The 72,089-nt window shown below is 40.0% G+C and overlaps 4 protein-coding genes across 4 annotated transcripts in view; 2 read left to right on the top strand and 2 right to left on the bottom strand.

Moving 5' to 3' along the window:
- The window catches only part of sort1b (sortilin 1b), a 15,768-nt gene extending 1,227 nt beyond the window's left edge, over positions 1–14,541 (bottom strand). The window contains exons 1-20 of the mRNA XM_062427060.1: positions 13,922–14,541; positions 12,347–12,406; positions 12,073–12,146; positions 11,891–11,993; positions 11,652–11,813; positions 11,223–11,296; positions 10,153–10,202; positions 9,612–9,739; positions 8,910–9,054; positions 7,975–8,130; positions 7,383–7,489; positions 7,011–7,113; positions 6,691–6,862; positions 5,200–5,390; positions 4,887–5,076; positions 4,230–4,346; positions 2,701–2,809; positions 2,476–2,588; positions 2,141–2,270; positions 1–1,167 (exon numbers count right to left, since the gene is read on the bottom strand). The exon at positions 1–1,167 is cut by the window's left edge and continues 1,227 nt beyond it. Of these exons, the coding sequence (XP_062283044.1) occupies positions 1,153–1,167; positions 2,141–2,270; positions 2,476–2,588; positions 2,701–2,809; positions 4,230–4,346; positions 4,887–5,076; positions 5,200–5,390; positions 6,691–6,862; positions 7,011–7,113; positions 7,383–7,489; positions 7,975–8,130; positions 8,910–9,054; positions 9,612–9,739; positions 10,153–10,202; positions 11,223–11,296; positions 11,652–11,813; positions 11,891–11,993; positions 12,073–12,146; positions 12,347–12,406; positions 13,922–14,194 (2,472 nt within the window). The 5' untranslated portion in view covers positions 14,195–14,541 and the 3' untranslated portion in view covers positions 1–1,152. The remainder of the gene's footprint in view (positions 1,168–2,140; positions 2,271–2,475; positions 2,589–2,700; positions 2,810–4,229; positions 4,347–4,886; positions 5,077–5,199; positions 5,391–6,690; positions 6,863–7,010; positions 7,114–7,382; positions 7,490–7,974; positions 8,131–8,909; positions 9,055–9,611; positions 9,740–10,152; positions 10,203–11,222; positions 11,297–11,651; positions 11,814–11,890; positions 11,994–12,072; positions 12,147–12,346; positions 12,407–13,921) is intronic.
- Positions 14,542–22,687: 8,146 nt separating this feature from the next.
- On the top strand, positions 22,688–26,596 carry sypl2b (synaptophysin-like 2b). Its single transcript, XM_062427745.1, has 6 exons — positions 22,688–22,831; positions 22,959–23,036; positions 24,156–24,274; positions 24,382–24,586; positions 25,005–25,196; positions 25,307–26,596. Exons 1-6 carry the CDS (start codon positions 22,814–22,816, stop codon positions 25,427–25,429), a joined length of 735 nt encoding a protein of 244 aa, XP_062283729.1. The 5' UTR covers positions 22,688–22,813; the 3' UTR covers positions 25,430–26,596.
- Positions 26,597–28,183: 1,587 nt separating this feature from the next.
- Positions 28,184–33,125, top strand: atxn7l2b (ataxin 7-like 2b; the record flags this gene model as incomplete). Its single annotated transcript, XM_062427085.1, has 9 exons — positions 28,184–28,316; positions 28,942–29,013; positions 29,101–29,416; positions 29,737–29,987; positions 30,177–30,259; positions 30,413–30,624; positions 30,942–31,125; positions 31,430–31,551; positions 32,384–33,125. Coding segments are annotated over 9 exons (2,115 nt in total), but the record flags the coding sequence as incomplete, so codon positions are not given.
- Positions 33,126–40,643: 7,518 nt separating this feature from the next.
- Positions 40,644–42,182, bottom strand: amigo1 (adhesion molecule with Ig-like domain 1). Its single transcript, XM_062427743.1, has one exon. The coding sequence runs from the start codon at positions 42,180–42,182 to the stop codon at positions 40,644–40,646; it is 1,539 nt and encodes a 512-aa protein (XP_062283727.1).
- Between the last annotated feature and the right edge of the window lie 29,907 nt (positions 42,183–72,089).

The raw sequence follows: 72,089 nt of genomic DNA, 5'->3' as shown, positions 1-72,089 counted from the left end.
ACAAACACGACTTGTATATGACTACAGTGATTATTACAGTCTTCAATCATTAGGTCACATTTAGGAAAGATGTTAAACTACAAACTCTTAGCATACAAATGACTATGTGCTTTAGGCAGTTAAAACTGCAGACATGAATTTTTTAACAAAATCCTGTCCTGAAACAGACACTTTACCACCCTTTACATCAACGTGTTTCACAAATAACGTATCCATTCATCAAATGGAGGAACTGGAGACATTAGATTATTGTATAATTGTGCCAATAGAAGTATTTAACATGCATGGACACTATACTGAATCTAAACATGTTATTGCTATAAAAATTAATGCAAATAGAAGTTTCCACTTGCGTGTTATTACTTCAACTGTGGTTCTTTATACCATGGAGTACCAAAAGTATGCAGGCTTGTATTCCAAATACAGACTACCAACAGGGGATTTCACAGATCAGAGCCCACTGAGCCAGAGAGCAAGAGGCTGAAAACTGAAAATTTACATACTCCTGGCCATCTGGGGCACACTGTCTGACAAAAAAATACTTCATTAAAAACAGGGATAAGACTTGAGTGGTTTGGGAGAGATATTAACCAGCAACCAACAGCAACCTTTTTAACACCTACCAAGTTGATACCACATCAAAAATGGCAAAGATAAACAGGTTTTTATATACAAGTGCATGAGAAAAAGGACACGCGTCTTCAACAGAAGTGAGTAGTATTTCCAGGAGCGCTCCCAGGCGATGGGAGAGGCAGGACCCGTAATGCAATGGTGGTGGATTTATACAACTAGCTTTACTTCAAAACCTATTACTCTGGCTCTGTCAGCAGTTCAAGTTACTGAATCAGTTCTTCGACTCTAAAATAAATAACTCGATTCAAACTCAATCAAAAGAATCAATAACTTAAGCAGAACACTACAAGACCTCCTTCATAGTTCTCCTCAACTGTGGCATTAGTCCCAGGAAGCCTCCGTACATTCATTATACTTCATAGATGACAGCAGAGTGACACAGACTCTTCGTCTGGTAGCTGAGGCCAAAGTTCATACTAGAAGGTGAAAGGAAGAAGTAGCTGGAGACGGAAGAGTGACAGGAACAGCAACCGGCCGCACGGGTGAGCTGGAAACCTGTTGTTGGACAGGTTGTGCCTGCTATTCCAGCAGGTCCTGTGGAAAGAAAAGAGCATGACATACCAGTGAAGCCTGGACTGACAAAGGTGAGCAAACAAGAAGTTATTATGGTTATATTTACCCACACTCCTAACTTAGCTGACCTAGTTGTAGGTCAGTTAATGATAATTTGTAATAACAATGTACAAACACACTCCAATTTAAAAAAACAGCTGCAACTGGAAAGGTTATTGTTGTATGTAAAAATTGTTTTGGTTTTGAGAAAATTTTAGTAGCTAGTTTAACTGCCCCCTCCCCCCTATTCTGATTCAACTTATTATACAGGCCACTGTATCAGCAAATATGGGCTTACTGCAGGTATTTGGTTGTTAGAAACATTTTGCCATTAAATAGTTCATCTACCAGAGAGAAGTGAAACGTTTCTTTTCTAACTGTAAAATGTCCTGCTTTGTGCATGTGAGTCATGATTCTTTAAACGTTACATTGGCAATCCTTGTCAAAATTGTTACAATATTAGTATTAGTTAATTAATCATTATTGTTCTAAAAATCTGAAATATCAAAATCAGCCTCCAAAATCCAGTATTAGTTGGCTGTTATGTTGTATGTACATTGATAAACCCAGGCCAACCACCCTGTCTGTACATTATCTGTACTTATGTACAACTATAATTATATTGTTTACTGCTAAATATTATTGCCTGTGAAGCTAAAGTAAGTTGTTTGTCTTCAGCATTAAGATGTATTATAGATTGCTTTTGGTTCATTATTTATTTCTCATGTATGAAAACTCAACCTTAAGTTAACTTTTACCTACATACATGCCAAACAGTAGCCTCTAGTTTTTGTTTTCTGTGTTTAACCGCTTTAGTTCTTTGAATTTCTACATGACATCAAGCAGGCAGAAAGTTGATCCACTTTTTCCACTGCAAAATAATGGACCGGTCTCCAAATAAAATCCTGGTTTCTATCTTAGTTTGTGCATTCGGGAGGAAAAGGGATCACTGTACCTCATCTGAGTCGTCATGAAACTCTATCTTGCCGTTTTGAGTGTGGTTGGTCTCCAGCGGATCATCCATTCCCTCAGCGGCATTGTCTTCAACATGCTGCTGCAGCACAGAGTACCTGTGAACCAAGAACCTGCAGGACACATTCAAACACTGTTAGGTCACTCAAAACCAAGAAAAAAGAAAGATACAGAAAAACACATCCAAAACATAAAACACAGACAGTAAAAGAGTGGTAACTCAACCTCAGACAAAATAGAGTCTGTGATCCTGGAAATATTATATGTTAAGTTTTGGTTGTGTTTGGAGTATAATTATGTGTAGAAAGATACACTAACCTGCCACCGCAGACATATTTCTTGACAAAGACAACTCCTGCTGCAGTGCTCAGCAGCATGATGATGATGACCGTTATCACAATGGGTACAGACTTGGAGGTGCGACTGTCTACCTATAAAATGAACAACAGAAAAAAAGGTAGGACATGAACAGATATTTTGCAGGTAACATACAAAATACATAAGACTATATTCTATATATTATTAGAAGGCAGAAGTACTAACCAGGAGTTCTGGGCCCAGCAGGTCACTCACGCACCTCTTACTGAGGTCGATCTCTTTACGCTCAGGCATCTGTCCTCCCTCACATTTATCTCCAGGGATTTTCCTGTAGCTGTGGACAAAAAGCCCATTGATTGATTTGATGATCACTCAGTCAGGAGTGCACAATATTTAGCTGGAGGATTGTACATGGCTTTAAATGATTCATATTGCTTTAAGAGTTAAAACAATAAAAAAATATACAGTGCATTCTTTTAGCTCTATATTTTAAAAACAAATTTAAACAATTTAAAGTATACTTTATGAACTGTATCAATTGTATCCACACAACAGCTTTCCTACACAATTATTTAGCTGGATTTTCATCTACTGTGGAATAATTATTCACTTTCTATTGAGTACATAAGTACTTTGTACATCATGAACAAGGCTGAATGGTTCTGTGTAGTTTTTGTGTACTTTTACTCAGGATGTATGTTATGTGTGAACTAACAGCATGTTCCATTTGAACTGGAAAGTCGGAAATTTCAACTGGAATGCCCCCTGACGTTGGACCTCACCAATCCCAACTTCAACAGTACTGAAAGCTGTAATATACTGTTTATTATCACTTCTGTCTCATTTATTTGAGTCTCATTAAATCAATTGTACATACAGAACTGTCCAACTTCAATCTGTGGACATGTTGCTATAGTGTTTGTATGTGCAAAATACCGCCTAATGCATTGTTATCATTGGCTATTGCAAACAATGGCTAACCTGGCAAAACTAGTTTTCCAACTTGTACTGAAACTTGGTCAACTCATGTGTGACATAATTCCCAGCTCTGACTTACAAAGTAAAAGCAATGTGTCTTGGACTGCTGCTGATTGTTTCTATTTCTTTCTTTGTGTGCATGTTTTTATTGCATTTGTTACATTTTGTGCACGCACTGCTAACTAATCCTAAAATTGTCTTTGTATTTTTAGTCAGCATTTACTCTTCCTCAGTGAAAGTATGTTTGTCGCTGTCAACACCTTCCTCTGACTCTCTGCAGGACAACTACTTCCTCATTCTCGCCACTTCCTCTCTGACAACCACAAGTCACTCTTTTTAACATAAAAAATTGGCTGTGGTGAAGCACTAGTACAAAAATATGTTCAAAACATATTTGTCATGCCGAAATTATCAGGTCAAATATATTAAATGCCATTACTGCAAAACAAAACATTTATTATGATCCCTGCTGCAATAGGACACTAAAAAATAAATGAATAACATAAAAAATAAAATGTATCATTTATCATGGTGACTTGACATAAACAGATCAGCTAAAGCAAGTCATGTCATGTCATGTCATGTCATATTGATAAATAAAGGAATGAGTCAACACATCCACCCCTATCTCATACATCTTGTCAAAGAGGCATTGCCTGTTAATGGGATAACATTATATTCCTTCATTAACTGAAGTTAAATGATAACAACATGTTAAACCGATACACTGACATGCAGAGATCTGTTGCATTCAGAGTGTGAAGCTGAAGTCTTACCCACTAGTCTGCAGCTGCTCCTCTTTTCCATGCAGACAGAACTCCAACACTTTGCCCTTCAGATCTGGCTGCTCCACACACTCTGAGCTGTTCTCTTTACGGTAATATCCAAAGTCGCTGCAGTGAGACAGAAGATGCCAGGATGGTGAGCAAGAGAGGAGAACACATAACCCACATTTACTCTTGCTTCTGTAATTTAATAATTGTTTGGCTAAGTACTTTGTCTTAATCCGCAATTCATTTGTATTTAAAGGAAAAATCAACTCATGGAGACTCTTATTCTGCTATTCAATACTGTTTGGCATTTTAACCCTTCCACATATCACTGTATGTTATGTCTGTTTGTTACTTTCATGATGAGAAGTAGATGCTGAAACCAGGAATCATGTCGTCTCCATGCAGTTTCCAGGCAAGCCCAAGAAGTTAAATAATCTTTCACATAACTGGTCCTTAAAAGACACAGATTCACTTAGTGTAAGTAGGACTTGACACCACATTTTTTTCTTTCTATAAAAACAAATGACAGCCAATTAGCAGTATTTCTACCGTAGCAGGTCATTTTTGAAGGGCTCCAACCAGAACAGGTTACAGAGGCAAGTTTAAATCTAGCATAATCTAATGAGTTGCTCATTTTGAGCGTGTATGTCAAAGTCTTACCACAGGAAGTCATCCAGGGTGCACGCACACTTGGTTGGCTGGGTGTTGACCACGTAATCGCGCCCGTTATAGCATACAGAGTCTTTCCTCAGACGCAGGAACTTCTCTTTGTAGCCCAGCATGCAACCATCATTGGGGTCACTGATGTCATCAGAGTGGGCCAACCACTGCACATAGTCCTTGTCATCGCCTAAAAACATCAATGTTTTAGGTTCTGTCTTGAGAACATAGTTATGATCTCAAACAAATGACAGAATATATTTACATGTTAAAATATTTTTTGTCGTTCCAAACATATCAACATTCCACTTACAGTCTCTGGTGAGGAGATCCCTAAAGTCAATGGTGATAGAGATCCAGTACTGGCTGAGGAAGGAATCTCTGTAACCCCAGATACTGACGTTCATTGAGCGAGCTCCCGGTTCTGATGCCAGACCAGTGAAGTAGATGGGTTCTTTGGTAAAGGTATACGTACCCCAGCACTGTCCCTCATCAGTAGAGAATCTGCCAGGACATCAAAAAATGTGAAAACATCAGCACAACGCAAAGACACATAAGAGGGAGTGGTACAGCATACAATATTAGCACAAGGATAGCCTTAAGCATGTTATTGATTTTATACAAGATTTAATTGAACAAGAGAGCGTGACGGTGAGGTTGCAACAACTGGTGCAGAGAGTATGAGGTTAGCAATAGCTGTGAACAGTGTAGTTACAGCTACGTGCGTTTACAGCTGAGAGCATGACACCTCTCTTCTCACACCGCTACCCTGTGCTGTGACTCTGCTGCTGCTGCTGCAGGTGGTCACAGAGCACACTTTCAGTTTATAATTGTGGTATCTATCCACAGACTAAGTGCTGATAACACACTTAGTATTTTACACATTGTTTGTTTTATTTGATGAACATGGGCACTGATACCCGAGAATGAACCAAATGGGTTTTATTTGTATTTTTAAAAAAAGCAACAACAGTGGGGGCAGTGAGCAAGTAATGTAATTGATGTATGCCCATGTATTACCAGTAACCGCCGCACCTCCACCCCCACAGGTCTAACAACTTTTCTGGCGGAAACACTAATTTCCTGTTGCTAACAGCCTGTTTATCTGTTCCCTCTGGTTTATATGTAAGAGGTGATTCAGTCAATTAAAAAGTAACATTAGATGTTTTTCATGCACCGGATTCACCTGGAACCTTGGAAACATCTCATGACAGTGTTCCCATCCTACTGTTCCTATTGTTTTTGTTGTTATTGTCAATGTCTGTGAGTTGACAACTCAGTATGGGCTTTTCACGAGACATTTAGACATTTCACAGTAGGAAAAGCACAGGTGTAAATAATAAAATGAAAGATGACTGAATTCCATTTACCGGTTTCAGAGCTGCGGTACATGCTGGCTCATGGTCACATTTGACTGGAACAGAGCCATTGTTGGTTATTAATCTCCACCACCTGTCCTTTTCCTCCTATGAGAGGTCTAAACTCTGCTGTGAAAAATGCCTATTACAGTACAATGGGTTTATATTGAATTGTTTAATTAATAAAAACAGACTTCTCCAACTATCAGTTTACACAGGTCCAATCAAAACTCCCATATTCCGGAGCTCCCCGTAGCCGACTGATTATAGTGCATGCCACATACCCGCAACGTCCCTGGTTCGAGTCCAACAAGGGACCTTTGTTGCATGTCATACCCCTTTCCCTCTCTCCACTTGTTTCCTGTCAGCTTCTATGCCACTGACTGTCTACTAATAAAGGCAAAAAACGTTCTTAAAAAAAAACTCTCCTATTCCCTCTAACTAACCTGATCTTATTGATAGGTTGAGTGGGGCTGTGCTCCACAGCCACCAGCAGCCCTCCAGAGTCCAGAATAGCATAGTGATGGGGTCCATCAAGGGCCTTTAACCAGGAGTACCCCCCATCATCAGACACATACACATCAGGCCTCATCATTGAGATGGCATCACCAACACTCCCTGATGAGATACACAGAAATAGTGAGATAGCAAAAAAAAAACTCAAAGCTCAAGCTTATCCAATGAAATCATTTCCAGCTAATCTCACACAAAATGTAGATATTAATTAAAAATTGTACAGAAAAAAAAGCTCTGAATTGAGACTTACCATGAGCTAAGATGAGACCCACAGCATTTGGTTCACTCAGAGGCAGCATGGGGACATTCAGCCTCATAGCAGTACTGTAGGCTGCGTGGATGTGGAGACTGCACTGTAGAAACAAACAAAACCAGCAATTAGTATCGGTCTGTTTATAGCACCGACACTGTGAAAGTCACTGACTGAAGGTGAAAATACTGCCACGATACATGTATTGTGCTTGGTCTTTTTTTGCAATGCAATCTTAAAGGTAATTTTATCAATTCAATGTCCAGTGCAATACTATCAGATACTTTAACTTCTAAATATATGCAGATTTCATCAAAACCACTTGAATTTCTATTTTTGTATTTCCTCCAGTCACCAGTTTCTTCTCTTTACCTTGTCTGGGTCTTTGGCTGTAGCGTCACACTTGCTGTTGGCAGGTTTCCGCAGGGGAACCCATTCCCCTCCCTGATCAAAGGACACCACAGACTGCACCGAGCTGTCTGAAATAACAAGACAAAGACATTTACAGGCAGTTTAGGTGCTTAGCTGATGTTCCTATCAAAAAAGCCTAAAGTCAGTGCCACTAAAATTACAAGTAAGAGTAAGCAATGCAAGGGTCACACAGTTACCCCCCCCTCCGGCACAACCATGTAACCACAGAATGGTCACATTCAGAAGAGTGGCCAAAGAAAAAGAGTAGATTAAAATATAAGTAAAGACAGATGGGGTCAACTAAATACAATAAACTGCGGACATGATAGCGTTAAGATTTAGCTGGTGATGTGAGGTATTTCTGCTCAAGTGTCGGCCAGCCGCTTCAGACAGACAGCACATCTAACACTCAACAGCTAATTAAATATTTACCTAACGCCCTCCCTCTGGCATGTAATAGAGAAGTCATACTTCTCTGTGTTTCTGGGGGAATCTGAGTACAGACATGTGTTGCTATTCCTTCATCTAAGCACAGGCACATGAATAGAGCTACCTTCAGCCAGGACACTGGTGATGAAAACTCCTCGCAAAGAGGTGACGTTAGTGAAGTCTGTATCGCCCCCTGTGGTCGTGTAAAGGTGGCGGTCCAGTGACTTTGAGTACACGGTGCCACGGTCATCTGATGCATAAATGGTACCAAATCCTGTATCTGCGGATGTAGAGAAAAAAAAACACAAATAGGTTAACACACATACTCCAGATAAAATTCAGCTCCAGGGTTTCAGAGATGGTGGTAGAAAATAATGTACTGATGATGACACATTACACCACTATGTGATAGTTGAACATGTCATTCCAAAACCAGGGGCATGAAAATGCTGCTATAACAACCTCCACTGTTTGAGAGTGCTTTCTACAAGATTTTGTAGCCTGACTGCAGGGATTTGCTCCCACTCAGCCATAAAAGAGCATTTGTCAGGTCACTCACTCATGTTGTGCTATACGGCTTGGTGTTCTAGCTTATCATAAAAAGGTGTTGAGGGCTTAATGTCACAGATCTCTGCAGGCCAGACAAATTATCAAAAACTAAGAAAACCATTTCTCATATGAAGCTAGCTTTGTACAAAGAGGAACTGTCATGTTGAAACAGAAGAGAAACGTCCCCAAACTGCTGACACAATGTCGTAGGTACATTGATTAAAATATCCCTTTATGTTATGACAATAAGGTGTTCTTTAAATGGAAATAATAGGCCTCATCCAAACCATGAAAAACAGCAAAGTGCATAGAGGAATGTGGACGGGTGTGAATATTAAGTATACTAGTAAAATGTAAAAAGGTTGAACTTGTGATTGAACTTGTGGTGAAACATGCAATTATCACTTGCATCATATTCTGCACACGGGCAAACACACTGTCTGTCTCCTACTCATAAATATCAGTGCCACTTGACTGATGATGACGTGTCAAGTTGCTGTACGGACTGACCTCCTGGCTCATCGACGTGCATGAAGACCATATCATCGTTCGCTGCCAGGATGGAGTAGAACTGCTCGTGACCGACAGGGGGCAACTGAGCCATGTTCCAAGTCTCACCCTGGTCTACTGACACGTGGATCATCCTCAGAGTGCCCTGCAGAGAAAGCACGAAGTGAGTGAGGAGTAAGAAGAAGTGTTACAAAAATTTAATTGATTAAATTCATAAAATTAGAAATTAGAATCAGAGTCATGCATATGACTACGCACATGATATGTGTCCTGAGAGCTAGTTCAGTGTTCAATATCTACATGGAGCACACATTTTGACAAACTATTATTGTACTATTACTGTATGTAGACTCGGACAGTTTCTATAAATATGGTTAAAACAGGAAGAGAAACATGAATATCCAAATCATCATGTTTTCTATGAGTCGTTCTCTTCCGTTATGAAAACACCATGAATACTTCCCCACAATTGCTGATAGGTGACACTTACTAAATAAGCTCCCGTTCAATACACACACAGACATAAAAGAGATATCAAGTTTAAATACAGTAATACGACTAAAATATTTTCCTTGTACTTTCCTTGCAGCTTCTTACTACAAAACAAGTAGAGTGCAGTTTTTTCTTGAAAACACAAAGGTATAAAGAAACAATATTTTGTTTGTGGATGTCTGATCATGTTTCTGCTTACTGCATACTGACCTTGCCTGTCATTACAGAGGCAAAGAGGAAGCGTCCGCCCAGGCCAAAGGAGTAGATTTTACTTGCAACAGTCTTGACAGTTTTTCCGTAATCTGTCGTCCTCCTCAGTTCCAGTACCCCTCGGTCAGCTGGAAAAATACAAAGACAACTTAGAAATGAAAATGTTGAAAGTGCAACAACTGTATGCAAATTTACAAATGTAACTAATAGCAGCATACAGTAATGAAAGGAATAAAAGATTAAAAAAAGGATAAATAAGGATATATGTATAAATATTTTTGCTTCATCTAGCCAGGATAATCTGTCATCATGATACTATTTGTAATTTCATTCTTTTTAATTCATAATCTAACCCAAACCCAGTTTATCAGGTATCGTTTGAGTAAAATCTTCATAACATTTAAAATACATTATCTTCAATGTACTGGTTCTCAGTAATCTATATGTGCATACACAAAACTGATGAGGTCAAAGTAGATCTGGGTTGAAACTGCACATAGTCATTTCATTTTAAGTTTCGCTTAAAGAGGAGAGAACTTACTGCAGGATCCATTGAGGTTGGCTGTAAAGAAGATTGTATTTTTCCTTCCCCTGAAATCAGAGTAGAAACACCAATACATTTATATAAGAGTCAACAGAGTCAAAAATATCTCAGAAAAATAAATGGAGACTGCCTTGTTAATGAAGATGTTACAATTCTCAGTATGCTTACATTTCAATACACAAGAAATCCTTGCATCAAGGAAAAAATGATGTTTCATACAGAGTCTTTATGCATTCTCTTTCTTCTTCCATAATAGGTTTTGCTTTATTGTTAAAATAAGTATCACATAACATGACTTATCAAATGCAGCGAGTATGCAGCCATGCCCTTCCCAAATATTTACTTTTGAGTGTTGTGTTTTTACTCCTGCCCCAGTTGAATATGACCTATTTTCCTGCAGCCTGTTGAGATCAGTGACTTTTGGGATAATAATAAAAGCTTATGTTGCAGGAAAACAGTTTTGCACCTACAGCTCTGTCAAACACCGTGACCTTGAAAACCCAGCCTTACAACTGAAACAAAAAAAAACATTTACAGCTGCCAAGGTTACTAGGGGATGCATACAAGGAAGTGCTTCAAAAACAACAAGACTGCTGCGAGGGCTCGGCCACAACAGAGCTAGTCAAACAGTCACTGACTGCAATGCAGTTGTACTGCCTATTTTGCAAAGGTGGAGCAACTATTCAAGTCCTGGGAGAAAAACTGTGTACATGTTTGTCTCACTCTAAATAACATTTTGACCACAATAAGCAAGAGAGAGTAAGTTAGCATAACTATTAAAAAGGTCAAAATATGGTCAAACATAGTAAGTGTTCCACCTGTGATAATCAGCTTGTTTGAGAATATAAAACCAAAAGAACAACTGCCTAACAGATAGTGTATCACTTCTTGAAATCTTTTCTACATGCCAAACCAATAAGAATGAGGTTCTTTCACTCGTCTCTGATCTTACTGGGTAGAAATATTTGCCTGAGACACAGACAATAGGGGATATTGAATAACACTAAAGCTTGTTCATTGAGCAGCTGAGAAAGGTGCAAACATCTTCAGTTTGACTCGCCTCTTACCATTTCACCAGACACACCATGCTGTGGATCTTTTTCCAGGTGCTGCCAAAATCTTCAGACACCCACAGTTCATTCTGAGGAACGAAGAAAATATATTTAAATGATGAACTCAAAGATCAACTGCAATAACACCACAGTTTACACAGAACTGTATACTACAGCCACTCAATAAACACCATAGCCGTGTTAATGAATGTACTCTCAGCAAACACGTAAAAAATGATTGACCAGCAGGAGTCTTGCTATTATGAGGAAATTAGATGATGGCCTTTGAGTTAGGTTACTAGGTTTTATAATAGGCCATAAAAAAGGTCACTCACCCTTTTAAATTAATGACAGATTTCTTAACTTAACTGTAGATCAACTGCTCTTACATCCACATGGGTTACTTTACAAACAAAATATATCTCTTTAACATTCACTACTCACATTGTTGCTGAGGACCAGCAGGGCATTGGAATTCTCAGGGTTGTATGTGATCTGCATCATGGGGATGAAGGGCAGGTCCAGGTGGCTGAAAGTCTTTCCAAAGTCAATTGAAACAAAGATTCGAGACCCAAGACTTCCAGACACTTCACCTGTCAGGATCACCTATGAGCCAAAATTCAGACTGATGAAACCATGTAAGATGATAAGATGCCAAAGACTATTTACAGTACTCAACTTACTTTCCCAGAGTTCTCAGGGCCGATGGCGATACCAAACTCTGATCTGATGAAGGTGTTGTTTATGAGGCTGGTCACATCCTGGAAGGACTTCCCGTAGTTCTCACTAGCAAAACAAGCAGTTACAGCCAAGTTAAATGCAAATACAAACAAAGAAGTTAAATTACAAAGATAATAAAACATACCTTCGATAGAGTTTAGACTGCCCAAGTCTTATCATGAAGAAGGGGACCTGAAAAGTTGTCAAAGCCAGGATGACCTGCCAAGAAAGAAGGTTCAGCTTGAGGAAAGTGGAGCATGGATCATTTATTAATGCGCATGGGACCCTGATGTGAGGGAAGTCATTATGTAATGTATGAGGCTCTCCTTGTCATTTTCATACAGTGTACTTAGTAATCCAGCCACGTACTCCTATCACTACATGAGAGGCCTGTTAGGTGCAAACGGAGAAGAACTCACCCCTGTGCCATCTCCAACCCAGGCCAGTGACACCGATCCACTCAGGTCATTGAAGGTAAACTAAAAAAGAAGAAAAAAAATCAGGTTCATATTTTATCATAAAGAAACAGCAAATGTGTAAATGATGCCATATTATGAAAGTTAAAAAACATTTCAGCCTAGCGGACAAAAAGCAAATGACACTGACTACATAATGATAAATTGTATTCAAAGCCTATTTGTGAATTTTGCCTCCAGACTGTGTATTTTGGCTTTGACTGGGACAGTGTCTCCTCTCACCATGTGTTCAAGCATGTTAAAAGTGAAGCACCACTTATCAGAACAGACAAGCTTTTCAGCGAGCATGCGGCTTCCAGACAAAAGCTCTCAGGACAGACTTCTGAATACCACATTAAACCAGAGGTCAAGAATCAAATGTTCCCTTTGCCAATAATATTGTGCACATCAAGTCAATTTAGCACTATGGTTCTTTGGAGAAAAACCAACACACTTTTGCTTTTACTGTCAGAGAGAGCCCTGCTGCCTGGTGCATCTCATTCAGTGGCCTTTCACAAACTGTTTAGGGCAGGTCTCTTTCAGCAGCTCATGCTGTAAGCAGCTCTGGTACCATCGGGACCTGCAGCAGTGACCTCGAGGGGAATGACGGGGCTGAGCCTCTAGGAATTCTGTCGACTTTAGATTACGGAGGCCAAATATACAAAGGCTGCAATGCAAAGTTGATCACATGGTAGTGAGGAGCTAGGAAAATAAGCAGCACAGGACTCCACTGAAGTCAGCTTCCTGTTTGTTTGGAGGAGAGCACTGAATAGTTGCCTAGATATTTTATGCTGCATTAATATGGGCACTCTCTCTGGCGACAACAAATGTAGCCCTCTCTGCTGTCCAGGATTTAAAAGGCAAGTAAAAACAAAATACTGTAGTCCCTGCATGCCAACTCCTTTCACTACCACACATACACACAATGTGCCTTTAATGAAAAAATAACTACCGCACAGCTGGTCACAAGGAGTCTCCTGAGTGAATTCCCTGTCAACAATCAGGCAGATCTACACTCAGTGAGGCAGAGACAAGTTTGATCCTTCAATACAGAATACATCTGCTTTCTTGATAAGAATAAGATATAGGCCATTGTCATTAGTGGGGCATTTTACAGGCAAACCGGTCGGGTGGTGCTTGAGTTGAAAGAAATAGGCGTTGTTACTGCTTCACTAGATTGTATAGCAGTATTACACTGCACCAAATATTAAATAAAACACATGATCATGGTGGTGCACAATTACAGGATATTCATGTTTGGCAAAAAGGAACAGGAAAATAACTTTGAATAGGTCGATTCCATGACAATACACTGGATCTAATCTTTTAACTGTGTGTTCATGTTTAAAAAGAGACTCAATGTAAATGTTATTCTGGGCTGCAGGGCTCACAGTTGCATGAAAAACAGCCCATCAGCAGCTAGGTTTCTGAGTACTCTGAATAGCTGATTAGGCCTGTTGGTGCACCTGGTTCGCACCTGCGCAGCATCCCCTCTGCTCTCATCTAACTGTGAGACAGGACCTCAGTTTGTTAACTTACACTGTGGGTGTTGTCAGCTAACTTCTTGTCGAAGCCTTGCATAGCTTGGCAGGAGTCGCCCTGCTCGGTGCTTCTTCGTTTTATCTTGTGGTTTGGTGATGCAGCCAGCCATGCAGGCAGAGACCTCCTGACGATTTTCGCAGCTCTCTCGACTGTGCTTGAATCCCTCACAAAAACCGGCTGTCCGGAGGGTTTGGATCCGCGCTGGAAATCTGAACCGGCCGCGAAAGTTAAAATAGATAACAGCAGATAACAAGGCAGCAGAAGTCCCATCCTCGCTGCTTGTGTCACCGGCAAAGAAAACAAAGCAAAAACACACTTAAAAACGACTCTTTGTTTATCCTAGTCTTGCCTAGAAATTGAAGGTCGCTACAGCTCTGTCGCGGATGACATCAACTAAACAGCAGCCCTCCTGACAGCAACTGTTTCGGGCTTTAAAAAACACGGGGTGCCCTCAAAGCTCCGACTGTCTCCCCGCACTACAACGGGAAAAAATATATCTAAACACTACAAGAAAATCCGCAAATTTGAGTGGGGTATTTAACGTCAATTATTGGCGCTGCAACTCCTCTGACCAACATGATACACTGTGCCGATCCTTCTCTGAGTGTCTGCGGGTCGTAGCGCTCCCTGCACGGATGCACGGATTTGATTGGTCGGTTTTCTCTTCTCGGTCTATGTATCTGCTGCTCTGATTGGCTTGATACTGAGCAGGAGCTGCATAATTAGCTGTCAGAGGCTGTAAAGGTAGGTTGAGCAATACTATCATGTAAATCCATCCAGCAAGAACTTGATTTAGAAAGATATTTGCATTTATTAGAACACCAATGGCTGTAAAAGCTTATTTGAATACAGGTAACATACTATGTTGAAATTACACTTCAAATACATTCACAGTGGAATTACACCTTAATGCTTGAGTAATGCTTTGTGATGAATTTGCTCAGGCCCCTGAGTCAAGACACCAAGCTCTGTCAGTCAAAAAGTAAGGGGCACATGAATAAATAATAATAACAAGAGATGTGAATATAAGCACATGTGTGTTTAGTCATATGTGATTTTCTCTGTCAAAGTTCAACATTTACTTCCTACAAAAATCTAATACACAGGTAGAAATGTCACATATTTTACACATCCACAAATAAAAACCAACTGGTGTCCAAAAAGCTTGTATGCTTTGAATTCAGATATGTGTTTTCATGAGCCTATATTTATAAAGAATACCTGTGGTACTATGTCTGATCATATGACATTTTTGGAACATTTCTTGAATGTGTGCAATTTTTAAATACATACAGTAATCGTAATCATCACCGGTGTAACTAACATGTGCCATGTGTCAAGTAAATTCACGTCTTCACACTTTAGTTTACTTTGTTGGGGATTAAACAGCTGTATCTCTTCTGATGCTGGGAGGCTCAAAGAAGTGATTAAATCACACTGAATCGGAGTAATGATTCCACCAGTGGGACATTCTTGCCATTTATGAGCCGACATCCTGAATGCACAGTGTTTGAAATGCTCTGTTACTGCTTGAATCCATTTGAGGTTGCAGAGAAGAGGATGCTGAGCAAGCTGGTGAACATCTGAATATCCTGAACAGCATCTCTCAACCCCTCCATGACAAGCAGAGTTTATGACACATTCATTGTGAGCTTCTGCCGGTGGCCATCAAACTTTATTATTCATCCCCCGTCTGCCACAGCACTGACCTCACAGACCTCTGAGGTCACTAATGTCTTCTGGGCTTCTGATGAACATCCCTCTTCACCACAGAACAATATACTCTAAGCTATACACCTAACTCATTTTATAGACCATTTTTACAAATACCTGGCACTAATTTGTTAATTTCCGACAAATCTGTTTGTGTATCAATTTAACAAAAATCTGAACAATGACAATTTGTACATCTTATTGTGGATATATAGCCCTACTTCAATTTAGTTTGATTTAAAGGATCATATTTTATCCATACACTATCTGCATTTTTGTAACTTTGTTTATCTTCTCTTTTTTTTGGACGAAATCCCTCATTACGCAGACATTAATACAGTTTATTGAGTACAATATTTAATGTTGTCATAGTTAAGAAGAATGGGGTCCATGAGGATAACTAACCTTTTTTTTATCATGTGATCTGAGCTTCTATAAAATTAGGTCAGATGTTTTGTGTAACCGACTGCATTCTCAAATTATATTTATTCATTTTGTTGGTAGTACTGAGTCATATTGTGTTCTTGATTACATTTGTGCATGTGATAGGACAGTGGGTCATATGGATGGAACCACCTGCAACCCATGACTGTTGGTCATGTGTTGCAAGAAAAAAAAATCCCCAAACTCACGGCTGCCACAGTCCCGACAGAGCAGAGTCAAACAACAGATCACAAACTCTGATTCAAATAAACTAATATGCAGTATCAAGTTACCCTCACTGTGTGCCAGATCATCTCTTCTGTAAGCTTACAGCTGGGTGGGATAGGGCAGTGTTTCCCAGTCTTACTAGCAGGATAACTGAAACTCTGCTAGTAAACGATAGGAGGATGAGATTAGAAAGTCATGCTGAATCTGATCATTCATATATTAAACCTCTGGTGTGGCAAAACCAGCCTGACAAGTTTGCAAGCCTGCAGCAACAAAAAAAGTATCATCTCATCACATCAACAAATACAAAGCTGTTGAACCAGTTGGAGGAATTTCAATGGTTGCAGAAACCTTGAATAAAATGGTTGCAGAAACCTTGAATCCACATTGGTTCCACTCAAATGTGTCTTGGAGACGGATGAATATCCTTTGTGTGTGTGTGCGTTTTGTATTTCTTGAATTCCCAGATTCACACAGAAAGCCAAACAATCTGATCTGTAGAGCAGCATTCTTTTACAAGGGGACCTTACAATGGAGTTGGAGCCCCTCCCCCATGGCAGCCCGGTCAACTATTAAAAGGTGGAAACAAAGCCACTCTTATTCCTTGGAGATGTGCTCTGTAAGGATGAAAACTGTGCCTTTCTACGGGGATGCACACCTTCCTCTTTGGCTGCACAGTGTGTTGACGAAAGCCTAAGGCAAATTAAGGGATGAGCCCAAGTCTACCAAAATTTCTCTTTTACCAAGCCCAAGAAAGAGAATTTGCAATGAGCCAAACTGAGGGTAGGATAGTTAGTGTGTGAAAGAGTTCAGCTTACTCTGATGAGAGTCATGGGAAGTGCATATAGCTTGCTTTGGGTAAAAGGGGTTGATTGAATAACACTCGTGTGTGGAAACAGTGACCTCTAGTGAAAAATAATTACCATTACTATGAATTCACTCTGGACTCATAAGCTTTTATGGACATTTTACACATGGCAACCTCTAATAGCAGGTGGATATTATATAGCTATTTAGAGTTAGTTATAAAAATCATATCATTATAAAATACACACTTTACTGACTTAAAAGGCTAACTCAGCCAATTGCGTGTAATACAATGGCCAGATTAAACTCTTTTTTGGGTCCAACATTAAAAAAAACACCAAAAAACCCAAATGTTGAATTCCAGTGTCCTCTGTGCATAGTGTATGTTCAGTGTCACCTCAATGTGCACATCAGTACGGTGCTCACAGAAGACAACACTTGATTTAATTTTACACCCACAGACTCAGAAACAACCAGTACTCCTGGCCTTAAATACCTTGCTCCAGGTTTGCTGTGTGATAATTTATGATGACTTGATTACACAAGATTTTATTTAGTAATATGCACTATATGAGCACAAATGTCACAGTGAAGCTCAACCATCCAACTGAAGTAACAAGAAAAAAAAACACATTTGTGACTGGAGCAGGACTTTAAATATTAAAAAAATACATTACAGTATATGTTATAAACACTGCAGCAAATAATGCACAGTAATCTCAGCATATACATACATATCAGAATCAGAAAAAACTTTATTGACTGAGTATGTTGAAACATACAAGCAAGTATTTTCTCAATAGCTCTTAATACTTAAAACACAAAACAATGGACAACTTCACAGGACAATACAGATAAAGACATACAGCTCAACAAAGATATCAAGCCAAACAAATTAAACCTGCAGCTACAATAGAGGTTACAGGAAAGAACAATCTATATAAAGGTCACATTGTTACTATATACAGGTTTGTGGTTGCTGGTAAAAAAAAAATACTGCATGAGTAACAATGTATAAAAGTGTGTTAATGTGCATGTAGCAGCTCTTCTGCACTTTATACTTTTCACTGGTTGAAGCAGCGATAGGGACAGGAGACTCACGGCATCCTCCGGTGAAATTTATTCCATTGTCGTAGAGCACCTCAAACTGTTTGCCTCTGCGAGCCACAAGGCGACGTAGGGAGAGCAAGAAGGCGTCAGTGTCAAGGCTTTCCAGGAGGTCTAAGTGCAAGCATCTTGTTGTCATGCACTTATGCACTGTGCACATATGCTGGTGCTTGCGTATCGCCTCTCGACCCCGAAGAACCCAGTACCGGCGGCACATCTCTGCTAATACACGCTCAGACCCAGGGTGGTGTAGCTCCTCATCACAGTCTCTGATGAGTAACTTGGTGACGTGGTGTGATGGGTCAAGGACGATAGGGTGGATTGTCTCTGGTTACATATCTGCAGTCCGACAAGTCTGCCTCCAAACCTGAGAAGTCCAGTGATTTCTACATACTCAGGTGCAAGGGAGCTAAAACGACTATATGAGGAAATGGGCCGTTTAGCTTTGAGGGCCTTCACTTCCTGAGGGAAGGAGTCTGCTTGAGCCTGAGCTAGGTGCGTTCTCTCGGTTGTGATGTAATTTGAGGCTTCGCACACTATATCAGTATTGGGCGCTGCCGCCCCGTGAAGGGACCTCGCAGTAGCACTGATGAGTTCTTTCCAGGTGTGAAACTGCTTTGGGTCAGGTAGTTTTGTAGCAGCCACTGCAGTAACAACTCCAATAAAGGTGGCCTTCTTGAGTTCACTTTGGTAAGGCTCTGCACAGGTGTTGGGCAGCACAGCCTCTTTAGGTGCATGGAGACTGGTGACTGGAGAGCACCGGAGAAGAGGAGTTGCATTGCGCTGTACATCATCTGTGTTGACTCTAATTGTAGCCTTTCAGATGGTGGTAGGTTCTCTGGAGAGCAGCTACGGGATAGTTTTGCTCTGACAAACTCATGCTATCAGCGGAGAAGGCGTTGGATATCCGATATTTCTCAGTGTGTCTGGATGGCGGCGAAACTTCAAAGGATACAGCTAGCCCCCCTAGCTGCTTCATCTCCTGGTGGACTGTCTGCAGTGGAAGAGTCTCAGGAGTCCTAGATAGTTTGAGGTGCTGTACGACAGGTGAAAGAACAATGGTTCTTTCAGACCCATCATCCAGGATTGCGTGAGCCTCCATAGTGTGGCTACCATTGTGTATAAGGACCTTCACTACCTTCAACATCACTCTTTGAGAACGGTTCGGGCGATCAAGGTATATCTTTGTGGTTGGTGAGGTCAGCATGAGGACTGCATTGGAGGTGTGCTGGATTGAGTCTTGCAGCACAGTGAGGTGTTGCTCTTTGCAGGTCTTGCAAGGGCGCTTGAGGTTACAGTTTTCTGTAGCATGGTTATGGCCACACTTCCAGCACCTTTTACCTTCCTTTATCCATGTGACGATCTGACTGGTGCTGAGCTTCTTAACGTTATCACAGGAGTTGAGGTGGTGGTCTCTATTGTCACAGTGAGGGCAGTAAGGCTTTGGCTTGGTGTGGGCAGGCTCAGATGTAGCGGTTTCATTGTTAAGAGTGAAAAGAACGGGTGTTGACCTTTCCTTCTGGTCGAAGGCCCCTCTGTCCTTCCTGATTGGCTTAGGGAGGTCAGTAGGATATAAAGCTGCAGCACGACTAGAGATCCGCTTAGCTTGTGACTTAACCTATAGCCAGGCAGCTAAGTCTGGGAGGGTGTAGGTTCGGTCTGTACCTGACTGCAGAATGTGACGATTAAGGCAGTACTCCACGAAGCTGTCTCTGGAGGAGGGTGGCATTTTACTGAGCAGCCGGTCAACATGGGACCCGCACAAGAGTTCGTAGCCGTTCTGGCTTTCAAGGGTTTGCAGCATGCCCACTAAGGATTGCACGGATAGGGCAGAGGAGTCGAAGGCATTCGCGTCACCCATCTTAAGTGCAGGGGTATTCAGGATGGCACCTAGCTCTGACTGAACGAGCTGTCTAAGCTGACCATATTTGTCCTGCAGTGCCTGAAGTGCAGTGGTGTATGGGTGTGAGTGGTGCAAGTAAGCCTTGGCTAGCTGGAGGGCGCTGGGTAACTTCAGGTGGCTGAGCAACACTTGATATTTGTACTGCTCGCTGAGGTGGTTGTGACTGTTTAGGAGATTGTCCAGTGCCATTTTCAGGAGAGCAAAGTCACTCTCACATCCACTCTCAAACACTGTCAGAGTCGGCCTAGGGATGCCATATGCTGAGGCAATTAACAGTTCTGCCCCAGTTTGTGGTGGTAGACCAGGATAGGGAGCAGCTAATGTCAGGAATGCCTGGATATTGCAGGAAATGGCTGTGGGCTTCAGTTGTGTGACTGCTGGAGGTTGTGGCGGTGAGTAAGGCTGCCAGGCTGCATAACACGTTGCAGGATTGTAGAGAGTTGGTGCATCATAGGAGGGCGCTGTGCTCGATGTGGGGTGCTGCACCAATGATCTACTGTAGGCAGTGTGACTGGGGCTGCAGGTGGCACTGGTGGAGGCGGTGCTGCAGCGGGTGAGGCTGGCATTGGTGCTGGAGTTGCCGGCAGGGGCTGTATTACTGGACTGTCTGACATATTACTGACAGCACAGTTGGGGCTGCCGGAGCTGTCGGTGATACTGGGGACTGTGGGCTAGAGAGTGGTAATGCAGGGTTATGTGGTGCAGGTGGTGCTGCAGCAGATGAGGGTGCAGGTACTGTCAACTGTGCAGCATTGGCGGTGTGTATTGCCTGCATTGATGCAGCAGGGGATGGTGATGAGGGAGTCTCATGAGAAGCAGCGTTAATGTCAGCTGTAAGCATGGAAGTGACCAGTTTGGCTACTTCTAGGTCAGACAACTCCTCTCCAGACGGTTTGTTAATGCTTCTTTGGCCTCCTCTTGGGCCTGCTGTGCTGCCTTTGCCTGGGCCTGCAGCTGCTGGTACTCTAAGTCAGCCACTGAGTCCTTTTCCATCTGCTGGCGAAGGGTTTCAAGTTCACGTTGTTTAATATTTTCCTCCAGAATTGCAGTCTGGACAGGGGAGAGGGCTTGAGATGGGTAGAAGGAGTGAGTGGAGCCTCTTCCGGATCATGAACTGCTGCTGGATACTACTGAGGGCCTTCCTCGTGCCGCTTCTGTGTCTGCTTTCGGCTTGAGAAGAAGCTGTTGGAGGATGGGAGCCTGGAGGGTGATATCCAACTTGGTATGCAGCTAGGTGAAGGGGGAGACGACTCACTCTGTGGGGCTTGCTCTGGGCCTCTTCCTGCTCTGTCACTGCACTGTCCATATTGTCCTTTTGTTACTTCAATCCGGCTCGAAAGACCAAAATTTAATGTAGCAGCTCGTCTGCACTTTATACTTTATACTGGTTGAAGCGGCAATAGGGACATGTGTAGACTTATGTAGACTGATCTTTAGTATCCAGTAGTTACATGTGATGAATAGTAAAAATGATGTGCAATATAGACTAGTTTAAAAACATTCAAGGATTGAAATCATGAAGTTCATCACCAAAACACCACTTTATTTTTCATTTTATTTATAGAAAGTGTCACACATGTGCAACATTAAGGCAATAACGGAAAACAATAAGGCATCATAATGAAATAAGATAACAACAGGCATTACTTCACTTTCATTTTGTTGGGTAAATAATAATGGGTTAATAATAAGGTAGGCAATACAATCTGATTTCTTTAGCACACTAATTGTACATGCACAATTCCTATTGTTGATAAGTTGGATGTGCCTCAATACTGTCCAAATATAATCATGAAAAGTTCAAACAATTGATGAGACCTGGAGAACTAAGTAAAACCCAGTACAATTAATGACTCCCTGTAAAGTGAAAACTTTTGTTTTGTGTTGTTATATAGTATTGCATCCTTGGCTTCCAACTTAAGTAAATGGTTGGTTTGAGTGTTAAAATTATCCTCTTTTTTATTTTTTTATTTTAGTTTTACAAAATCTTGATGTAGTATTAGGCCTATGTACTGACTACAAACTGTAGGCTATGTATATGATGCTGACATTCATAAATCCACCCATAATCTTTGTTGAACAGAATATACAATCGAATAAACAAAGAATATACAAACAACTAGTCCTTCTAATTCAGAAATTAAAAAAAGAAAAGAAAAAGAGTATAAATTATATATACTGATTTTAATAGAAAGAAAGACAAAATAACTAAATAAAGAAAAAGTAAATGACAGACATCTTCAATTAAAACATTCTGAATAGATTTTCTTTTCTTATTTTTTACAGAGGCTATTGTAGAGACTCAAAATAAGATTTTATTTAAATTAAAAATAACTTAGATTGGGTCGTTTTTGATATTTTGGCTTTATGGATATGAAACTTTTTTTCGATACACCTCTTACGTTTGATTTAAAAAAACAAACAGACAAACTCTCCAAATCTTTCCGAAATACAACACGAAATGAGAAGTTACAAAATAAATGAATAACATCCTCTTTTTCCGTTTTTTAAAAGCAGCATTTGTTTTTCCTTGTATCACTCAGCAGCGCCCCTCGCGACGCCATAACGTCACTGATCACGTGTCACCTACTACGACTCACTGAAGTTCGAGAAAAGTTTGACAAGCCCGGAGATCATAAAGGAGGAGATACAGACCCGCAGAGGAGACACATAATCGATACTAAAGGTGTTTTGCTCCTCCAAAAACGATGAACACCGTTGGCCAGGTAAAAGGGCAGATCGGAAAAGTGAAAACGTTTAATAGCGCATCATGATTGGACACTTTTCAACAAACACACATCACTGTGCGCGACTTCTGCCTTTTCTCAACTTTGCATCTGCGTTTCTCAACAGAAAGTGCTGGCTTCTGGGTTTAATCTTGACTTGGGGCCCCTGAAAGAGCCGTTGGCTTTTATCCGTTTGCTAGAATGGGTAAGTTTCCTCCTAAACCTATTTTTGTTTGTTTTTTTACCATATGGCCTATGGCGGGATATGTTTTACATGAGCTGTTAATTCTTGGTAGCAAAAATACCTTACTAATGGATTATGCTGTTTGTCTTGTGACCCACTGCACGCATGGTGAAGCTATGCAGCTCATCCTTTGAGCTGTAAGACCGTTTCAAATATGGTATGAACTGTAGCTCAAGTGGCGTTTATGTGTCTGTAAATATCAGATCAGTAGATGTCAGCCCTGAAGCTAAAACTTATAAGTGTTTGCATGTTTAATGGAGCACCTGTAGCTATTAGCACCTTATAATGTAGAGGAAGAGTTCATAATAAAACCCCACTATTCCCAGTTCTTGCTCAAGATGTAAAACTGGAATAGGAACACTGATACAGATGCTCTGGGCCTGCCCATATCTAAATTCATACTGGGGCCTCAATACTAAATGTGCTTAATGACAGCACAAGAATGACCACCCCCACATTATCAAGAATAACTCCACTGATGACACAATTATGATAAAATGAATTGAAAACATACACAAATTTGTTAGCATTGACCATATCACAGCCAACAAATGTATGGGGGGTGGGTGGTTGTGGGAGGAAAGGGACTGGTAGGCTGACCTGACATCTATGTGATTATATTTTTGTACATTGTTGAAATATTCTGCTCAAGGGTTGTTATGTCCTAAAACCATTAAAGATAATGTTAAAAAAGAAGGAAAGAGTACATTTGGTTACTAACTGTAAAGGTTGAGATGATGCTTGAAAACGTTTCCAACCAAAATAACAATAGCTTTTACCTGCAGGTGTCGTTATATAATTATGCCTCTGCTGTCAGGTAAATCATAATTCTCAGTATACTAGTATTTCTCTACATCTGTGTGATTTTAATCTTAAGAACTTCTGCTGTGAACTTTATGCACATACTGTAACTCACAGCACTCATCCTATGATTAAGAATTACTTCCTGTCAAGCGTGTGTTGCAAAAACTAAAGGGAAGTGTCTCTAAAAGTGTGTGAGCAACAGTTCGATGAGCACGTTGTCCTGAACATCCTTCCTAGGCCAATGTGTTTCTTCTTATCTTGTGTCCGTTATTGCAGGTGTTCTCCATATTTGCCTTTGCTACGACTGGAGGTTACAGCGGCATGAGCAGTGTCAACATCCAGTGTGCTGGGGCAGCCAGTCAGGAAATACATACAAACTTCAACTACCCGTTCAGGTGTGTGTGAGCAAACACACGTCTCTACAGTGGGGGATCAATTTAGTGGGAAGTGTGTGTTTACTTTTAAGATCACAATAAAAATGATGCTTTTTGTCTTTACACAGGTTGATGCAGCATCCGTATGATGTTCCTGACTGTAAAGTTAATCAAACTACCACCGTTTCTTACTACCTGACTGGAGACCACACATCCTCGGCACAGTTTTACGTTTGCATCGGAGTGTTTGCCTTTCTCTACAGCACTGCTACACTGGTCCTCTATTTGGGTTACCAGCACTTGTACAGGGAATCAAGTCGTGGCCCCACTGTGGTATGTTTGTCTGGATTCTCCATGTTTCTCAGGTGTTTTTATGAAATGCTTGTTCATAGATAGCTTCGAAATTAAGTGAGATGAAATGACACAGTGTGTATTATCAAAAAGTTGTATTTGAAGCAGAAAAATATGCATGTGTTTTCAGAATGGGTGGATCTTTAATCTATGCAGGCAGTATTTATATTTTGTGCCTTCTGTGTAAAATTTCAAGGAGTCCACTTCATGCTTGAGTCCAACAAGGAGGTCAAAGGAAGTGCATTTAACAGACTTGTGTAAATGAAAGAGTTGGAAGGGTGTGGTTCCCAGGCAACTAACTGACTGCACTATTTAATCTCAGTCCAAGAACGCTCCTAGAGTGAAAGTGTTCATACTGATATTATACTGATAATATTTCTGTACTGCTCTATGCTGTAAGGACCTGCTGGTGACTGCGGCCTTCGCATTTATGTGGCTGGCATCATCCTCTGCTTGGGCTAAAGGCCTCTCCGATGTGAAGTGGGCCACCAGTCCTTCAACCATTGTGTCTGTTATTGAGGTTTGCAAGGATCCCAAGAACAAGTGCACCCCAGGTGCTATGCCTCACATGGGCCGACTAAACGCCTCAGTGGTAAGTCATGTTGTTTGTGATTTATTCTTTTTCAAACACGCTTTAAAATGTGTGCGCAAGCATAGCCTGACATACTTTACATGTATGATTTATCTCTTATTTGTTGGCAGATTTTTGGTTTTCTTAACCTCATCCTGTGGGGTGGAAACTGCTGGTTCATCTACAAGGAAACACCTTTCCACCAAACAGCCAGCCCGCCTGCTGACACCGAGGGGGGAGTCAGGCCATCGTAACTGCACAGCTTCCTCATTTCTTAACTGTCTAACATGTAGTGTTGTTAAATGAGTTATTTTGGTACTAATTGTTCAATTGCTGTAGATTACAAGGTACACACATTTCAAAATATGACTGCTCCTTTTTTGCAAAACATACATTTTAAATTTAGGACTATTATTTCAAATTCATTTCGAAAGGTACTAAAACGTGAGTTGTTCAGACTGAAATCAGGTCAGGAAAGTACCGCAGGTGTGTACTGTTTAGCCTTGTTAGTGATACACCATAATCGGTCTCCATGTTTACTGCCATCATTCCAAAACTCAGGGCTATTGAGAGTACAAATGACAAAATAAATAATTAATATGAAATACTTGAAGTGCAATTGTTATTATCACAAATGTAGACTGTACACAAAATAAAATTGCAGTCCAATCCAAAAAATGTAGGTATCAGAAATTTGAGTTAAAATGAATTAATTTTAAATAGTACTTAGTAATTACTATTACTTAGTAATAGTAATTTGGAAAAATAATTCAGTTGCCAATGAGATTAACTGTAAAGCAATTTTTGGTTTTTTTTTTCTGTTTCATTGCTATGTTGCACCTCATCATCTCATTATGTTAAGCTAATCTCGCTATTTTAGCACAACAGCTGAATATTTTGTTATAGGCGTTGGATGTATTTGTTTGGAGCATGCTAGTTCTTTTTGAACTTAACATTTAAAACTATTACTTATTTGGTATTATTTGCAGATGTTTTTCTGAAAGTAGGGCATTTTTTTATCTTTGTCCTGCATGTTTATAATGTTCAAATCAAGGAATTTATAGGACAATTGCCCATCAAGGTCCTGTAATATTTCAATACCAATGTACAATCAACTTTATAACTTTACCTAGTTGTTGTTTTTCTACTCATTTTTATTTGTCTGATAACTAACCTGTTGTTAATTAACTGCATTTAAAAAAAATCTTGCTTTATCTTGGCTTCTACCTCCACGTAGTTATAAGGGAAGGCAAGCTATTTGTTTCTCTATTATTGCCATGATAATGATTTCTTACTTTGATGAAAGCCTTTCTTGATTCTCTACTTCACCTCTGTGTCGATAAAAGTGTCACATGGATGAAACTGCAGTACTGGACAGTGTGGACATGAAATGCTGTGTGTCATTAAAAACAAGAACTGGATTCATTGTTACTGTTGATTTTATGCAAGAATCTTTCACACACTGAGCTTTGGATTCACTAAATGGACTCTATTTAGTCATGCCACACTTCCTCTCTCACTTAAAAAAAGCTGATTTCTGAGTTTTGTTATTATTTTGTTTTATTAATTTCTGCCGATAAGGCATTCAGAAAGCAAGGCCAGGCAACATGCAATGCAGCTTGACACACACTGGGTGGCAGACATGCTGTCTCTGTCAGGTATTATCAGTATCTGACTCTGAAAACATCCCATACAGACACAAACACACACACACTCACAGTCAGTCACAGAGGCCTCCTTCAAATGATCCTCCTGACCCTCATCAGTCCAGTCAAGTTTTCAGTTACACTCACAATGCTGTGGTCTGTCAGTGAGTCAGATGTGAAAACATCACTGCCTGCTGATTCATTTGTGCTAACACTTCCCTAAAACAGAAACAAAAAACCTTCATGCTAAAATCTAGAAACTATGTACAAGTTGGCTGTTTATTGTTGAACTCACCAAACATCTTAATGTGTTTATATTTGCCCAGTAAAGTTAAGCTTGGTTGAAAATGTAGAGGTTGTAATTCACGTCTTAACAAAAATGGATTAAAAATATTAAATCTATTAAGCATGCAAGTAATTTATAAAGCAAACAAAGTCAATCTCTAGTCATGTTCTATTTCCAGCTTCTCATATGTGAAGGGTTGCTGCTTTTCACTCTTTTAACATTATAAACCAAATATTTTTAGGTTTTGGTGTGTTTAACACAAATTTTAAAAAACACCTTGGTCTTTGTGAAATTGTGATTTTGCACTGTTCATTCAACATATAGCTGTGTAATCAAAAATTAGTAATTTGATCGATTGCTAGTAAAAATTATTATTTTCTGTGAGGCATTCCTACTTTAAAAGACCCCCCTGAGTAAATCAAATTCCAAAATGCTATGTATGAGGTAAAATGCTGCAGGGTATGATCACAACTAGTGAATGGGACCACTCTATATTATTTCCTCTAATTCTGCACAGAATAAAAATGGCTTTTGCCTACAATTTATCCATATTGCTATTCAGAAATGTCATTAAAGTCAGTTGTGGTGCATGTGTGAAAATCCAGCAAGAAATCTGATGATGAATTCCCATCTGTGAACAAGGAAAGGAATAACTGACATCTCAAGCATCACATTTATATGATATTTGCTATAGTTTGTATATTTATTCTACTAGTTATAAAAATGACCCTAAAGATTTTTGATATATATTTACAATTCTCGATCTTTAAAAAATTAACAAAGGCATTATTTTCAAGCTATATTTCTTTAAATAGTTCTACATGTTTTTTCACCATTATATTTGGTCACACTACCTCAGTGACAACCTGGTAACTTCAACGCTAAATGAATGATTATTATGATTTAAGGAAATTATTGAATTTATTTATTGAATTTAAGGACAACTAGTCACACTTTCACTCTTTGTCCGGGAGCTAACTCTACATCATGTATTAAAGACAGCCTCGCATTAACATGGCATTATGTCCCGTTTAGCGCGGGCGCGAGCCTTGTGACGCGGGTGTGATGCGCGTGAATTGACGGCGTCACCTCGCGAACGCGCAAAATCAGCAATGGCCGCGCTGGATCGGCGAAATCCTAATCTCGACGATTTTGTCGGATTAAACTGGAGTTGTTGGGTAGATAGGGCGAATATTTTACCATCTGACGGTGAGTTCCACTCTCTGTCCCAAACCCGGTTTTCATCACGTCATAGTGTCCGTGTCCTGTGATTTATTTGTCGTTACGCACACACAGAGACAGAGCGGCGGCATAAAGCGCAACCCAAACAAAAGACCCGCTAGGTCCTAGTGCAGGGTGGGTTCATAACAATAACCGGCACAGACAAAAACACATTTAAATGATTGTTTCTTCGGCTTGTAAGATTGAAAACAGTTGTTCATATAACACAACATGTATACAGGCTCACTTGTGGACATGTAAAATCACCGTTACCCTTTCAGCTAATGTCAACAAACAACAACATTAATTCACTTAAGAGGGATTTGTCCAGCTTGCTAACACCAAAGTTGACACCAACACAAACAGTCGCTTGATCAGACAACAAGGGGGCTGTTGGCATTTTATATGAATGGATCCAGAAGTTTCAATAGGCAGGGTTCTTCTTTTTTGTCTTTTGGATAAATTAACTTAAATGTACTAGTTAAACCTGCGAAAGGCTCCCCAATCTGGAGCATGAATTGAAATGAAAATAGCTGTTTCTGGCTTTTCGGAAGAGACTACAGGAATGCCCCATGTCAATATTTCATGTTTACCGTTTTGCCTTTTAATGCAGCTGGGTCTAACGTTGAAGACAGCAGCAAGTATGGGAGTAACCACTGTGAGACCATGACCCTCTGGAAAGAAGGTAAAGGTGGCGACTAATGAAACTAAGTTCAATGTCACGTTAGGAAATGTATTTTACTTTGACTCTATTTTGTATTCTCCTCTACAGATATGCACATATATGGTCACTGCCCAGCACATGATGATTTCTATGTGGTGGTGTGTGGCCACTGTGGCCAGGTGGTGAAGCCTCAAGCCTTTGAGAAGCACTGCGAGAGGCGACATGGTCCTCTCACAAAGATGTGCGGCCAGTCATCTACTTTGGCTCCACAGCAGCGACCTCGCCCTGGCCAGCCTCTCAAAAATCTTTCCACCTTTAGAGAGAGGCAGAAGGATGGTAGATGTCATGAAGCCAGTGTCCCCTCCTCAGCAGCGTTACCTGTCCATCAGCACAGGCCTACCAAGACCCAGAAGGAGTCTTTGAGGTACTGTTTAAGATTGTATACTACAAACTTACTGTAGGAGAATGCTCAGCTTGATTTGTCATGAGGTACTCTGCCCTCCTTGAATCCTTGCATTTACATTTACATTTACATTTAGTCATTTAGCAGACGCTTTTATCCAAAGCGACTTACAAGGGAGAATAACATTCAAGCTACATTGCAACAGAGACATTAGTGTAACAATAAATAAATACTGCTAAGTAGTGCAGAAACCTGAATCACTTTTATTATATATAAATTGCAGGTCTTAATTGCATGAATCTCACAAGTTAATTTTGAAACTTACGTCTCTAACTTCGCAGTTTACCTTCAGTGCAGAAGTTACCTCGGGAGAACCCTCCCCTCCCACATCACTCTGCCTCCACGCCTCGCTCCAGGGTTCCTCCGTGGCACTCAGTACCCCTGCCTCCTGGCCACTGTTCCTCCTCTACTTCCTCCCCTTCTCTGTCAGAGAGATCCCCTGTGCAGAAGCCCACAGCTGGGCAGTCCAGTGAGTCTCTCAGTCCTCTGCGGGGAACAAGAACCTACAGCCGGATTCACAAAAACAGTGACAGTGAGTCTGCTTCTGTCATTTCTGTTCGCTGCTGTTTTGCCACATGTCTCTGAATTGGCAGACCCCTGCACATTCAGTGTATTTGCCGGGGTATAATATGTTGTAGTATCTGTGGTCTGGATCATGGATAATGTCATCTGTGTCCTGCTGTTGCTGACTGACTACTGTGTTTGCTTTTATTTCCTATAGAGAAGGAATGTGACCTGAATAAACATGGCAGAGTTGTGGATCAAGAAAGGAAGAAGCTGTGCAACCGGGAGCTTATATGCAATGTAAACTCTGCCTTTTCATGATCTTTTATTCAGTGTTGTAGTGTTGTTACCTCCTAGCTTTATTTTTGATCATTATGATAACAGATATGAGTCCAGGTTATTTGAAATGTGTAAGTTTTCTTTTTTTTCTGCTGTGCTGTTCTTCCTATACAGACTGATTCCATCCACCAGCAGCAGGGAGCGTCGGGTAGGACGAAAACCTTTGATCAGTTGGCAGTGCAGCAGAGAACACCTTCAGCAGGTCGAGACATGGAGCAGCTTCCTGTCAAATCAAAAGACAAGGAGCAACCATTGGAGGATTTTGAAGAGAAAATAGCAACCCAGCGCAATAAAAACAACTTCAGCAACAACTGCCACATGCTCAGGTACAGAGTATGATGTTTTTCACACAAAGAAAGGCACTGGAGATAAAGTTGTGATGCACTAAATCGATGTTTGCTTTTATTAGAATGTTTTCATCATACTTGAGTTGACACAACAGATGACAGGTAGTGAAAGTGTCAAACACCAGGACAAGTGCACACACACAGAAAACAAAACAGCTTTTTGGAAAATTCATGTTCTGAATAGTAATCTCAAAGATCATTATCCACATGGTGTTTCTATCTGAGGATTTTTTTCCCACATTGATTTTCTAACATAATGCGTCTTCCTTATTTTTTGTATTCTTTTACCTTTAAAGCAGGTCCAAGGATCCATCAGAAAGCTTTCCAGAGGAGGAAGAAGACGACAGTACTGTGAAAGTGGAGGTTCAACATCCGTTCCCCTTCAACCAAAACCTGTTGTCAAGCGAGGATAATGAAGATGATGAGCAGGACGAAGCCATAGACCTGCCTGCCACACCCTGGCACCCCAAACCCCTTGGGGTGAGTCCCAAAACATGCAGAAACAAAGCAGCAACCGGTAGCCCACTTCAGACCTATTCAGCAGTTATTCTGTATTTGTGTTGTTTTAAGAGGAAAATGTCAATTTTAAGCAGTTGTGATTTATGAATTTAGAGATTGAAAAACAGATGTAATAAAAGTGCTACTTCAGTGTCCTTCTTTTTATAAATAAGGTGGGGAGACCGGATTTTAATATTAATTCAATTTAAAGTTCACTCAGGGTAAGAAATTTATCCAAAAGAGACCTGAATGTGTCTATATTTATTAACTTGTTTCTGCTCTGTAGCTATGCACTTTTGGATGCCACACACTAGGCTGCAGCATCTTCACCTTTGACCGGCGTTTGCACCACCTGCGGTTTGCCGTCTGTGCTATGTTGGAGCACCACGTCAGCACACACTTTAGGAAGTGAGTATCACTGCTCTATACTTAGCAGATATATCACCTATTACAACACAGTAAGGAGGAAAAAGGAGCTGCACAGTGAGCTTAAATACATCCAGCCAGGGTCTACTGTGTGCAAGTGTTTGCCCTTGAACTAGGCACTGAATCCACTGCAGGGAAGTGCAGCTTAATCTGGTTTCTTCCTGCAGGGATTCATTACTCAGTACATATCCGGTATGGTTTACAAAATGTATCAGTCATTGTACAATTTACTCAGTAGCAGTTTGTTTGGACAACAAACATGTTGGGATTTTTTGCCTTTTGCTGTCTTTTCATGCTCTGTGAAGTATAGTGGTGTACTGGTTTGCATTACCTCTCAAACTAGTTAAATTAGTTTTATTCATCTAATAAGTAATGGTGAGACTTGATCTGATACTCTTTAGAATCAGATTTATTTCCAAGCAGGTTTGCAAATACAAGGAATATATACACAATATACACAAAATTAAGAAATCCTACATGATACAAAAAGAAAGAATTTACCATAAAAATGTGTAAAATGTACTCTAATCTTACCAAAGTTGCTACTGGACATCAATTGACAGATTTCAGAAACATTGTAGTGCATTTGCCTGCCCATATTTATGGAGTCAGATTTCAGAACTTCAGCAGGCAGTTGAGCGAACTCAATCAGAGGGATGTTTGCTCACATTAGTGAGGTTCAACCACTGAATAATAACTCATAATAAAATGAGGCTGCAGCTGATCCATCAGAACCAGATCAAGTTAAATATCGTGGATTTACATTGAAAAAAAGGAACCTAATCTGCTACATGTTTTTTCTTTTTAATTATAGAAAAATGCCTGAAGTATCATCAGGTCTCAGGTCACATCATGTCACATCTCCAACGGTAGGATCACCTGTCAGGACAGGATCCAGACAATCCTATCCCCCTGGCTGCCTCAACCTTGAGTCTACCTCACCGGGACAACTGGAAACCAAAAGTAATCAGTACAAATCTCACAGTACCAAACCGCCTTCTTCCACCACCTCTGCGAGCATCGGGCCTGGTCGACGGCGCAATGCTGTTGGGGGACCCAGGAAGGCTCGTCTGCAAGAGGCAGAGCAAATGCAAGATGCAAGCACCGCACAGAAAGCTACCAAGCTGTCACACAGCAGCGAGGACAAATCCTCCAGATACATCAGAGACCCACCCCTCCATGAGAAGGCCCAGACACACGTTCCCTCCTCTCAAGGACCAGTCAATGGTACCTTCTCACATGTAAAGAAGCCACTACAGCCCTCAGAGAGACACTTGTCAGTGTTGGAGAAGCATTGTCCTTTACCAGCCCCTCACCACCCAACCCATCGCTCCCCACGCTGCAAAGGGATTCAGCAGAAAGCGGCGGCGGGCTATGACCACAGGGTCCCTGTCCAGAAGCGCAGCAGTGAATCACCGCCCCTCAACTCCTCACTATCCAGGAACTCCAAGTGTCAACGTTTGTCCTCCCCTTCCCGCTCAAGCCTTCTCTCCTGGAAGGGAGAGAGCATCGAGGATGTGCTTTCTTGGGGTCTGGAAAAAAGATCAGACTCCTAAAGAGTGAGTAGACCATCTCACTATGCTATGTTTTTTTGTTTTTTTTTGGATGATATGATGCTAGCCCTTTAACTGTAGACGGACATGAACTGCACTGCACATGCTCTTGATTAGAATATGTGTTTTTGTATTTTTTAACAATGCAAACATCCATAAATGACTGTTTGTTTTCATCTTATCTTCACAGACAGAGGCCAGCCTTAAAAAGACCATTTGGAGGAGAGGCCTGCTGCCCACTAAAGCTGTGTGTGTGTGTGTGTGTGTGTGTGTGTGTGTGTGTGTGTGTGTGTGTGTGTGTGTGTGTGTGTGTGTGTGTGTGTGTGTGTGTGTGTGTGTGTGTGTGTGTGTGTGTGTGTGTGTGTGTGTGTGTGTGTGTATCTTTGAGAGAACCCATTTCTGGTGAAAACCAGTGTTGTGAAGTGTTTTGAGGACATTTTAGCCGCACTCACTCACAATCAAAGGTTGATTTTGAGGGTTAAGACTCGGTTTAAAGTTAGATTAGGTTTAGGTTCAATTTAGGGTAGGGGTTGGGTTTAGGCATTTAGTTGTGATGGGTAAGGTTACGGTAAGAGGCTAGGGAATGCATTATGTTAATTAGGGTCCTCACAAGATATAAAGACAAACATGAGTGTATGTGCATGTGTTTTTGTACTCATTTATTTATGTCTTCACATTTTTATGCACAGACATCAGGAATAAGTGTTTTTCTGCACATGACCGTATGTGTTTACTATTGCAAAATGTCTATTTTTCTAAACAATTAAATGTCTCAGTTGTTTGCCTGTGTAAGAACTTAAAAATACCTCGATCCACACATTATGCTGCTAAAATGAAAAGTTATTCAATGGCAACACCATTAAAAACATATGAATCCTTACATCACTGTGTCTTCTGTTACTGGAGCAATTATAGTCATTTTTTGTCTTTTGTTTGTTCCTATGGGTCATGTGATTCATTTAGGGAAATTAACAGTTGTATTTGAAGTTGTTTCATCTAATTTGTCCCAATTAGAGCTGGTCCCAGCTTAAATCATTTGATGGTGCCATCAAGTCAGACAAGCAGTGAGGGAGGGAGTATGGATTTTGTTCCTGTTAAACCAGGAAGACACTCTTGAATATCTTCCCCTACTGCTTTATTTACAAGTGTCTTGGTGTATGGACATTCAATGTGTAACAAAGTTGTGCAGCTCTTTGAGATTGAGGTGGTTTTATCAGTTTGAAAACGTAAAATTCATACATTCACACAACATTTTCAGTATGCTTATTTTTGTAAAAATAGTTCCTGCATCAAGAGCAGCTTCATTTTCTTTAAGAAACAAGAACTTTACCTTCATTCATACCGTTATAAAATATGCAAAAAATGTGTCAGTTCTTGTATGTACTAATACACATATACTTAAGTGTCTTCAAGCATCTTGAAAAGTGCACTCTAAATGAAATTATTTATCTCTGAATAACTGTAAAACTGAGAAGTGGCCAGTAGATGTCCATGTTTACATACAGCATACCACTACATTATCTTACCACTAGATGGTAGCAAACCATCAACTTTGCGACTCAGAAAAAGCAGCATGATGAACCTTTGGACATTTTTACCCAAGTTATGTAAGCACACATTGTACATAAATCTTCTTTGTACTATTCTGGTTATGTTACAGGTATTACATTCTTAGAGGCATCTTAAATCTGTTTAGCCTGACAAACAGTTATCGTTTTCAGGGAGCTTATATTATACATTACATGACAAGCCCCATGTATGTAGGTTAGACTTGCCAAGTGCCTCTAATGAAATGTAGCCAAGTTTACTCCATTACTAATCAAAGAAATAGATTGTATTCTGTCTAAAGTATCCCAAAATGGTGACTATATTTACACTGTTAGCAGTGCAGAGCATTAGTCATAGTACTTTTGGCAAAATGTCATAGCGTTGTCCTCAAAATACTCCAATACTCCATACCAGCCACAAAGATTTAGAGGTAAATAACTACAGGAACATATTTGTGGAGAAAGCAAGAGGAAGCAATAAAAATGGAGGCAGTACAAAGTGTAAATGTTGATCTTTTATTAAATCAAATGATATATCAGTATTCTGTATCTTTAATGCCTACAAGGTTGCACCTATCCTGCAGTCAGAGAAGCTCTTAAGCATACCATGCAAAGCCATTCCACTTTAGCTGCAAGACCTTTCAGATTTTATGGCAGTGACCAAACCGCTCAACTTTGGAGCAGTGGTCAATTAACTTAGCGCTTTTATGCTGTTAAAAGCTCCATTATTGTTCTGTGGACACTTGTAGTAGCACATTGAGATGAGCTCTCAGCCACCACCACAAAGATTTTTTGATAATTGCTACTGAATTATTACATGAATGGAGATCGATGTATGTCGGGCAATGAGAGACCAGCCCCCTCCATTATCTGATCAATACCGGAACAGTTAATGTGCCATTATTGCAAATAGCAAACGTCCTGTGAATTGCACAGATCTAGAAACCCAACGATTCTGCTGTTACTGATGCTGCAAATTCTAAAATGCAATTGTGTTTTCACATCATATTACATTCGAACTTAAAACATACATAGTCCTGAGAAGATTTAGTTACCCTTTGTGTTTTGACCCATTCAAAGCCTGTTGTTTTTCAGGAATTCTGTGGTTTGATTGGGGAGATCTGTTTTCCTACATTCCTGGTGTTTTATAAAAAAAATATTTGACTTGTCCTACTCACAGAAATGTCTTTGCTTTGGCTGTAAAATACAGCATATGTTGAAGATCTTGTACCTACATCTCCCATCATTCTGAACTGACAACTTGCTCAGCACCACAGTCATTATGACATCACCTGACACGGCCACCGATCTGACAAAGTGCTCCACTTTCTCCTTGAATTCCCTGTGACTTTATGAGCAAGGTCAAAGACTGACTGAAAATAACTGGCGGCTACATAATCACTGCCCATTAGGATGTATTGTGTTCAATAATGTCAAAACTTCCTATGCAGCTTTTGATACATGTTCACATTTTTTTTGTTTAACCATATTATTCATACATCCTCTTTCAATAAAAAATTAAACCCCACCCCCACTTAAAAAATAAACATTTATGTCAAGACTTGAATGTTGAAACAACTAACAGTAGCACAGCGGCAGACAAAATGCAAAATGATCAACAACATCAGATTATACAAGAATACAGTCAGTACACTGGTAGAACATAGCAGTACACAACTAATCAATACCGAACACAGAGAAGTGAGTCTTAATACATATATTTACTGTATATATAGATATATATATATAGGAAGGCAGATTTGCTTTGGAGAGTAAAAGCCACTCTTCTCCTCTATGTCAGCACTTAGTTTTTCTTTGTACAGAACTGCAACTTTTGAGTGACAACCCAGAGAAAACTACCCATTGGCCACAGCAGATTTAACTGACACTTGGTGACTGCAGGGCAAGCACATGCTATTCCTTGGTGGTCAGGCAGTACAATGTGCTCTATTCGACAGCCATAATATCTGTGTATGATTTTTGTTTTTATCCATTTGGGATTCTGTGAATGACATGCCTTGGGAGTTTTACATTGATCCGACACAGCGGAGGCAGGGATCGGCACTATACATATCGATTCTGAAGGGCAAAATTTAAAGCTTGGATCCCTTATAATGGAAGAGATTCTTCGCCAACTGCAGCCAGCCTGCATTAGAGCTAAATGTGGCTTTATTTAAGTGTGTCTTGTGGTATTTTTTTCTGCTCTCTATTTCTCCACCTGGTATTCCTATGTGTGAGAGAGTGGAATGATTCACACAGCACCTCTCTGATAAGTGTGACTTCCTTTTCTCACCCACACAGTAGATGTGGTGCACCGTGAATATTCTACTGCTTCCACCAACTTTCTGTAAAAAAAACCCTACTGCACCCAGAAATGTATATCTCTTAACATTTGAGAGCCAAATTTACATTTAATTTTATTGAATCGCAACTGTCAATAATTACATACACTGTGGTAATTGAACTTGTGGAACTGGCGATCTTAAATACATTGAGCATTAAATTCTTCCATTATACTTTCCAGATTCTTACTTTCCAACCATATGACTCAGTGGAATGAAAGCTCCAGGCGTTTCCCTCATAAACACATTACAGACTAGTTAAAGGGCATCACATTCATAGCCTGGTTGAATGATTGCTTTTGAATTTAACTAAGGGCAGCCTCGTTATGACAAGGGTACACAAACAAAGCAAACACATCTGGGATGAATTGAGCCTGTCAGTGTACAGGGAGCCACAGAGAATGGCTTTGTGTCGCTGTGACTCATGATAACACACCTATCCTCTCCTGCTCAGAGAAACAAAGACATGGAAAGCAGAGGGAAGCTGCATCCCATCAAAAGATGTAATTAGCATTTACGCTGGCCTAGCCTTGTTGTATTTTGACACAAATGCTGCACAGTTTAATGAAATCACTCTTTGTTTATGCCAAGACACAGTCTCCTGTTTTAAACCTTATTAATTAAATATACACAGCATACGAGATGTCTGCATCCTCTTCCATGGTTAAATCAATTCAGTTTTAATTGTTGAGATATCCCCTGTGTTACAAGAGGTTTCCTGTCAGCATCTACTAACTCTAAAATCAGCTCTTTCCTGTAATGTAATCTAATGTAGAGCCTCATCAGTATTATTCATAAGCTTCATCTTCTGGAGGAGGCCTGAAGGTTTTATTATGTGGCGACTCTTTGTTCACTTGTAAATACAACGAACATCATTATCTACCTACAAGGCAAGACAGCTACATTTTAAATCAGAGTGACACTGGGAACTTTCCATTTGAGTGAAATGCAAGATCTAATACTTAAAATTGTGACATAATTTATGGTGTATGAATACACCAAGGTCAGCCCATCCTCACGAGAAAAACGACAGTATAGGTCTAAAATTTAGTTGGAAAAAACAATAGTTAGTTTTATGCCACCTGGCGGCCATAGTAATTATGACCCGTGGAAATGACGCAATTCAGATGACGTCAAATATCAGGTGACAATTTGCATTATTCGGAGGAGGCAGGTTGAATGGGTAGTTAGATCAATAGATGGCAAAAGGAGACCGCTGTTGGCTTCCCGATTCCAACCGCGAGTCAGGGCATTTTAAAAAAACTATAATGACAGTTCTTGTAGTTTTTACTGTTGCCATGTTGAAAAAGGTTCCATAACTTTATGGAAGTAGAAACTATGTTTCAAGTGATATTTTTTAACAGTGATTTGTAATGGTTTTGGAGAGTCATATTATGCTCCAAGTTGTTATGGAGTGCATGTACAATTGACCTCTGTGGACAATTAATTATGAGGATGTATTGACAGAGGTTTATGTTCTCTTGAACAACGTACATGAAAATATTTCAGGATTTTGTGTCAGGGGCATATTTTACATACAGAAAAGAATAAATTAAACTCAAACTGGCAGCTTTTAGCAGTGGCTTGGTAATTGACTTCCTGGTAGTGTGACTGAGAAAAACAAATGCTAAATCTTGGCCAAAAGGAGTATTCAAACTCTGCAGTAAGTGGCACCTCAGTGGACGTGTACAACAAACATAAGTCTTTATATGGATCATGATATCTGTCCGCAGTACATACAGAATTGATACAATATGTTGATAATCAGTAAAGACAAAATACTTTCCTGTGCCTAATGTGTTTCTGCTGGAGGCGTTGCACATTTTTAATTGTGTAAGACTTACGAGTTTCTCTTGGGTTATTCTTTAGATGTGCAATAACTAAGGGCAACCATTTTGATATACAATTCATTTATAAACAATGATCTGCCTCAAACTGGGTGACTAGTTTATACCATGTATCTATGTAAATTGATGCCTTAACATAGCAAAGGAAAAAACAGCTCTGTCTGGTATCGCTATACATATGACTATGAATACGAATGAGGAAACTGTATCTGAGTGCAACTAGGCACTTACTATAAAGTAGGATGACAATGGCCTCTTAATTTAAATGTTCTGCTACCACTTTCTTATTATAAATGACTATATGTCTGATAAATACACATATCCTTTATCCCACTCATACAGATCAGTCTAGGATCGCATGTATTGTGGGTTTATGGCATGCTGCCTCTCTATAGATGACCCAAGGTTAATGACAGAACTATTCATAGCCTGGAGACAGTGGTATGTTTATGAACATCTCTGTCCCTGTGTTGACAGAGGAGGGGTAAATGTACTTATGCTCTAATGTTTACATAAAATGTAATGTATTCTAGTCTTTGTAATAAATCTTATTATGAGCTGTGGCTTCAATATATACTGTACGTGTGAACAATTACGGTGCGGGATATGTATAAGGGCAGGGTGATGGGTGGGTTGAAGGTGGTGGTGGGATTACATAATGGAACGGCTCATCATGATGCTCGACTATGATGTTTGCGGATGATATTGTGATCTGCAGTGAGAGTATGGAGCAGGTTGAGGAGAGCCTGGAGAGTTGGAGGTACCACTGGAGAGAAAAGGAATGAGGCAAGACAGAATATACATGCATAAATGGGACGGAGGACAGCGGAATTATTAGAATGCCAGGAGTAGAGGTGGCAAAGGTGGATGAGTTTAAATGTGGGGTCAACGACTCCAAAGTAATGGAGAGTGTGGAAGTGGGGTGAAGAAAAGAGTCCATGCAGGGTGGAGTGGGTGGAGAAGAGTGTCAGGAGTGATCTGTGACAAGAGTTCCAGCAAAAGTGAAAGGGAATGTTCAAAAGAAGGTAGTGGGACTAGCTATGTTGTATGGTTTAGAGGTAGTGGCACTGATGAAAAGACAGGGGTTGGAGCTGGAGATGGCAGAGTAGAGGATTTTCTCTGGGAATGACGAGGATGGACAGGATTAGGAATGAGTATATTAGAGGGACAGCTCAGGTTTGATAGTTTGGGGACAGAGCGACAAAGTCGAGTTTGAGATGGTTTGAACATGCAGAGGAGAGATGCTGGTTATATTGGGAGAAGGATGCTAAAGACATGCAGGTAGCTGGCGCGACAGAGTAAGATGTGGTGGACAGAAAGAGATGGAAATGGATGATCCACGATGGTGACCCCTAACGGGAACAGCCAAAAGAAGTAACTGTAAGCTATTTTGTTTCCAAATCTAATTGAATCTGTGCATTGTATGTATTTCCCACACTTAAGCAATTTATTATAACTTCCTGAGTGCTGATAACAACATATCATCTACCTTTCACTCACATGCGACTTCAGTAGTTTTCACTGTCCTTGTACACTGCACTTCCTTCACAGTATGAATATTAAGTGCTACAGATTAAAATGCTGGATAAGTCCTGTTTATTGTTCTTGTTGACAACAAGACAGTTCATTTTTGACTCCCTTTGAGATCCTTATTATCACTTGCCAGCAATTATAAATGAACATCTCTCCGTTTTCTCCCACAAGGTCAAAGTTTACATGAACTTAAAACATGGCTCACGTTGTACCATTTACATCCAGTTGTGTGGCGTTGTTGTCGTTGCCATCTCAGACCACCATGGGAGTGTCTGAGAAGACGGAGCTGATGGACTCTGCTACTGACTTCTTCCTCTTTCCCTTCATAAGAGATCCGGCCTCTGCATCTAGATCATCATCATCCTCATCCCCATTGGGGTTCAGTTTGCCATTCTGGCCCTGTAAGTCCTTAGAGTCTATGAATGCCACATGCCTGTTAAGCTCGGCCTTGAGTGCTGGGTCCTCGTGGGTAGGTGTCACACTGAGCATGGAGGAGTGGATGCTGTCGTCACCCCGATTCTTACCCTTGTTGGGGCAACAGAAGCAGCGACATGGTGTCAGGTACAGGTACATGAGCACTAGCACCACACTGGCCAGGCAGCCCACCAAGGTGGTGTATGCTGTGTTCAGGGTCTCCCCGCCTCCGTGCATGGTGAAGTTGTGAACCTTCAGCACCACATAGATCGTCTCATTGAAGGCCTCGTTCATTGCAAAGCAAGTGTAAGTTCCAGAGTCATCAAGCCTCACCGGACTAATCTGTAGACTCCCATCTGGCAAGACTTTGGCTGTCTGGTTGCTTCCAGGTGTCACCACCATGTTGCCAGGCATCGTCCAGGTCTTTGATGTGACTCTGTGTTTGGTGTCACAGGCAAGGATCAGCTTTTGCTCCAGAAAAGCCTCTTCATCTGCCTCCTTGAATGTGCTGCAGTTCATGGTGTCACCGCTGAGATCAAAAATACCAACTTGGGTTTTCTGCTGGCCAGGTAGAACACATGTATAATCATCTTTGAAGTCCACGACAGAGTTAAGCTTTCGAATGTACCAGTGGGCCAGGAGTGTGTAGAGGTCACAATGACACAGCAGAGGGTTATTGTGGAAGTAGAGGCCATTTTTAATCCAGGCAGGCAACACCTGGAGCTCATCAATGGGCAACACCTTGACCTTGTTGGAGGACACATCCAGGAGGCTAAGTTTCTCCAGTCGGTACTTTTCCTTGACCAGCTCCACAGGGAAGCGGGAGATTTGGTTCTGGCTAAGGTAGAGCTTCTGAAGGTTGATCACGCCAACAAAGGCTGTGCGGTCAATCTGGGAAATTTGGTTATTGTACAGCAAGAGGACCTCCAGGTTGACCAAAGGGTCAAAGATTATCTCATCCAGCTGCCGCAGGTTGTTGGAGGACAGGTCCAAGTAGCGCAGGTACTTCACATATACGAACGCCTCTGAAGACAGGAAGTGGAGACCATTGTGGCTGAGCAGTAGGTTATGGAGCTTCAGGAGTTTGACCGGGGTCCACTCTGATCGTAACCTTGTTATGTTATTGTAGCTGAGATCCAGCACAGCAGTGTAGAGTGGCAGTCCCGTTGGGACAGTGGTCATATTCATCTTGGCGCAGCTCACTATGTTTGAGGCGCAGATGCAAGTCTTATGGCAGTTTAGGGTTGATCCCACTGCCCCTGGAAGCCAGAGGAGAGCCACACAGATGGTGAGGAGGAGGGCCCATCTCGGACGCCTATTCCACGGAGGTAACGTTTTTAACAGGCTGTCACCTGTTTTAGCAGAAGGCTGCAACATGCTAGCAGTTGATCTATATCCCAGAGAGGTTTATGATCCCATTCTCAGAAGATAGCATGGAAGAGCAGCTGGAGGATTCCCAGGCATTGCTGACTGAAGGCTGGAAAAAAGTAAAAACAAGGGATATAAACAGATATTCTTACACATAAGTGGGTATTATTAGATAGTACAACGGAGTATTAGGGCCAGACTAAGAGAATTTTTTTATTTTTTGGAAATTACGAGAATAAAGTCGTAATATTACCAGAAAAAAGTCATAATATTATGAGAAAAAAGTCATAATATTGCGAAAATAAAGTCATAATATTACGAGAACAAAGTAGTAATTTTAGCAGGTGGTCAAGTGGTTAGAGCGCATGCCATATACGCAGCCGACCCCGGTTCGAATCCCAATCGAAGGTCCTTTGCTGCATGTCACACCCCCCTCTCTATACAAATACAAGGAGATACGTAATCTTTTGGCACATCAGCATCAAATTATTATCAGTATCTGGACTTTGAAACAATTGTGCAAATGACTGTGTCTCTATTTCAAAGAAAGAACCACACAGACTTGGAAGAAATTGCTTCTTTTGTGGAAGAGGAGCTGTCTGGTAGTGGTCGACTGCAAGGCTATCTGTGGTAGCGACATTCAGTTAATTCAATATTCAACATTCATTTGACATTCAAAATACAAACCTATTATGCGCTTCAACAATTTGAATGAATAATGTCAAACCAACTGTATAACATACAGACTAATATCCCTCATGTGCCACAAGGCTTATTTTGCAAATGTATATTTTCGTCAATTTTTTACAATTAAAATAAATAAATAACCTTTTGACCTCAGGATGTCAAACCAACTGTAAAACATACAGTTTGACTGACCTCATTTTAATGCAGTTCTCATTAAATTACGACTTTATTCTCGCAATATTATGACTTTTTTCTCGTAATATTATGACTTTTTTCTTGTAATATTACGTCTTTATTCTCGTAATGTTACAACTTTATTCTCGTAGACCTAATATTATGACTTTATTCTCGTAATATTACGTCTTTATTCTCGTAATGTTACGACTTTATTCTCGTAGACCTAATATTATGACTTTATTCTCGTAATATTATGACTTTATTCTCGTAATATTATGACTTTATTCACGTAATTTCCAACAACAACAACAAAAACAATTCTCTTAGTCTGGCCCTAATACTCCGTCGTAAGATAGATAGATAGATAGATAGATAGATACTAAATACCATGCTTTGTAAACACAAACATACACAAAATAACATACAGACAAAGTGGAGGATTAGTATTCAAATCCCAACAATACCACAAACAATGAAAATACTTTGAGGACAGGCTTTGATCCAAATGTAAATGAATGGGTCACCATCTCATTTAAAAACAGGAACTTGCTATCACTCTCATATTGGTTGTAAAATATTTTCACACAGGCATAAGCACTATGCAGCTGATGATGCTGTCTCTGATGCTGTTCAATGTTTGTTTACATCAACACAAGCTCAACTCATTCTTATATGTCCAATTACAATCCATTGAGTCTAACACACCTGCTATGTTTTAATTTGTGGGTCACATTTTTCTATACTACCTGCAATAGCAAGAATAAACAGAAATGAACAAATATTAGCAACAGTGAAATTTAGTATTAAAAGTAATGACATTCAGTTTGGAAAGGGTCCCTTTATAACAGTATTTTAATGTAGTGGTGCACGATCTAACTACTTTATACTAAATACTTGATATATACTATATATACATAAATATATGTCGAGTGGTTTAAACTCTAGAGATCCATTTTATTTTATGAGCTTGTAATTTGTTTTGCAAATAAAAGCTTAATATGCAAATAAAAAAGCAACAACAGCCACACATGAATGTAGCCTATAGAACTCATTTGAATTGTCTTTAACATGCAGTGGCGCAAAGTCTCTCAGAATCAAAATAAGCAAGTGAAATACACCGACAGTATTGCGGACATTATTTGAGTCAATGTCCCTTGTTACTTTCCACCTCTGCACCCATGTGAACATGTAATCTTACATGAAACCACTATATCTCTGTTTTGCTTGTTTCTCACGCATGAAGCATTTGCACTAGCTACAAACTTTCCCCTGCTTTGTACAATGCACAAATACACACGCATACACCATTACTCACGCTAACCCATGTGCATTCACACTCCAAGAGGACATACATTGATTTTCTTCCCTCTCCCCATTTCCCTATCTTCCTTTCCTCATCGCTCTTTTATGTCTCTAAGACGCACAAACATAATCACAAAATACCACAACATGAAAGCGAGCAAACAAATAAAAGACGACAAACATGTAAATTCATGTCAATATTGTATAATACCATATTCTGAAACGTCCTTGTCCATTTGTGGAAGAGCTGTGCAAACGTTGCACTGCACCATTCTGTTCGACAACAAAGGAGCACAACATGGAAACGTGAGCCGAGAGATGGAGAACCGAGAGACACCTACCTTCAACCGAGTTGCAGGGATGTTGGATTTCATTAAAACGGCTCCTCGTCCTTTTACAACGTTGCTGCATACAGATACTCCCCGTCTGCCTGAGTCTGTGTGTCTGATGTTGAGGACAACAGCGGATGCAGGGAGGAGGGAGAGCATTAGAGATATCCTCGCCAAAATAATCCCGGTCCACGCGGCATCCAATACAAGGCACAAAATTACGCAAAAAGAAGAAAAAAAAGATTACATAAAGAGCAGACACCACACGTCCTTTGAAGTACTGAAAACTACATAAACGACTCTGTTTTAATCGTCCGTCTTTGATTTCAACAGAGCATATTGCTTTGTACGCATACGACCGCTCATCTGTCCTTTGCAGATAATTGGCGCATTTTGAGCAGGTCCGGCTGCTGATCAGCAGCCATTGGACATAATTAAGAAAGAGCAGTCTGTAGCTGACTAGCCTCCCTGTGGTTTCCCTTAGGCCTGCTGCTGTCTCTGTGCTGTGCTGCTGCTGCTGCAGTGGTTTTTCGGCAGAAGTAGTGCGTTCATAACCCAGAAGGCGCTGTTTACCGAATTTGACTGCACCAAAGATGCGCTGCTGAAGACGCACAGAGAGCGCATGGAAACCAAAATGGAAAAGTCGGACCGGCCAAGAGAAGTAGAAAAAGTAAAAAGCAGAAGCGTTTTTAAGGTTCATAAGATTGTATGATGTAGGTCAAAAACTAGATATAATATCATCATCATCATCATTATCATCATCATCATCATCATCATCATCATCATCATCCACTCTTTCAATGAGCAGTGATTTTTTCTCTCATCCAACAACCTAATAGCCTGATTGATACGAATTTTGCACATTTATGCTCCCAGGATAAAAAAACAAAACAAAACATTGTGATCCCATGAACTTAGTAAGTCAAATTATACATCTTTATATCCTGAACTCTAACTCATGTAGACACAACATTCAACGTTCATGCTCTAAACTTGTGTAAATATGATTTAAAATGCTTCTCATGTGTCCTAAACATCTTCTGGTCTGACATTAAGACATCATATTGCAATTTCATAGTCAACCATAAGTTAAAATTATTTTTCCAGAATTTCTGTGGATGTGTAGTGTGTATGTTTTTGACATGGCATGCACGTTCTTGTATGCTCACTTAAATGAAGGCACATATATATTATTTACATGTGGCTGAATGTGGCCTCACAAAGTCGTCACACATTTTCTCTCTTACACCTTATCATCACTGCACCATCTGACAGCTGAATATGTTAACAATCATGTTCTGACTGGTGCCATGATTCCTGTTTTCTCACCACACGCATAGGTTCCTATTAATTAAACGGACCATCTTTGGTTTGTGAATTATTCTGGTGCCATGAATGAGTAACATATTCATTATTAGATTATCTGATTGTTAAATTGGGGATTACAGATAAATCTGAGACTTTGGTTGTGCTCTCATTGTCATATATTGAGGCCTTCTGACGGAAACAGAAAATGCAGCCAACTTGAGCCGATGCAGAACTTGGAAACTTGATAATTTTGGTCCATCAAATTATGTCTTATTTCTATACAATGTTAAGTGTCACAGTGATATGATTTTGATTTTATTTATTTATTTATCCACAAGGACAATGGACATCCTTATACATTTTCAGAGAACTAAAAAGGTAAATGCACCCAATTGCAGCCAAGGGCTGATTTCCATTGGTAGTACCCCCTGCCAGATGTTACTGGCACAATTCCTAAAAACAAAGTTAACTACATTACACATAATATATACGAGGCAATTACAATAAATATTCACAACAGTCATAGCGTCACAGTGTAAGTAGTCCAGCGACACGTTAAAATAGTATTTCACACTTCATGTTGTTTCCAGTACAATGTGCTTGTTTAACCTTTACATACTGTTTCTAAGTGCGGCTGAGTAGTGTTCAGGCAGGTGAAGAGGGACTGCTAGGGGTGTGTAGATGGATTGTGAGATTGCAGCAATGCAGAATCCGGTACATAGGTGTTATTGTGGTTTTGATTGGTTATAATGAATGACAGTGGGAGATATATGGACATTTAGGGGTTAAAGTGCTATAGTGCTGATTTCCAAGTGCTGTCAGTTACATAGTTAAGTACACGATGAAAGAGGTATAGAGACAGAAAGGCATAAATAAGTAAATGGAGAAAAAAAAGAAAACAAAGAGAAAAAAAAGAAAAAGAAAATAATAATAATAATAATAATAATTAAATAAATAAAAAATAAAATCAATAAACAAACAAACAAAACATACATTGCACATTTACAGTGATTACAGATTTGGTTATTTTTAAGCCACTTCTTTAGATGCAATTTGAATGTGGAATACGTGTTACAGTCCCGTATCATGGAGGGTAAACTATTCCAAATGTGACTACCTGCAACGGAGAGTACTGACTGCCCACATGCGGTGCGCCTGAGTGGGATTATACAGCCCCCTCTTGTAGTGGCCCTGGTCGTGTAGTTGTTGTTGTTTTTCTGTTTGACATAATCAGACAGTGGGGGCGGTGCTAGTCCTTTCTAGATTTGAAGATAGATGAAGAGAAGGCTATGTTTCAGTAGTATGCAACAATGATGAAATGATATCGTTTTTTTATCGAAAATTTGTATCGCTCTTTTGTAAAGTGCTTCAATCTGATTGAGTGCAGCAGTACTAGTATGTGACCAGTTAGTGAACCCATACTCTATGTGTGAAATAATCATAGCGTGCAGGAATACCCTGGCTGGCTGAGTGTTTTTTGCTGATGTAGATATAACTGCATCGTCTGCATACATTTGTACATGTGTATTTTTGCAAGCAGTTGGAAAATCATTAATGTACAGTGAAAAAAGTATTGGCCCTAGAATCGAACCTTGCGGGACCCCTACAGAGCAAGTAAGAAAGGAAGACCTGACCCCCTCAATAACAACACACTGTCTCTTGTTTGTTAGATATGATTGTATCCACAAGATCGCCTGTTCTGAAAAGTTAAAAAAGTGAGAGTTTGTTAAGTAGCACTTTATGATCTACTGTATCAAACGCTCTTTTCAAGTCCAGGAACACTGCACCAAAACATGCTGACTTGTCGAGAGACTGTTTGGTTTTTTCTAAGAGTAAGTTAATGGCTGACTCTGTCGAGTGATGTGCCCGGAAGCCAAATTGTGTCATTGTGTATGCAGGGCCTTTAAAGGCGAAGAGACATAAACAACTCTTTAAATTGTATTACTATTTTAAATGTTAGTTGATTAGCCCAGACTACATGTACAGGCAGTCCCAACCTGTCCAACTTTCTAACCATGACTCTCTCATCCATCTCTTGCCATTCTTGCTCACTGTGCAGACTCTGTTTATGTATTTCATTAGGTCTGTTTATGAGTGCCAACTGAGCTGGGGAAACCTTGTCATTTTTTACTCAAGTGAATCCACCCACACGCTGCTTTTAGAGATTTTTTTGGGTTCTCCTCAATTCACAGATCTGCTGCTGCATGCCTGGCTTTGGCAACGCTGTGAGAGCCTGTGCATGCCAGTAAGCTGCTGCACCCATATAGCCTCCTACTCAGAATGCCACAAGACATCATTTCATAAATGAAGATGAGCAACCATGGACATAAAAATCATTTTTACGTCTCATGAATTATTATGTGTGATTACAGAATGATATATTAAAGGGTGCATACTTATACCCTAATTAGGGCCCGAGCAGATCACAGTGCGAAGGCCCTATTGTATCTGTAGGGAAAACTCTGCGTTTTTTAATTCCAAAACAAACGCATTTTTGGCAGCCTAAACATGCATGAAAACTCATGAAAATGTGCATACACGTCAGACTTGATGAAAAATGTGATATCTTATGGGTCCCAGAAATGGGTGTGGCAAAATGGCTCAATGGTCCAGATTGATGTAGGAGAACGAAATCACAAATGTATGGTATGTATGTAATGGTTTACAAATGTATCATGTCCAGATGCACAAAAACGTTGGGTGGACCACATTGTCCGTCCAACAGGAAGTTGGCTATTATGATTCAAAGTTGCGATTTTGGCACTATTTTTGCCATTTCCAGCCCTCGTACTTTAACAAACTCCTCCTAGATATTTGACCCCACATACTTCAAATTTGGTCTGTATCATGTAAAGACCTTGGAGATGAACATTTTTCAAAATGTTTTGCCTGTGTTATACATGGTGGGCGTGGCAGTGCGGCATATTCTGATGTTTCGTCATGAAATTTCAAATTGTGACCTTCCTGTGACTTTAAAAGTCAGTTCGAATTCACCCGTTTTGCAGATGATGAGTCTATCTCTTGGTTTTTTTTAGATGCAAGTTCTGGATTCCACCTGTGTGAGATAGATAAGCACAGAATATAATTTCAGAAACTCTGTTGGAGCTGGATATGTCTTGAAAATATGTGTTTTGGCAGGTGAAAGAAAACAGATTTGAAGCAGACTGAACGGCAGGCAGACAGGGCTTTAATTTTTTTCCTGATAAAATGAATGTCAGACTCACACACACTTGAGTTGAGAAATAAAGTAAGACGAAAATGGACTAATGTGATATTAATTCTCCGAGATGTGTTACATTAGTTATGTAAATATACCAGCTGGAGATGTCTTTTTTTATTGGGCCTTGAGTAAAATGCCAGGAAATTCAGGTACAAATCAGTGTGACTGAACATGGTGTGAGACCTCTGTCTGACCAGAACGTTGTAGGTCTGTGCCTCTTGCGAGATGGAGCTGAAAGTGATTAACGCTCTGTTCACTCTACTTCCTGCTGTGATAGGGATAGTGTTGCCTGGCAACTGCCTGCGGCCTTTCGTTGATTGTTTTGGCTTTGTGGCAAATCTGAGATGGCCTTTCCTCCTCTTGCTCTTCTCTGTATACCTGCTCAGATGGTGTTTTGAGGACAGATCGATGTCTCAGTCACTGCAAATTGCCTCCTGGAGAATCAGCACCTCTCCATGAGAACAGGGACTGACAGACCAACACCAATTATCAAATGTAACCTTTCTCTGCAAAGCTGTAAGTCAAAGCATCCATAAACCCCAACCACATATTAATCATTAAGCGGTAGTAGCATTGTTAAGTGACTCTGGCTCTTATAACAAGCACTTCAGCAGCCAGGATGCCATTTCTTTTACCAGAAATGACCTGATAATATTTTACAAATGAGAACGTATGGTTACAATAGATTCAGCACTCTGAGAGCTTTTGACTTCATTCTGTGCCTGAGTCTCTTCAGTTTTGTATTCCGATCAGACTGATGTAAATGATGTTTACATACAGGCTGTATGATACAGCAGGCTCTTTGTGCACTTCACCTGGCTTCTCTGCTGACATGGTAAACACACACTTGTCTCCAAGCTGACTGGTTTACACAACATACATGACTGGATGCAACTAGACTCCATGCTGGCTGCAGACATCAGACCTGCAGCTAGGAACACAATTATTTATTTTTCAATTATTTATTTTTGCCCATATGTAGCTAACCTTTTATTGTATTATTTTCTTATTTAAATTGGCTGTTAAATAATGAATGTATTGTAAGCCCACGTGATGATGAATCTACAACTGCACATTGCTAGACATTAAAAACAGCTTCAAGTTAATTTTACAGCTCAATTTGTCACTTGGAAGTGTTAAAGGGCAGGTTCACAATTTTTCAAGTCTATCTTAAAATATCAGCCAGGTTCCCAAATTAACACTGAAACAGTGTTTGGTTGCGATAGTCAATCATCCTGTTCATCCTGGCAGTTTAAATATCCCTTCCTAATTTGCTTACAATGTAAGTGATGGTGGACAAAATCCACAGTCCTTGTTTTGAGCAAAAATGTATTTTAAAATTCATCTGAAGCTAATATGAGGCTTCATTAGTTTTATTTAGTCAAATAAAATGGATATCTGCCACTTTTAGTATAAAATTTCCACTTTCTGTACCCTCGTTCAGTGTTTACCTGTTGAGCTGCAGTGGAGGGACAGTAACCAAAAGGGGCATTTTTCACTAAAAGCACTAATAGTTTGGAAGATTATTAACTTGATTTGACTAATTTAGAATGCTGAAACCTCATATTAGTTGCAGATAAAATTTGTAATATCTTTTACACATACATTTTTTAATGTAGATTGTGTCCCCCAACACCTACATTGAAAGTGCATTAAGGAGGGATCTTTAAACAACCAGGAGGAATGATTACAGCAAGAGAAACATGTTTTAGTGTTCATATGGAAACCTGACTGTTGTAAGACTGTTGTTTTAAACCAATCTTTTAATATGCTGAGGTGTAATTTAGTCATTACAGTACGACAGGTGTTAATTATCAAAGTAAACACTAGGACAGCTTGTACCAAAGACACTGTTTTTGATCTAGATAAGTCAGTCAAATAGTAGTGTCTCTGACGCAGGTAACTGTGACTAAGTGAGATGTTTAGCTCATCAGGGATCAAGTTGCCCTTCTTGCAGTCTCACTTCCATCCGGCTTGAAAAAAATCAGAGACATACGAATGCAGGAACGTTCCCGACAGCAAACTGTTCTTGGTTTCCATGGCAACACTTCGAGTTTTGTGTTTGATCGGAAGTGCAGGGATGAGATGAGGTCACTAAACAATAATATCTCAGAGAAAAAAGCCCACAAGGACGGCACATGCTTCAATAAAAGCAAATCTGTTTGTAATCTAATCTTTGCACGTCTTGTCCTCCCATCGCTTAGCAACAGGCAGTGCTTCAGCCATGTGCGCCTTGACAGTGGGGACCACTACTCTAAATCATGGAGAAAAGGCTGCAAGTGTACAATGGATGTACTCAGGCAGCAGGGCACACATTGTTTTCACTTACTAATTAAAGCTGTCACTAATGCAGTTACAAGCTTTGCTGTAATAACTGGGCATAATTACCTCTGTCAAGTGAAACTGTCAAGCCAAGGACCTATTACGGATCTATTTGAAGCTATATCTGGCAAATATTAAATCTGCAACTGAGCTGTAAAACAGAAAAAAACAAAACATATAATTTTGTTTTGTTTATATTATGAATAAAGAGACAGATATTGAAAGACAACACATTTCCCAGTCTGTATGTCTATTACCTGTTAATCCATTCCCCAGGGCAAAGATAAAGGAGTTGATGCACGCTGGCTGTTCCCAAAGGAAACAGATGATTCTCTACTAATTAACTGTGTGGGAAAACAACGCTAATCCTCTGTCTTTGCAATAAGAGCCATGCCCCTGTACTCGGCCAATAAGACGAGGCCCCCTGGAGAAGGCAGGAAGAGGCTCTAAATAGTCAGTGACTCATTGTTTTAAAAATGTTTGGCTTCCTGTATCAGAAACAAGAATTCAGCTTGTTGAACATTATAAGGATATATGTGCTGCTGGTTAGAAATGACTGCAGCAGTTTTAGCCTACACATCTTATTTTCAGACGTCAGCCTCATGTGCCTCTGTGTTTTCACCTCATGTTCAGTTTTTGACCCCGCATCTCTCATAAGTCCCTGCTCTGGAACCATTTCGGAAGCGTCAGAGAGGTGCGGCAGGCGACAGTAGTGATGAACAGAGTCTGTTACTTGGCAGAGAGGACTTCCCATTCCTTGCAAATGACTAACACTGCGTATAACCCAGAGTCCCTTTCGTTATCTTTTCTAAGAGCCCATCAAAGTGGACAGGTTAAAACACTGACCTGCAGGGCTTGTTTACTCAGCACTTGGCTTTTTTTTTCTTCCTCCACACAGTTTTCAGTGCCTGTGTCTGTGGCCACTAGTGGCACATCAAGCCTGGATGAGGAGGTCTTCTCCACAGCTCTCCAGTCAAACAGCAATGATTGTGCTCCAAGGGTAGACAGAAAACTGCATCTGAGTTTTGGAGTGGATTGCTCTAATGAGGCTGAGAGGAGAGCAATGCATGAGAAGTAACAGGAGGCACTTCTAAATATCGTACCAGAAGATTATGGTACCATATTGAGATGCAAGTGTTTCCTCATTTTAAAAACAAGAAGCAGAGTATTATCATTCGAAATTGCTACAGTAATACAATGACATATGAATGTATTACTAAAATAATAGAATTTAAAATTGATGTTTTTATCTGGTGTATGTGATCTACTTAATGTTGGATCATTTTCTCTAAAAACTCAGAGAGTTTAATGTGGAAACATTACATTAGAATGAGCTATATGATATTGGAAAGGAGTGTAATTGAGAGGCTGAGTGGCTATACCTCTGGAGTCAGAAGAGATTAAGGAGCCTGAAAGCATAAATCTGCTGCACATTTGTGTGAAATGCTGACAAAGTGTTCTTCAAACCATACAGCAAATGGCTAGATTGCGGGTGGGATGGGGAGCAAGGTGTTTGCAAGGCCATGAAGGAGCATGGCACGGAGGAGAGCAGATACACGGCTGAAAGGGGAGATCATTGATGGGAGGGTGACAGAATGAGAAGTAGTTGGACGGAATGTCCTTTGGCTTTTCTGAGACAAGTGTCCTGTTGCATCACTGGATCGAAGGCCTTTATGTGCCTTTATTTATTCAGCTCGGTGCTGTAAATAATGGAGCACACTGAGGAGGTTTCTTTTCAGTGGAGGTGAAGACACAGGCAGCTAAGGGGGAATCAATTCTCTATTTTTGGTCATACTGTATGTGTGTGTTTGCTGGCCAGACAACTTGCTTGTGTGTTTGCTAATGTAATTGATTTAACACCTCTTTGATTAATGGACATGTAAATGCTCTCTGCAGCTTCTAAAATTAGCTGTCACTTTCAAGGCGCTCAGGCACACCTTCTCGGTTCCCATCATTAGCTGGTTGACTATTATCAGATACCGGGATGAGATCACCCCCCACCCCTGTGCATCATCTCCTCTTATTCCCCTGAACTCTGGCCTTTAAAGTGCTAGCCAAAACAAAACCTGACAGCCTGGATTGCATAAGACACATGCTTCATGCATGAATGCACTGCAGTGACTCCAATATGAGTAAGAGGATTTTAGAAACAGATTTTCGGCACCCCCTATGTAATCAACCCTCATTCTTCTCTCTATCCTGCCAGCGTTGTTAAATCCCAAAATGCACTAGTGGGAAGTCAGTCCAAAAATACAAGTCAGCAGAACAGAGCCAGACAGACAGACAGACAGACCTATGTTGAGCTGGAACTGGCCTTTGCAGATGTTATATAAAAGCTGCAGATGCCCAGGGCAGTATATGACGAGGGAATGATGAATGAGTCACTTTGGGTCTGGAGGATGTTCCATTATTCAGGTGCAGGTTTGCCCTCAGGTGCTCTCCCATGTGCCCATCCTCCAGCCAAGACTGGACACTCACTCAGCTGGTTCAAAGATGCTGCTTGTGAATGAGCAGCAGAGGTGAAAGAGCTTACTGTGTTGGTGCAGCACGCCTCTAGTGATGGAGAGTTCAATTTCAAGAGTCAAAATTTGCCTCTACAGACAGAGAAAATCATGAAATTCAAGAGATTTGTGATGCTGAGTTTACCAGAAAATAAACCTGTATAGAACTTTTTCAAAGCAGACATTTTGACATGTCATTGTAAGAAAAGCACAAGCGTTACTAATAACATTAGCGACGGCTCTTCTCTATTCAAGTGTTCCAGTAACTCATGACCGTTTGACAGTAAGTCAGCACACACAATACCAGGACCCTTAAACTGAAGCAACTAAATATGTCATATACATCTATACATCTATGCTTTTCCTACTGTGAAATGTAACAAGACTAGGTCAAAACCTAGTGCATATGGCTGGATTGTATATGGTCAATGTGCAAAATTGTGGTCAATTTGTTACAAGGATAGTCAGTGATAGTATTTGTGAATTCCTGGATACTAAATGTTGTGCAATTTCCTGTAATAGATTCAGTAATATTTGCTGTTAAAGTGTACTGAAGTAGCATATCACATGACATGGTTAAACAATGTTTGAGTCAATAAAAATGGCAGAAATGTAGTTGAAAGAATAATACTTTCCACTCATATCTTGGGATATTATTATTATTGTTATTATTATTATTATTATTATTTTAATTTAAACTATTTTAATCTGTTTCTATCTGCGGATGTCTATAAACATATGTTCTCGTCAACATAAGGTGACCAGATTTCTGAAATGAAAATCGGGGACATTTTCAATGCGGCGGTGAAAAATCATTAAATATTATCATCATGAAATAAAAAATGGGGACAAGTACTTTTTCACACAAAAGGACCTGGTTAATAAATCAAAATATCAGCACCCACAAATATCATGTATCAGTAGCGCGCAGCAGTGTCAAAAACACAAATGTAGAATACTTTAGAAAAAACATCTCTCTTCCAAAGTTAAGTGTCATGTGCAAAGACAGCTGCCAGACCAGTAGCTAGTAAATATCATCAAGATGTAATTAATAATAATTACCAAGTCAAAACATATGAGTATATTAATTTTATACATGACTCAGGGCATCAGCTATTCAGATGGTCTGCATTTATAACTACTACAGTCATTCGTTACCCACACAGCCCGACACAAAATACAGAAGTTAGCCTAACACACACAACTATCAACCATTGATTTATTATTAATTAATTTATTATTTTTAACAGAGTCTCATGTTCCTATGCCTACAGGAAAATCATATGTTACCAAAGCAGTCTTCCACCTCCCCCTCTTCCAAAACAGGGCCACATACAATGTCATCACCTGGTAATCTCATGCTAACGTTAACGTTACAGCGTCACTAATGACAGATATGAAAACATTGTCATAATGTTAACGTCCACTGACTTTTATAAAGTTACGTTAGGTCTTCAATTCAGATAAACAACTTACTTTAACGTTACATCACTTCTCTCTCTCTCTCACTCACTCACGCACACACACACACACACACACACACACACACACACACACACACACACACACACACACACACACACACACACACACACACACACAGCCAAATCTACTGCCAATTCACACAAAATAAATAAGTTCATACACAACATAACATTTATGACCGCTGGTCTTCTTTTCTTTCCTTTTTGCCGCCTCTAGATTGTTGTTGTTGACGCTGCCGCGTCTGGTCGTACGTCCTGATAACGTCTGTACGTCATACGACGTCTTCTCTGGCGATGCGTTAATGGCTACCGTAATAACTGGTGTTTGAGTCTGCGCGCATTTTTCACCCATTCAGTATCAAAATCGGGGACATTTTCGGGGACAGCTTTGACCGGGGACAGGTCACTCAAAACGGGGACTGTCCCCGGAAATCGGGGACGTCTGGTCACCCTACGTCAACATGCTTATGTAAGATTTGCATGCTAGGCTAACATGCTGCCTTTGGGATCCATCTTTAAAACATAAAATTCCCTTTCATTACTTTGCTGACCATGTGCAAATCTAACTGTTGTTTGACTGTGTTGGTACTCTTGGCCCTTTGGCTTCTAAGAATGTGTTAAGATCCTTGGTGTAATTTTTGAAAGCTTCTTCATATTTCATAAACAGATTAGTTCAGTTGTCAAAGCTAGCTTTTTTTTGGTTAAGACTTTTAGCCAAGGTAAAGACCTATTTCTCACCCAATGATTTCCAGAGAGTTTTTTCATGCTTTTATTACCTCTCGGTTAGACTTTTGTAATTCTCTTCATGTGGGTGTGGATCAGAAGTCTTTTTGTCATCTGCAGTTTCAAAACTCAGCTGCCCATGCTGCTTCTAATTGGTTACAGAAAGCGTGATAATATAATGCCAATATTGGCCTCTCTGCACTGGCTTCCTGTCCATTTTAGGATTGATTTAAAAATATATATTGTTTGTTTCTAAGGTTTTAAATGGTCTGGAACCACCTCATCTAACAGAACCCCCGCATCATCATTCTATAGTTAGAGCAGTGAGGTCAACAAACCAGATGCTCTTGGATGTTCTGAGATACAGGCACAAAAATAAAGGTGACCGAGCCTTGCGGTGGCTACCCCTAATCTCTGGAACAGCGTACCTAGGACTACTCAGCCCTAGAAACTTTATGCTGGAGACCCACCTCTTGTCGTTGGATTTCAATCGAGTTGTGCTTGACACCTTGACTTGCTCTTGTATTGTGCAACAATTCTTTTGTTATTATTATGTCTATTGCTTTCTTTTATTCCAATTTATTTGTATATGTATTTTCAGCACTTTGGCCAACTGTGGTTTAAATATGCTATACAAAAAAAGCTTGACTTGATTTGAATATTTTAATACATTTTACATATAATTCCAACAATGCCTGGTGTGTGTGTGTGTGTGTGCAGGTGTTAGTATTATCCAAAAGACCAAAGACAGATTATTAGAGGTTATATAAACCAATTATTGGTACCAATCATTCTGTGGGTTCTGTACTGCTTTCCTGTTGCAGTCTGAACTACAGTAATTACAGTAATTATAACCTTATAGATATTATTTGATGAACTTATTTATGCATCCAGCAGACCCTGAAAAACATTCATTTGATGTTTTTCTGTCCTTTGTTTGGTGCTTGTAAGTTCACTGAAAACAACCTGGCAGTGACACTGGTGAAAGTGAAGTGAGTGAATCAAAACAGTTGTTGCCGGCCATAAAACTAAAAGAAAGAGTCAAAAAGCAGAACAAGTGTTCGTAGAGCTGAAATTAGCTGCAGAGTTGGCATAAAGTGATCATTCTTACTGGGTTTGCCACTACCAGTTACACCTTTCATATTACATGTATTCATTTGATCCATTGTTCATATAAAGACATTGATTGGAGCAATTTTTGAATGCAGGGCTTTGACTTGTAACAGAAAAGTGTAACACTGTGGTATTGCTACTTTATGTGAATACTTCCTCTGCTATGTTCCACTCCTTTGTATTTTTCCCACTGATTAAATTCAGATTTCTTTGGCCTTTGGAGGCAATGGGTGAGTCATTTGCAAAGCTACAAAGCTACATTTGCAACTACAACCCTGGTGCCATCTGATTTGGTGCCTGACATCTGTGTCATGATAATGGCTATCCAGAGTCCAGAGGCACCCTACACACTGCAACCAAAACAACCGCAATCAAGAGAAAAAACCCAGTGCTGTGGGGATAATGGGAGGGAAAGCACTATTGTAAATTAAACAGATTTGTATCGTGCCTGTGTCAGTCTTTAATAATCTTCTGCTTTGGGAACAGCCTTGTGGTGAGCTTTAAGGGATTTAAAAGGCTCTGCTTCTCTTGCTGTTGCTTCTATTAATCACAGCCCTCTGCTCTCGGTAGTGTGGATGTTTTCTGGGAAACATGGTTTAATGCAGGGTCATTATTACAATTCCATCCTGTTTCTGCTGTCAATGTCACATAGCTGTGTGCTGTACAAGAAAAACTCTTCCTCTTACAAAAACACAGTAAAGAAAACACATCATGTCTCTTATCTGTTCCCTTTATAACCTCTTCTGAGTTCATTTTTAGATCTGAGACAGAAGCATGGGAAGAAATGTCCCTTAGTTTGCTGATGTTATCAAAAATATGTGTCCTTTTCCCTAATGTGCTTACCTGCAAATGAATACACCATCCCATATTTATTTTATAATCCCTGAATACTACATTATTGTGTTATTAATTTTGTTGTTTATGCCAAGACTTGAATCTCATATTAAAGTTATTTAAATAAGCTCCATTTGTTTTTTTTAAACAAACCTAACTATATAGAATACTGAAAACAGTATAATACACATTGTTCCCAAAAGGATATAATCAGCTTATTAAAAATAATTATATTGCAAGTTTATTTCAGCATTTGTGATCGATCAAATATAACAACATATTGTCATTCTGTGAATCAAAGCTCAGTCAGCATCAACATCTGACAGGAAAAAAAAGATAATGTCATTGATCATGTGAAATAAAAGTCAATAAAGCCAGAAGCCACATGCATTTATTTACTCAGGTGATACATCTCACTTCCAGGTTCCAGGTTGGCCTTCAATATACCAGAGCCAGATTGAACTGAAGTCAAATATAGCATAGAGATTACTGTTGAAACCACAAGGGAAAAGAGTGGTTCTCAATTCTTTTTGTGTCTTTTATTAATTGATGACGGTTGGTGGGGTTTCTTTGTGAATTAATTTAATGTGTAGAGGCATATTTCTTGATCCCATAAATGACCGGGGCAAGACCATTTGTGGTCGAAACATTATCATGTCTGTGTAAAAGAAAAGAGGCAAAGATATTGTGCAAAGATTGTGGACAAATGCCTCCTGCTTGATTACATAAACTGACTGCATTGAGCTAAAGGAAGAATTTGACATTTTGTAAAATACTCTCATTTGCTTTCAAGCGGAGAGTTAGATGACAAGACCATTATCATTTTCTCTTATGTCTGTAAAGTATAAGGTTTCAGCTTGCAGGCAGTTACATTAGCTTAACACAAAGACTGGAAACAGGTGATGTTCATATAGTTGTCTATTTGTGTCCCTGACTGTGTGTCTGAGTTAATATCATGTCAATCGCATGTGCTTCTGTGGCAGAAGTAAAAATGTGGTGTAGTTCATTGAACCACTGTATTTTGAGTTTGAATGCCCAGCTGGCTTGAAGGCTGCTTGGCTGATTTTCAGTTTGTCACCCTTGTGGATGCTGACAGCTGGCTTGCATTATTAACCGTGCAACATCTCCTGGATTTTACAACATCACCCCTCCTCCTACTCCTCCTCCTACTCCTCCTCCTCCTCCTCCATCTCCCCATTCTGCCTGCAGGACTGCAGACTCTGTGGCTCTAATGAGGACAGGAGATGTAAAAGATTGCAGTGGAGAGAAAAGACTCTGATGAGGGATGAACGTAAAGAAGATACTGTATATACTGTGTCATCCTAAACTGGCTGTGATAGTTTTAATTTCAGACATATCATCAGAGCTAGTTTATGTTGGACTGATCATCAGCAGCATTTTGTGTCCTGAGCCAGTGATTGAACTGCCTTTCATTTATCTGAGTCAAAACCTCACAAACTGTTCTAAAGACATGGCAAGTTGTTTGCTTCAGTGTTTCACTTCTGCAGACCTCTGGCAGTTTTAATGTTCTCATAAATATGTATGTCATGACTGTTTCTGTCACCCAATGTTCATGTGGAAAGTTAGTGTGAGTGATGCTTTTTCATCAGCTGTCAAAGCAGAGAGAATGGATTGTACTGTGTGAGCCGGTGTGATATTACCAAACAATAATGAATAATCACTTTTAGCTGTTTTAATATAATCATATACAATCAAATTCTAAGAGGGGGTAGATCACTGCAATAGAAACTGTTAAAAGGGCCAGTATGGAAGATTTGGTGGCATCTACTATATCAGTGACCAACTGCATACCCCTCCCCTTCCCCTTCCAAGCGTGTAGAGCTTATGGTGGCCGCAAAACACGAGAGGCCCTCTCTAGAGCCAGCGTTTGGTTCATCCCTTCTGGACTATTATAGAATTATGGTGGTGCAACATGGCGGAATCCGTGGAGGAGGACTCTCTCCCTCTGTAGATATAAAGGGTTAATTCTAAGGTGACGAAAACAAAACATAATGAGGCCTTTTTGCAGGTGATTATACATTTATTAAAACATACTTATGAATATTATATTTCTGCCAAGTCTGTTGCACTACATGCCAGTAAATCTTACACTCTGGTCCTTTAATTATTTTTTCTCTTTATTTTCAGAAATTTAAGATTTTCAATTTCAATTTTAGGCTAGCATCTAGACTTGGTCCAGACTGAAATATTTCAAAAACTATTGATTGATTGATAGCCATGAAATGTGGTATAGATATGAATAGTTCCCAGACCATGAATCCTACTGACTTTGTAGTCTTTGAACTGTAGTAATTTTGGTGATGTCCTTGTCTTGTCTTCTGTCGTTGTCTCTTGGGCCATCACCAATTTCTATTTGTCCAATTCTTTGGTTTTATGATATACTTATACTAAATATTCGTGCTGCTAAATATTAATAATATTCCATGCCTGAGCTGTACCTTGTGTTTGGTGCTAATTAACAAATGTTTGCATGCTAACATCCTAAATTATAATGGCAAACATTGTAAACAGTACACCTGCTAAAAACATTAACTAAATGCTGATGCACAGCTATACCAGTACAGCCTCAGAGCAGCTAGCATGGCCGTAGACTCTCATCTAATCCAATCTTTCTGTTCATGTTTCCCTGGAAGTTATGATTTTTAATCATGTTTCTGGAATAAAATATACCTGTAGTCACAAATATACCTGCAGTTGAAGCAACTTGGGATGCTCTTACATAACATACTAGATAGATAGATAGATAGATAGATAGATAGATAGATAGATAGATAGATAGATAGATAGATAGATAGATAGATAGATAGATAGATAGATAGATAGATATAGATAGATAGATAGATAGATAGATAGATAGATAGATAGATAGATAGATAGATAGATAGATAGATATAGATAGATAGATAGATAGATAGATAGATAGATAGATAGATAGATAGATAGATAGATAGATAGATAGATAGATAGATAGATAGCCTCCTGTGTAGACAAGACATGGGGAGTTGTTTTTTAACATCACTTCCCAACCTCACAATCTCTGCAGGCTGAGTTTGGTGTTTGCTTTTAGGATCATAAAGTCAGAGACCGGGGGCTAAATCAACTCTGTAAATATTCTGTATTCATATAATAAATGATTCCAGGAATTGGTAGACAAAAATGTATTTAATCTTTTGTTGCACAACCATTGTTTGTCCAACATTGGTCCTGTTACTAAATACAGTATGCACAAATGTCAAAATAATCTCAAGGGACTTTTTTTAAGAGAATGAGTTCATTTGTTACATAACCACACATGTTCTCTGATGGGAGAGACAATAATCCTTACATATATATGAATATGAAAAATAAAAGTTACAGATTACACCCACTCCCATTATTTCAGAATAGGTGAACTGAAAAACTAAAAAGTGGTGTAAGTGAAGATCTAGGCGGGCTCAACTGTACTGAGATACAGGGCAGATCCTCACTGAGAGGAAATGCACTTCCATTAAAAAGCTCTGAGCATTGATATTTATGGTGGATATTGATGTTACATCTAATACTGCTGAGATCACGTTTACTTACTTATGTGAGCAAGGAGGGGGAAAATGGTCATTGGCGTAGTGAAAATGCAAATATACCTTTCTTATTAGTGGAGGATAGATCTTTGATAGATGGATAGCCTGAGATGGAGATGTGATGCATAGACCGACTGTCCTGAGATCTTTGGCCTTGGTTCTGCTTGATGATACAGACAATCAAGTGGCTGGCTGACTGGTTTCTATAAAAAATTACACTGCAGCTGTGGGACATTGTGTGAGTTTGCTGTTTGTATTTTTAATTATTTGCAAGTTTTGCTATCCTGAAATTCAAACAGCCAGATATTGAACTGTCATTGCTGCATGAAAAAGGTCAATAAGATTATTGTTTTTTTTTAAAAGACCAAGGCGGTTTTTATTCAAAGGGAACAAAACCTGCCCACTATCCGTACAAAACTTAAGTGTAAATTGTGGTTTTACATGGATAATGTGCCAGACTAGCTCTTGTAGTCTACCCTCTTGGCTGTGTGGAATGACTCTAAGACAGTGACAGCCGGTTAGCTTAGGCTGGCTGTAGCTTCATGCCCCAGCCAGAAAGGGAATAAATATATATTCATGTATATATATATGTGTGTGTGTTTGTGTGTGTGTGTGTGTGTGTGTGTGTGTGTGTGTGTGTGTGTGTGTGTGTGTGTGTATGTGTATGTGTATGTATGTATATGTATATATGTGTATATGTGTATATACTATATACACATATACACATATATACACATATATTCCACTTCCTCTGAGTTAAGTTTAGCAAATTGAAGTTAGTAGGCCTAATGCAGCCCTATTTTTGCTTTGGTCAGCATAATTCATGAATAAAACTAACTGCAGCATTGAAGTTTGGGTGGTGGCTAAATGAACCATACTTATTCACAAGATAAACTAAATTTTGCTCCTTTCATTGACCATGCTGACAATAACAAAATATATATAAAACAATATAAAACACACCAGACTTATCCGTTAATACTGACTTGTTTAAAATTGTGACTCTCTCAAAGATATGCAATGAACACATTTTCCCTCATTTTATATAACCTATTCAAACTTCTTCCAAAATAGTAGTGAACAGCATAGCCTACCTAGTTAGCCTCATATATCATGTCATATATCTACACCTCTAGGTCCGTGCTAGACCACAAATATTAAATAATAATCACTTAAAGACATGCAGTTAAGTATGTTGTTCAATTTTCTGTACTATTGTACTAACCTCAATTTGGAAAACTTATCTTAACTCTGAAAAAGCACAAATAAAATTGGAAAGAAGCACAGGAGCAGCACACTGGTGATGTCAGAGGGCTGTGATTGATTGATTGATTGATTGCAGAGTTAGTCAAGGAACACGTCCTTGGCTAAATCATGTTGTGCCAGCATCAACAACAACAAGAACATTATACAGCCACTTTCACAGTGGTGGTGTTTCTGCTGGAGCAGAACATATTCAACTGAATTGTGCTGCACAGGTGCTCATGTTGCTGTGTCTCCCTCCCGTGTTTTTGGTCCACCAGGTCCATTTGTGTGGTTCGGAGCTGTGTTCCCTTCTAACAGATGGGGTTGTGTCTTGCTGCAATGCAAAGCTGCTAAATCCCTGAAGGCCATTTGTGACTCTCACCTCATTGCACCGCCTGCTAGATGCTCAAATCCAACTGAATATTCTTATTCATTTTTGCTGTCACCTCTGGAGAGTCCCAAAATGTTTCAGCACTTCATAGAGACTTTTTATTTAGCTTAATTTATATGTTGATGATTTACATATCTCTTCTTGCACATACTGGTAGGAGTTTCACTGGAAAGACACTTTTTATTTTTTACAATAAACCTCATCAGTTAAATGAAATGAAACTGCTCACAGTCCATGAGAGTGAATGAAAAACTCAAACTTGAAGGGGAGTCATGATGTTCTCACAATAAAAAGTGTGACACTGAAAAGAGTCATGAAGTGTCTGTGGGCTTGAGGCGATGCTGCATTGTATGTTTCCAGTCAGTTATTAAGAGATAGAAAGTTAGATGTGACTTTTAACTTAAATCTGAACAAATCTGAACAAATCAAGGCCAAATCATCAACATTTTTTCTTTTACTTTTATCACAGTCTTGGCTTCTCATTTTGAGGTTCAGTGTTGTTATGCGTCCCCAGGCAGACAGCGGCCTGGAGCGTCTGCACTCATCACTGTGTGCAGAGTGTGGCAGTGCCATCTTGGAGCCAACAGGAAGTGCTAATTATGCAAGGACTCCAATGGAAGACTGGGAAAACATTACTATGTGGCTCCCTACAGAGGGCAGGCTATACCAAGATTCACAGCAAGGTGCAGTATAACACATTGTACCTATGTTCTTTATTGTTTAAGTAGGCTCTAAAAAAAGTAGATTTCAGTTGTGCAAACTCATATCCTTGCCATATCTGAATACCTGTTTCTGTAAATGATCTTTGACATGTTCTTGAGTGTTTAATGGGTCTGAAATGATCAGATGTTGTTTCCTCAGTGCTGCAGACTAAATGTTTAAAACCAGGCAGCAAAGAACACAGTGTTTCTCTTACAATATGTTAAATGCTCTAATAACTCTGGAATTATTGGAGCATTTAGATCAACATTTGGTCACACTCTTTCTCTCCATCTCTGCAGATCTAAACAGACTGCCTCCCCTCACCACTTCCCCCCTACTGCTCCCCTCTAACACTCTCAGAAATTTATTTTGAGTCACTGCCCTTTTCCAAACTCCTTGCAGCTACACCTGTTTGAATAATAATTAATACATTTGTGGCAAACAGTATAGCTGAAATATCAGAGGATGCATAACGTGGCTCTGAAGCCTTTATCAGCTCAGTTAAGTGTGTATGCCCTCCCCCATCTAGTGAGGTGCACAATTGGGTGTTAGTAATCAGTCTGATGTGACCTTCCAGGTGGATGTTGTTCTCTTGGGTACTGTAGGTAGATAAAAGTAGAGCAAAGCTTATTTAACTCTGGTCAGATACTGGCTACCCACATGTTTTATAAATGTGTGGACTACAAAGCTTCACAAAAGATGATGTAAACATCTCTATATATACATAAGTAATTATATAAATATTAAGAATATGTGACATTAATATTTTTTTTCCATCCATTTGCTTTGGATGATAACATGCACACTGACTTACTAGTAAGAATAATCACAAGTGTGTCAGTAATAGGAGTAATGTCAGTGAAACAATTCTGCTCTCTATGAAATAATGCAAAAGGATTTTTCAGATCAAGTTATCCCTGGGGATTTGATGTCAGCCCAAACATGATCTCTGCTTGCTTGATCAGTGACTTCATGTGCCTCTGTGAGAGTGTGCAGAAAGCTTGACTGTATCCTATGTCAAACTGAAGTGCACCAACAGTAAGACAGATAGATCCAAATATGTTTTTTCCTCCTCACCTCCATCTTGCTTTTCTGCCTTTTGCCTCAGACATATTCATCTTAAAAATGGAAGGAATGCGCCTTTATTATTGATCATCATTTCCAGTCTGGTGGTCAGAGTCATGATGACATAGCTGTGCAACTGTATAAATAACTAAAGGTCATTAAAGGTCTGCCCTGTGATCATTAATCAGTGGATTTTATAAGAGCTGATATTCAGACCAAGAATGATGTTTTCTGATATTTCAGTTGTATACATTGCTTGTTAAATGTGAGGGCTCCCCCTACTGGTAAAATCTGAGATCACTACGGAGATTGGTATTAGATCAGCAGTTGAAATTAAGCATAAATCAGTTCAGTTAAATGGGGAAAAGGAAACTGAGAAAATCCTCACCCCGCTGTGGTTGCAAAACACATGGACCAGTTCTCATAATGTCTGTTAATGTGTGTTGTGCATAAGAGTGTGTGATGATGCACCTTTATCTCCTGTGGGTGTATAGGAGAGGTGGTGTAGTGGGGGGTTGAAGGGGGGTTGTGGTTGGAGAGTGTGTGTGTGTTGGGTTGTTGGGGGGGGGGGTCAAGCAGGAAAGCTGAAGGCTGCAAGTATCTGCTATTTCTGACAATTATTCAACACCTCAGACACGAGTGCAGTCACAGGACAACCACGCGCGCGCGCACACACACACACGCGCGCACACACACACACACACACACACACACATACACACACACACACACACACACACACACACACACACACACACACACACACACAGAGCAGATTGAACCTGAAAAGCAGAGCAATAATACTAACAAAGACTCTTCTATATTCATTTCCTTCTTTAAAATGTCTCAGCAGTATCACAAACATCACGTCTTGGATTATCATACATAAAACCCAGAAGGTATTATTTATCACTTTGTGACTTATTTCCCTTAACATGGTTTACTCTTGAAACACATTTCAGTGAAACATAAATAACTGATACTGTCTTTTCCGTACAGATCATATGAGCAACTGCAGCGTTTCAGCAGCAGCCTGATCATCAAACTATCCCTTCTACAAAATGCACCCAAAACCATTTGAGAGACAAGGCAGGCTCATGTCAAGTAAGCTTTGTTGATATGAACAGTGACACGGTAATTGGATCAATAAATGATCAGCTGTTCAATTTACCAATTGATTTATCAGTAAAAAGAAGCAATGACTCATGAACTAATCAGGGTTTGTAGCCTCAGGCATGAGGAGCAGCTCTTCTGCGGATGAATGAATCCCTCAGGAAATACACTGTAAGGCTGCATGAAAGAGAGATGTCACATACTGATGTATCCATTCATGCAAATCCTGAGAGAGGAATAAGCAATTTTCAAAGCAACAGTTGACACAAGAAACCCCAAAATAAATCATATTTACTATAATTTGGATTTTTTTAAAAAGAAGATATTCACAGTAAAATATAGTAACAGGGGAAAAAAATGAATTGACAAATTTAACAGCTGCCTCCATGCATCAAAAGGTTAGGTCATGTGTCCAAAGCACATTGTGATTCAATCATCTCATTTGGCACTAAAGGAATGATTCACCAAGAGAAACACTGGGCCAACCTGTTGGCAAGACTTTAATTCCAAAATGAGATAATATGTTACATTTCAAGAAAAAAACACAAAATAACTCTCAGTCTGACACGGGTTACCTTTTCCGTTCTTTCACAAGAATGGATCTCATACACTCAACTGTAAAAGCTCCAAAACTACCTCATATCTCCACACTTATTCAAATGGTAGGACTAGGATTGATCAAGTAATTCCTAGATATTCCCAGATATTTTTGTCCGCTATTGCTTTTATTGCCAATTAGGTTGTGTATTGTAAGAAGGGTTGGCATAATCAACCGTAGCTTCAGCCTACACCTGTTCAGTCTGTAGAAACTCCCCTATACTGTTTTAATTGGTTGTATTGTTGATGGTAAATTGTTTGTACAACTACTCAAAAGATTTAATTTAATTAGGTACCCCAAATATATAGATCTTGGCAGACTGTATTCAAGTATCACAGCAGGCACCTTTTAAATAAAATGACTGCAAACATTTAGCTTTATTTTTGTTTTTATGACTCTTGTCTTTAGCTGCAACTAACTAATATTTTCGGTTTCGATTAATGTGTTGATTATTTTTGGATTAATATTTAGTCTCTCAAAACATCCCATCAATCTCGACCTGACAACTTGCCAATAAAGCTTCTGAACATAGAATGCAAGAAGATACTTTTCAGTGTGTTGGTGCAAAGGCTTGCAAAGTATCTGAAAATCAGTTACAACAATCCCAAAGGCTGGAGTAGCAGGCTTCTCGGGATGCCTTGAACATATGACATCAAATCCAGACCGCTAAGAAAGAAGGAAAAGATTCTGAATGTCTTGTTCCTCGACCTGGCCAACGCCTATGGATCATGTCTTCCCTACTGTGTACTGCTTTTGAATTCTTTCAGGTGCCTGCAGCAATTACAAATCTGGTAAAACAATAGTTCAAGGTCCGCAATTTTGTCTCACATCAGTCTACACCACAGCTTGGCAACCACTGGAAGTAGGACTCATGGTGGGGTGCACCATCTCCCCATTGCTCTTCACTATGGCAATGGAGCTCATTATCAGAGCCTCATATGGGTAGAGGGCAACGGCTACATTTTGGTCAGTGGTTTCCACCTATATGAGCCTATATGAACGATATAACAACACTGATGATAACTGTCCCTTGCACCAAAAGACTTCTGGAAAAGGTTAATCAAAACATCACATGGGTGATGATGACAATTAAGCCCAGCAAGTGCAGAAGTATCTCCATTGTCAAAGGTCAAGTCATGGATTAAAGATTTCATATTGAAAATGAAATTTCAGCTGGAAAGAGTGATCAGCACACATGTGAAACAGTGGCTTGGACTTCCACGATGCTAAAGTTCTGTGGGACTGTATGGGAACAACAAATTGAAATTACCCATAGCAAGTCTTGTGAAAGAATTCAAATGTACCAAAGCAAGATAGATCATGACCCTCACTGAACCAGAAAATACTGTTATTCAAACAGCAGTGGTTGGCTAAGTCTAACATGGGAGAACTGGTCTTGGGCTTGTCCCATAGGCTCCTCAATGTCACAAGGCAACATCAGTGCAGAAGAGACGACACACCAAGGATATCTCAGTGGCCAGGCAGGGCTAATGGACTAACTGGGAGAGCTTGGAAAAGAGGAAACTCAGCTAGCATGGCATCTGGGAGATGGAGGGATGTCGACTAAGGTTTGTCATCAGGGCCCCTTGTGACCTACACACACCACAGAAGCTGAAGCAGTAGTTGGGAGAGGACCCCACTTACTCCCTTTGTCAATCAACGACATAACTAAGGCACATTTTAACAGGATGCGCTATGAGCCTCACCCAAGGACATTAGACTTGGCAGCATAGAGTTCAGTGCATCAAAACCACGCCCACCAGAGGGGGAAACAGTCGGTGCTATAATATACAACCAATGGCTAAAATGGTAATAAAACCCCACCTCTCACCCAATGTCAACTGAGAATGGCTCCAGCTTCACTGCAACCCTTTGGAGGAAAAGCAGTAAAGAAAATGTAGGGATGGATGGATGGATGTCAAAGGATTATTTTAGCACCCTTTGTCAAAGGTAGTTTATAGCATATGCTGAAACATGTTACATTGTATATACTAAGATGCAATATATGAATGCAAGCACTGACATCACATTTACAGAAGAGATAGCACAACTGTTTAGCAAACTTCACTAACAGGCTGGCATGACACTTTTCACGACTCATATGGCAACTACAGTTTGTAAACATAGGCTAGGAAATTACAGGTACAGACATGCAGTCATTTCCCATTCAGGCTCTTTTTACAGTTAGCATTTCAGCTGAATGCTGAATTGTTTTCCCCTCCGGGATGGGCAGGGCTTAACTGCGTTCTGTCTTTATAACCAAGTTCTCTGACAGCTGGCATCAATCTTGGAACAGAGGTGAACTAAAACAAATGTTTTCCCACTAACATCGGCAGGAAATGTCCACTTCACACCATTATTTGTACCAGCAGGCCAACCTTCAGAGCACCATATAACATCAAATGATGCAAGCATTCTGCAGGCTGCTCGGGACTGGAAAATGGACATGTACTTGGGTTAAAAGCTTGTGTTTCCCTCAGACATTATAGCTATAACACTCTAGCCAGACATGGTCCTGGTTCAGCATAGCTGGCATACGATGTGGAATTGACAGTACCATGGGAAGATGGTGTTGAAGAAGGAAGAACACCAAGTACCATGATCTGGCAATTGAGGCTGCACGGCAGGAAAAATGTCCCTGTAGTGGGATCCAGTAGTGGGATCAAAAATACTCTACTGTATATCATCAATAGGGTTAAGATATTGTTAAAACCAACATGTGAATTGTTAAATCCATTGGATCCTACAGCTCACACATTCAAGTGGTAAACAAACTCAATCCTCTGGTCAGGAAATAGTTGATTTAGTGTAATATGGATGTTGTATGGGCTGGGCTTTTGTAAATGTTAATCTCAGCTCATTAACATTAACCACTGGGATTTTTATCCCCTCTGCGGATCAATAATCCAGCCTCGTGAGAGGGCTTTTGCCGGATTATGCAGCAACAGAGATCTTGGTGAGCTGAGCATAAGGAGACAGAGAATTAGAGAACTGCTGATACCAGCGGTAGAGGTGATTTCCTAATTGTTGAGTAGTCCTGCGCCTGTTAACCTGATGTGACCTACAGTGAGATTAACGGAGGGGAAAGAGTGGAAGGTTGAAAAAGATCCCTCCATGAGGAGCCCAGGGGCAGTGAGGCACTAAGACCCAGTGGAGAGCAGTGAGTCTGGATGCTGCCTGCCCACCCGCTGCCTGTCTGTCTGCTCTGCACAGCTCTGCAGTTGCCCTGGGCGCGTGCTAGAGCCAGTACATGTGTGTATGAAAGTGTGTGAGGTGGAAGAGTGTGGGTGTCTTCCACCCTTTGTGCATCGCAGGCTGCAAGACAGGAGCCCTTTCCTATGTTTTGTTTTGTTTCGTTTTTTTTGTTTTTTTTTGCTTCATCTCTCCCTTCTGCTTCTGCTCTTCCTCTCCCACCTAGATCGAAGACCTGGCTGGAGGAGAGCTGAGAGGAAGGAGGTGTGTGTTGTCTGTTTGAAGGGATGGGGAGGGGAGGGTGGGGCGGTCAACTTGTGAACGGGGAGGGTTGGGTGGGAGGTGATGACGAGATGAAAGGGGCCAGGTGAGGAAGAGACACAGGAGCGTCCCTCTCCTCCCCCCACCACCCCCCTCTCCCTCTCTGTGTGACGTGGTGTGTGTGGTGTGTCAGTGTGTGTTTGCTGTGTGTGTGGGAGAGAGGGAGCGAAACAGGTCGGCTTTCCATCGGCAGACTGTGAACCTGCACAGGAGGAAGCAGCCCTCTTCAGACTGAGGTATGTCACCGACTTATCATCACACACATCTCCACGCATACCTGCTCTGTTAACGGAGTGTGCGGGGAGCTCTGTGTGTGTTGTTTTTTTTTGTTGGGGGGGAGGGGGTTGCAAGTTAAGATGCTGAAACGGTGGAACAGGGGTAAAATCTGACAAGATTATGAAATTAAGACCAGTGTTTTCATTTATCATGTCACACATCACATTACATTTGTGTATTTATGTTAAAGGACAGAAGCAACGCTTCCTTTTACTTGTGTTCATTTAAAATCTTGCTCGTTACTTGATTGTTGTTCAACATGAGCTCTCTGACTGCCAAGCAGTGAAAGTGCTTTGTAATGAAAGGAACAGTTGAACAACAGGCTAGTTTTCTCCTTGCAGTAAACACCATGTCATGTGCATATGATATGGTCATATGGTTTCCAGTCGGCAGCTGGGGAGATTCTGCCGTAACCGTTTATTCTAGCTTTGTGTGAATATTTCAGAGCTCCAGAGATAGAGTTCAGACACATATTGTAAAACTCATTTACTTCATTCACTTACTAATTTGATTATTTTAAATAGGAGGCTGTGATACATGTGAGTCAATAAGTGCCTATTTCTTCCTCTTATTTTTTGAGTAGTTCTATTTGTGGTTTAGATTCAATAACAAATACACTTTCAAAAGAATTGCAAATTTCTCCACTGTGGGTCATAAAGGATTATCTCATCTTATTATCTTATCTTCCTGGCAACAATTTGGACGCTTTTTAACTAGATTTTTTTTTCATGTGAGGGTAAAGGCCTATTGAGAGACTAGACCACTTCAATTTTGGGGGGTTGTGTGGTGTGTTTCTTTTGCAGCAAGTATTTCAATTTTGGTTTTCCTTAAAGCACCACAGAGCACCACCAAATACAAAATATCAATACTGATTAGACTAATAATCTCCAGAGGGTTGCTCCGTGGTTGTTTCTACAGTACATCATAGTTGAGACGCTGTTTATAGATTATTTAATTAGCTGAAGGTGACTGTAACCCTTTGACCTATTCAACAAAGGCCACCTACCTAAACCTACGTCTGTCAGGTGATTGTTGCACTTCATGTGCGTACGTGGGCAGGAAAAGAACAGACGCCTTGCAGGGATGAAGCCTGTCACACTTGTGAAATGGAAAACTAGCACATGTAGGCGTGCAGCATATGGAAATGTACCAAAGGCACGGCGCTCGTTCCATGGCTTTTACAGCGTGCGGGGTTGTGTCCAGGTGAGGTTGTGACAGTAAACACAGCGCAGGGCCTCTTGATTACTCGGCTGGTCACACAAACACTTGTGATCTGCCACCATTTATTCTTCATAATTCAATGTAGCTTCATAGTTTTCATTCAGAGTAGAATAACTTTTTTTTTTAAACTTAACAATTATGAACAAATCATAATTGTAATACAGAGTTTCCATCTTTTCTTAGTCTTCTTTCTTCAGTGTGTTTAAACTATATT

Source organism: Scomber scombrus, chromosome 10 (assembly GCF_963691925.1).
Source record: "Scomber scombrus chromosome 10, fScoSco1.1, whole genome shotgun sequence".
Classification (NCBI taxonomy): Eukaryota; Metazoa; Chordata; class Actinopteri; order Scombriformes; family Scombridae; genus Scomber; species Scomber scombrus.
This window is presented reverse-complemented; position numbering and strand designations above follow the sequence as displayed.

Coding starts and splice junctions, on each gene's coding strand:
- amigo1 (XM_062427743.1), bottom strand. CDS start 42,182: ATGTTGCAGCCTTCTGCTAAAACAGGTGACAGCCTGTTAAAAACGTTA.
- sypl2b (XM_062427745.1), top strand. Junction 23,037..24,155: donor TTATCCGTTTGCTAGAATGG/GTAAGTTTCCTC, acceptor CCGTTATTGCAG/GTGTTCTCCATATTTGCCTT. Junction 24,275..24,381: donor AACTTCAACTACCCGTTCAG/GTGTGTGTGAGC, acceptor GTCTTTACACAG/GTTGATGCAGCATCCGTATG.